The following is a 71,439-nucleotide window of genomic DNA, read 5'->3' on the forward strand; positions in this document are numbered from 1 at the left end:
TTACATAAATGTAGGTTTAGTTTAGCAACAGGCAATGCAACTGTGCCACTAATCTTGTGGTTTGGATCTTTGGTAGGTTTCAGTAGTTCCTCTAGCAATTCAGTTCAATTTTCTAAAAGTAATGCCAAGTCACAACAACAGCGATCTCAAGGTGTTTTATATTGTAAGGTAAAGACCCTAAAACAATACAGAGAAAACCTTTACAATCAGACAACATCCTGCGAGCAAGCACTTGGCAACAGTGGGAAAGAAACCTCCAAAAGAACTAGGCTCAGGGGGAAGAAGTTACTACTATAACTACTGCCACACACCCAAAAACAAAATAAATAGAACAATATCAAGACTTCTTTATGAAGTTTATGTGTACGTTTAGTAAAGAAGATCTGTAGTCGCACATCTGTCTGCTTACCAGGTGTTTGGTGGCTAATCTAAGCTTTACATCACTTCTAATTCCTCGCGTGGTCAAGCTCATTGTGACATCACTGGTCTAGTCCAATCGTCTTCAGGCCAGTCAGCCTGGTGTAATGGTGCAGAGGATATCTTCTTACTTACTTTCTTACTGACAATTGAGCACGGTATAGACACCACAGCCTATCTGAGTACTGTTGCTGACTATGACCGTAACTTTATGACAGTGTACCCATCTTCTGATGGCTTCTTCCAGCAGGATAACGCACCATATCACAAATCTCAAACTGATTTCTTGAACCTTTCCAGGTTCAAGACACCGTTCTGGTTTCAGAATCTTTCCAGCATCTAGCTGAATCTATACCATGAAAAATGAAGTCAGTACTTGAAAACAGTAAAGTCCATTGTGTGTAAATCTACCTCTCCTGCCCTTGAAAAGCCACACTAGTGGATACATTTATCTACTTTATACCTGTATGGGTAGAAATGGACTTTTAATACCCTTATTTATAATAGCCATGTGTGTGGGGATCGTGAAACGGAAATGCCAAACTGATTAAGCACACTAAAACTTTAAAATGGCAAATAGAACTTTTGTTGGTTTTTCTAGTCCAAAGACAAAATGACAGATGAGACTGTAATTTATTTTCAGAAGTTTCAGTGGGTGGGCAGATGTTTCCTCGGAGTGTGCAGCCACACCCCAGCTCATCCTTAAACACACCTCTGCTCCCTGCTATAAAGTTTCAGTCGGTTAGAAAGTGCTGGCAGTGTTTTGACTGTTGTGGTCTTTGTTCCAAACAAATAATCTCATTTCAGTCAAGGTTGCGTGATTATAAGCACAGAATTTGTGGTTGTTTAAAATATCTGGCTTGTTTTTACTACTAGCACATGCTCTGCCTCAGGTAACATTAAGCGAGTAAGCGATGGTTTGTGTAGATGTGTGTTTTTCTAAAGTAGGCGGGAAGAGAAATAGACTACTGTGTAAAAACAGACATCTGTACACTGCTATTATGTTGTTTTCATCAGACTGGACAGAGTCAGTATAAAATGTATCTTTGATAGGACCTGGGACTTTGGACTAACTCCACCACACACTAAACTTCAGCTCTCTGTTTACTGCATCATGACTTATCATGTGTGCTTGATTGTATGTACGTTTCATATGTATTTATTCACGTTTTAAATTACAGTAAGAGTTTTATTATAATTGTGTACTGATTTATTTGGCTTAATCATTTGGAGTTATTGGATTAATGAGATAAATCGGCAATATAGGCGAAAGCCCCTATAACTTCGAAGAAAGCGTAAGTGAATGCTGAAAAAAGTCTGCTTTCTCATCCACTTGTTGCTGCTTCTCTTTCCATGTAAATAAATGCCAGATAGAAGGTATTCGCTTTGTAATATTCGGCGGTTCCCATAGGGGGCGCCAACGGCACCAACTCGCAGCCCGACTGCAAGACATGTGGCTGGGACTTTCGGAAAGCTACACTCGCTCTTTAGTCCTAAACAATTCCCAGATTGTGTGACTGGTCAGCATTCCCTAGCAAGAGTTTGCACGCTAAAAAGCCGTTTACTAGGCGCAAACCAGCCGCAGCTGCGCTCAAACGGTGAGTAACGACACCTGACGTTAGCTAAGCGGAGCTAGCTGCTAGGAGGCTAAAAGCAACGTAAGCAGGTGCTGTTGTTCAAAGCCGCTAGTTAGCTCTCAGCTAAACTCGCTAGCTAACTTGTGACCTTCAGTACAATCATCGTGGCTGATATTAAACGGTAGTTAGCCTTATTTACCGCCGTGCTAACAGTCTGCTAGCTCCAAATGTAGCTGTGTTTTTAGCTAGCAGTAGCTCGCTAGCTAACCAACAACAACCGTGTTGTGGCCGTCGTGTTGGCACTGGTTGAACAAGTTGGAGCTAATTTTGTGTCTCCAGCAGCCAGGCCGTACTGGCAAAAACACGCAACAAGCTTTTCAAATACCCCACATTTTACTGATGCAGTATGACTTTTAGACTAAGTTAGCATTTACATTTAAAAGACTGACTTTCAAGCTGCCTTCGGGCTTCGCAGTTAACCGGTGTTCCGAGTAGAAACACTTGAAATGGCCTGTGTTGACTTCGTTTGTTTGACATGTTCAGTAATGCGGCTGTGTTCTTAGTCCGTTGCAGGAGCTTTAGCTAAACAAATTAGAAGTGTTCATATTTGGAGGATAGGAATTTCCAGACTGATTCGGGGTCAGTTATGGGAGACTCTCAGAAGTGTGGTGGCCTGGCGGAGTTGGGTTTGTTCACAGTGACTCAGGCTGTTAGTTACTCAAGTGTGCGTTCAGGCTACAAACATTCCTTCAACTGATAGACGCTAGAACATGGACTTGGTCAAAAATCTTGTCTGTACCTGTTTGTATTGGTTTTAGGCAACTGTTACCCAACCAAGCGTGCCGGAATAAATCAAATCTAAACCATTTCACTTTCACTTCTTGGTCTGAGTGCAACACAATCTATAGTGGTGATTGTAACTAACAGTAGTAGGTTTGTAATAGTAAAGTAGTGAAAAATTCCCTCATCAGTTCCAAAAATACATCTACCACGCCAAGATATCAGACCAAATGAGCACAACACAGACGAATATTATGGAGTAATTAAAAAAAAAAGAGGGGGGGGGGATTCCTTGTTGCTTTAATTGTGTCTGTGGGGCCTTTAATGAACCTTTCACTCTCTCTCCCCTGTTGTGGCAAAAAAGTGATTTCCGGTATTTGCTCCCCCCCCCAAAGAAGAAAGAAAGAAAGAAAGATTGCTTGTATTCAGACAGTTGTCACTGACTTGTTGTCCTATAATTTGTGAAACCTGTCAAACCCTATGTCATGAATGATACCAAGTCATTTCGAGCCACAAACAACATTCCTGTCACAAGGTAGAAGCTGCAGTTATTTTTTTTGAAAGTGGGTTTTATACATCCTTCATTCACCTAAACAGTCTTATTTACATTAAAAAAAATGTATTTTATAAGAGTGATCTGACCAAGAGGGCAGCAGAAATTGCAACAAATATAACATAATAGTTGTATAAACATATTTTAAGTGATATATTATCCCTCCATGAACCCTGATGACTACAGTCTTTTTTACTAATATAAGAAAAGACATTACACATAAAAACAGAAATCACTTTTTGGCACAAGGCCTTTCTCACTAGAACGGTAACAATGAAACTTACGAGAAATACAAATCTGTACCGTGTCACAACTGATAAAACACATTTAGCTTTTGACAGTCCCACCGATATGTTGTTATTGCATTTTTGGGTATCATATTGTTATTGACTGAGTTTTGATTGGTTAGTTCTTACAACACTTATTAGAATTTCTGATTTTACATTGTTAGATAGATTATTGCTTTAATACACATCTTATTTAAAAATAGATGTGAATAGCTAGGTTTCATTTGACGTAGACGTGACGTCGACGTAAAGCGCGAAATTTGACTGGCTGTCGGAAGTGAAAAAGATAAGCGCAAAATCACAGACAGACAGTACGCAAAATGCCTATGTCCTGTTGTGTTTACGGATGCTCCAGTAGGTCGACCAGAGAAACTGATAAACGGTATTTTAGGGTACCAAAAATAGCCCAACGAAGAGAAGAAAAATGGAAAATTCTAACCGAAAAACGTAGGAAAAAATGGATTTTAAATTTACGTTTACAGTCGGGAGGAGCAGAGTCTGCCAATGCCCGTGTCTGCAGCGACCACTTCGTCAGAGGTAATGTTATGTTTGCAAACGAACTTATTAGCATTAGGTTGTCGTTAAATTCTCGTTTACTTAGTGCTTTTAAGTTAGTAGTCTAATATTGACTTGATTGGGACTATAGGCTGCCCAAGTGCTTTGGATGACGAAGAGTCGGAGGACTGGGCTCCGACGGTCAATCTCGGCTACGAACGAAAACCCAGATCGGAATCAGTTCTCAAACGAGAGAAAAGAATGAAGCTTAAGGCAGAACAGCATCGATGTGCAGAGGCGATTTTGGATATGCAACAGACGGCTGAGAATGGTTTACCTTGAAACAAACAACTGTCACTCTAACGAAGTCCTAAGGATGTGGCATGTTTGTTGACGTTAAAGCCGCTACCGCTAACTGTCAGCGTGTTTAAGATAAAGCAATATAAGAACAAACACTCACCCTTGCAAACACCAAACTGTATCCATCACGGAGACGTTTTGTTCCAAGGTTGTGGACCCACCCGCTGACAAAAAAATTGTACGCCTCCAAACTCTTGAAAGCTTTCATTTGCTGCCTAGTGTAGTAAGAAGTCTGGAGGACCAAGTAGTTGGTGATATCCACAGCCTCGATAGTAGGCAAATCCTTTACTTCTGTGGTGTATTCGGACATTTTCAAAGAATACGGATCACGTCCGATATATTTTTTAACTATCTGTTTATATCTCTCCCGAGAAACGGGGTCTAAAGTTGCACAATAGCTGCTCTCCTGACTCTCCACAGTGTCCTCCATGTTTACTTCCGCCCTCCACTCAAAAATCGCGCTGCCTCCGCACGTCATCAGAACCACGTGACCGCAACCCAACTATTGCAAAAGTAGTTTTTTTCCACTTGACAGGTGTGACTAAGCTACAATCTTTTTGCAATAGATACTCAGTTCTTTAATGGTACTCCACCTTTTTTTTTTTTTTTTTTTTTTTTTTTTTAAAGTTCTATTACAGCAGTAGAGGGGTGTATTATCTGTGATTAGGTCATATTGCACAGTGGCTATTTTTCTTCTGATAAATTATTTATTCAGGGATTTCAGCGAAAGTATCGTATTCTCTGCATCTGAGGCTTATCGCTTTGTTATTTCAAAAGAAATAAAGGAGATAAAATCTGGGGTAGATTGTGGCCCCAATAAAGTGCAAGATAACTTCATAATCTGTAGCCAAGTCGAGAGCAGCCGAGAAATGGGGTCACTACTGTTTATTGATGGTGTGACTTGCTGATAGAAGTGGCAGGAGGAGTTGGGAGTGTACAGATCTGTACGCTCTGCTCAGATTGCGTCAAATGCTGTAAAACTGATGAGGCAGTGCTTCACAGTGCAAATGAATAATGACCCAAAGCACACTGCAAAAGCAACCCAAGAGTTTGTCAAGACAAAGAAATGGGATATTCTTCAATTTCATTTAATCACCTTAACGCAACAGTTTACTGATGACAAAAATGAAGGCAGAGAGACCCACAAACACACAGCAGCTGAAGGTGGCTATAGTAAAAGCCTGACAGAATATCTGGGAAGTATTAGGACTATGTATAAAAATGGTTGTAATTCCTGAACAGTTAATCCAGTACTTCTGCTAAACCCCTTGAACTCAAGCTGAAAGTCAGCACTTCAGTCACGTCTTGATTGTATTGTTAAGACTTTAGCAACTTTACTTCTCCTACTTTACTGCTTCCAATCCAGTACTCTAACTGTACTCTTAAAAACTACTTGTGCTATTATTTGAGAGAATCAACTCTCTCAAACTCAAAGTTTTAATCAATAAGACAGTCAAACAAGTTTTGATCATCTCAGTAAAAAAAACAAACTCAAAAGTTCACAGAAAGTGTCACCATTCACTCAGTCTCTACAGTTATTAGTGGGATGCATTTAACTTCCACTCCTTATAAATACACCTTGGCTTTGGGATCTGCTCATACAAAGTACGGATCCCTCAGTGTTAGATCAACAAACTTTTTTCTTTACTGAGAGGAATAGACGGTGAATCATTCTTTAATCTGCAAGGCAACATCTGCCTCCGCAGGCATGTTTCATTCTGGACTGCTTTATGCTTTATACTTATGCTTAGCATTAAGATTCCTTATTCCCTTATGCTGTTTTTTTATGGTCATGCTTGATTCTCCTTTTTCTGCCGTCTGTTTTGATTAAATATTAAAGGTACAGCCCTTAAATGGTTCCAGTATTTTTTGTCAGATAGGAGTTTCTCTGGCCAGGCTGTGTTTATTCGTGTTTTAGTATTTATTGGTTGCTGATTTAGCGATTTAGCACACCTGCTCATGCACGAAGAGTTGAGCTGATACATGAGAAGCAATGATGATGTTAACTGAATTGAATCCAGCTAAGTCAAAGCTTTGTGTTAAGTGTTAAACCTGTGATAATATGATGAGAGAGTGAGAGGGAAAGAGCCATTGACTGAGTTTTTCAGTCTTGTTAACTCTCTTGAACACAGTGTTCATTCACAAATTTGCTGTGAAGACACAAAGAAATGTTTTTGTTGTGTGATAACATGCAAACTCTGCATGCAAACATTTGGAGGCACCGTTCTCAGACACGGATCGATGCAGAGCAGTGAAAGATGCCAACCTCAAATGAGCCAGTGAAAATCGTGGTTGTTGTTGGTTCTTGTCAGTCAGTCAGTCAGTCTGTCTCTCTCTCTCGCTCTCTCGCTCTCTCGCTCTCTCTCTCGCTCTCTCTCTCTCTCTCTCTCTCTCTCTCTCTCTGAGTCCTGGAATATACAGAACTTTGCAAAAATATGATGGCAGTGTAAATCACACAAGCTCAGGTTGAAACTTGTCATAAAGATTTCTACTTTAGTGTTGCTTATTCTGCAGAATATGTGTTTTGTGAAAGTGGCAGTTTGATGACTCGCTGTATTTCCACTAAGCTGATGTTGCATTGACAGATTTTGTTTTTGTGTAAGACTGAATAAATGTGGATTTAAAAGTGAATGTACCTCTTCCAGAAAGGACAGTATCCTTTAATTGTATTGTGCAAATTCATGTGCAGGATGTTGATCCAGCATAATGTAATCATCCTAAAACGTAAATATACCTGCATGTCTCTATTCTACAGCATGAACCAGGTTTGATGTGCAGAGTTGATTCCCAGAGAAAACTGAGCTTGGACATCATTGCTTATTTCTAAAATAAGAAAGAGGTTTACCTCAATCTTGTCTTATATTGTTTAGAGCCAGGTGGGAGTTTTCCTCTGCAGTTCATTTGTATTTTTCACTATTTATTTGTCAAAATTCAAGGGACCTGCTAGTAGGAAGTGTCTGACAGGTTTGTTCAGAGGATTTGATAAAAATGCAAATCTTTAACAAAGACGCTTCATAGTAAACTGATAACTAAGGCTGTTTATCTACCATTAACCTTCTGAGGGGGAAAAAAAGAGATTGTTTTGTTACATGCTACATTCAGTATCTTGCAGTATCTAACCAACTCTTCATTTCTGTCACCTTCCCTCTGTTGTAGTGGGGATCACGACAGCCAGGGGCCGGACATGATTGGAGCTGGAAGCGGTGAGAAATTCTAACCTTCGTTTAGCTGCATGTTGCATAAACATAGCAGACTCTATTTTTTTAAGACTGATTGGTGTAAGTAAATATTTTTCATACTTGTGTGCATCCTCTGCGGCGTATACAGGCGGCCAGGGCCCGCCTGATGGGGCAGACGGCGAGGAGGCGGAGAGGTGTCCTATCTGCCTGGGCGTCCTGGCTGGAGGCGAACTCGCCATGCCTGATAGCTGCTGCCATGTCTTCTGCCTCAGATGCCTCCTCACATGGGCAGAGGTGACACTCAGATAATGCTAATATAGTAGTGGCACTAAGTGGAAGTGATTTTTAGGTCATGTCATGTGTAGTGAACAATTATATATCTGGTCTGTCTGTGAATTAATCACTATATTCTGTCTTAGATCCAGAATGATATTTTAATGAGTATTAGTGCATTGACAACAAAGGTGACTTGGGATGTGAGAAAGCAACCAATGCCATTAAAGCCCGGTTTGATGTGCTAAAACTGGCTTTCTGTTTGTTAATGTTGGCTAACGTTACCTGCTAGCAAAGACACATATCAGTGTAACAGCTAGCAGGCTAACCGTAGTTTACTTCCTCACTAAAGTTGTTGCAGACAAGATGTTACCTGTAGCTCCTTATAACAAGTTTTTGTTGTGCTGGGTGTTGGTTGACATTAGTGATTAGTGGATTTTTGAGCTACATTTAGCTAGTGTTGCTCACCTTTGACACTGGGCCCCGGTCCACATGCTGTTGGAGGAAACCAGGGAAGTTGGGGAAGGTCGGATCATTTTAGTTATGTTTATTCTCTTTAAACTTGGCAGTAAAAAGCCTTGAGTACAGAGGGAAAAGTTCAAAGGTGTTAGCAATGATATTCTTGTGCCAGTACTCATGCCAAAAATAGCATCTAGTGATTTCCCTCATGTCAGACTGGAAAAGCCCGTAAGCCTTTAAGCATTCATGCCTTTCATTCGTATTAGTGTACTAATGATGTTTTGTTTGCTTTAATTTGAAGCTGCAGATGGCTCCTTCCTGCCCCGTGGATAGAAGACCTTTCAGTCATGTTTACAGATGGGACAGGATTCTCGGCTGTGTGCAGGTCAATGTGCTGTTTTCTCTGTTTACTGCTGTTGTTTTAAGCTTTGTTGAAATTTCCTGTGCTGTAAAGCTGAGACACCCGCTGCCTGCTGTTAACGAGAAATACGGAGCGTTATTTTCCCATGATGTCAGTTTATTTGAAGTGTATTTAAGAAGAATTTTAACAGCTGAAAAAAAATTTGGTTGAAGTGGTTTTGAGTTAGCCTGGGATTGACCTAGAAGGTAAAGCCAGCAGTCAAAATTAGTTTTGTTTCCAAGTCACATGTAGGCCAGCTGTCAAGCCACCACACTGCCTCACATGACTTTTGTCTTTATATGTACTTAAAAAATAAATAAATAAATATGCTTCTATCCTCAAAGGTCCCTGTGAGGAAGCGACTGTCTCAAAGCGATGCTGAGAACTGCTGCTGTAGAAACCCTGAACAAAAAGTCTGTCTCAAGTGAGTGTTAGACTGTTTCTTTCTTAACATTACTGGGTCACCTCTTAGGCCGGCCCTTGACATTTGACTGTGAGTGCAACCAAGAACTGATAAAATGGTTATCTTTTCAGAAGCAAGCCCACAAGAAGGTTGAGACGGCAAAAGGTGGAGAGGACGGCAGGCGCTAAAACAAAAGGACTTGTGAGGAAATGTATGTTAGAGCGCTTCTGCCCCAGAAATGTGGCTAGCCTTTTCTCGCATTGTGTCAGCAATCTCACGTCTTTAAATGTGTTTATAGGTAACGATGAGGATCCCTCCTCACTGAGCAGAAAAAAGGTAACTGCTTTGTTTTTTGTTTTTTTTATCTGTCCCACACACGTTTCACTGTTAGGTTTGATGTCACTGTTGATTCTTTGCATTTCTTTCTTCAGGTGAGAGGAACAGACTGCTGTACGTGGTCACCTCCTCCCTGTGTTTCATTAGTTACGTCAGCACAGGACGTGTAAGTGACACTGATTTAATGAAATAATATGTTAGTAGTTTTTTTGTAGTTTGTACTCTTTGTCAGGATTTTTTTTTAAAGTGCTTACAGCGATCATGTTTAAAGTGCGCTCAGTCGATCAGTTGGAGAAGTCAAAAAATTGGGTTGAATTCTAAACATAGTAGGTGGATCTTTAAAAAGTTTTATGGTATTAAACACATTAACATTAAAATTTATTAGTGGAGTCACTGCACAAAACTCCAGCACACAGTGCCTCTTTGACATATTGCATGCATTAACGTCTTGCTGTTTTAGAAACAGGCCAGACTATGGTAAATGGTAAATGGCCTGCATTTGTATAGCGCTTTTCTAGTCCCTAAGGACCCCAAAGCGCTTCACACTACATTCAGTCATTCACCCATTCACACACACATTCACACACTGGCGATGGCAAGCTACATTGTAGCCACAGCTGCCCTGGGGCGCACTGACAGAGGCGAGGCTGCCGGACACTGGCGCCACCGGGCCCTCTGACCACCACCAGTAGGCAAACATGGGGTTAGGAAACATCTTGGGCAAGACTATGTTTCACATCCTATGTCAGTAAGGCTTTATTGATAGGACAGCTCTGAATCATGGTTAACTTCATTCACGTGCAGTGATGAATTATTGTGCTAACTGTGCACTATTAACATGTCACCTAAACAACCAAAGGTTGACTTTTTATGTGTAAGCAGGATTAACTGTAAGAGTAGACTGATACATTGTAGCTTAACAGTTTTAGCTCATGTCTTTAAAAATAGAAAAAATAAAAAACTTACAAAATTCTCGATGCTGGCAGAGGGTCTCCTGAGGCTGCAGTGTATAGACAGAAACTCTGAAAACGATAAAGAAAACATCCTTACCAACTCCGTCAGTGGAACTGTTTTATTCCCGTGGTTTTCAACCCACTGGGGATAGAGCAACTGAAGATGGAAACATCAGGGAAACTAAGATGAATAAACATTGATTTTGTAATGTGCTGACCTTCAGTTCACTCAAATTTGACTTCAGGCAGACATGCCAGAAAAAGTTGGTGTTTGGATATGGAAAGGTGCAAGTTTAATGACACTCCTGAAGAAAACCACAACTCGTGGTGGTTAAAACTGGTGCCTGAAAGCGTTTCTGAAACTCCCCACACTGTGTGTGGAAGATGTTTCGGTTCGGATATCGTTTGGAGTGGCAGTGATTTTTTTTTTTCTTTTCTTTTCACACTGATAAACAAGTTGGAAAAATGTTGTAAATTTAACCACATACTTTAGCTTCTTGCTTTTATTTTTGAACTATCATCAGTGTATTACATGAAAATTAGACAGATGTTTTTACATTTGTGTTTCCATGGTGATCTTGGTCATCACTGCATCATAAAGTGGTATTGAGGAGCACTTAAAAAGTAACTTGTAAAATTAGCTGTAAGTATAGACCTTTTTATAGATATAAAGTCTGCTTCTTCTAAGAATAGGTAACATCAAATAATTGACAGATTACAGTTTAGACCTATTTTAACTGTAGAAACCAAAAAATATCTCATGTTCAGAAGCTGGACGGCAGGGCAGATGGGTAAATCTACTTCTGAACATGAGATATTTTGGGTACCTGGGAACCATTTATTTTGGACTATAACTTTACATTTGAAATTCAAATTAGTGCTGTGTAGAAAGCACTTTTGTAACTCTTACCCTGCTTTCACTGTCCTTCAGTGCAGATCCTGAGTGGCTGGCAGAAGATATACCATATGACACTGGACTCAAGCAGTGCAAGCCCCAGGTGCAGCACTGTCCCTGGCTCTCTCCTGCTGCTCCCATCCCTGCTAATGGCACCTCAAGGTAATAAAATTCCCACTGCTGTGACCGTTTTCACAAACTGACAACATCTTTCATTAGATCCTATCCACAGCCTCAGTTTGACACTCGTGGTTTAGTCTGTCAGTCAGGACTATAGAACAGCGCACACAAGGAATTGTCCTGAGTATAAAACACAGGAGCTTTAAAACTGCACACTGAAATGTTTCACTTGGTAAATTCTTGAAAAGTTTGTTTTGGTAACATTGATTGGGGTCCATTCAAACAGGACATTAGAATGAGTTCTTCTTTGGGTTTTTGGGACTTTAAAATTGTGGAAAAGTAGGAATGAAGAACGCACTGAGATAAAATCTGACCTCTAGCTGTTTGTTGGTTTTACAGGCAGAGTTTCCATGGAACCAGTTGGAATCACAACACGTTTCCATTTGGATTTGGCTCATTTCCATTTACCTCCAGCTCACCGTTCACCCCGAGCAACTTTGGTGAGACACATTCGACACAGTTGACTTTTTTCTATGATCACAAAGCAAGAAAGCACGAGACGAGGCTAATCGAAACGTATTGGCTGAAGCATATGCTTATTACGCCAACCAGACAATCCTCATAGGGGATTGTCTGGTTGTTGGGGTTTTCTGTTTCATGTTGTATGGTCTCTAGGTGACTGTAGTGACTGTATGGATGGATGAAATGTAGAAGAACCATTAAAGTCTTGAACTAGATATCAATAAGAAGTAAAATCAAATGACTGTATTCAAACGGCAGCTGCTGTTCATAGGAAACACTGGACCAAAATAATAGTGAATCACAGGCTTCTATAACCAGTCTCTCTGCCGTGTAGTGTTTCAGGGTGTTGTCTGCGCCATCACGTGTCCCAAAGGAGGAGAGAAGAGAGGTGGCCGAGCTTCAACCTCCAAAGCCCCCACCAAAGAGACAGAGTCTCTACCGTCGAGACGATCAGGACGCAACAGCAGCAAAACTCAAGAAGAGACTCCTGCATCTGACCCTTCAACACCTCCACAGTCCAGTTTGTCAGACTCCGACTCATCTGCTAGCCAGTCCACAAGGCCTGGCAAGGCTTCTCAGGTGCCGGCCAAGAGGAAAGGGAAACGAGTGACAAACCGAAAGGCTAGCGGCAAACGGAAAGCCACAACGAGAAAAAAAAGCTCTCCGGAAGTTGTTAACAGTCCAGCAGCTAGCGAGGAGGAAGCACAGGAGGACGCAGTGGAAGAGGCATGTGAGGAAGTGCAGGAGGAAGCACAGGTAGAGGCACAGGAAGCATCACAGGAGGAGGAAAATGACGTGAGTCAAAACAGGGAGGAGGTGGAGGAAGAAGAAGAGGAAGATAAAACTGAACAGGAGCAGGATGGAAGTCACTCAGAACAGCAGCAGTCTGACGCTGAAGATGGTCTCAATGAGGAACAGGATGGTTTCAATTCCTCTGATGAGCAGCGAGCCGGAGGAGCTATGAATGATGTGGGACAGGAGAGTGAGGAAGCTCAGGAACAAAGTGATGAGCACGAGCAAGAAGAGAAAGCCGACGAAGGTGAGAGTGACGTCTCATGTCCCTCAGGATCAGCTGTTAGCAGCCCTGGTTTGTGCTCTGAAGGAGTCGAGAGCAAAAAAGAGAAGGAAGAGCAGGCCAGTCCAGTTTCCTCTGGAGAAAAGCATCCAGAGGAAAGGACTTCGCCATCCCCATCCCACTCCTCCACACAGAATGCTCTGGAAGATGTAGTGTCTCCACAGTGTGACGAGCAGGTGGAGCAGGATGATGAAATGGACATTTGTGTAGAGTCAGAAGATGCCAACAATGAAGAATCTTCAAAGAAAGTGAAGGCTGAATCATGTGGGAGTTTAGCACAACCTGGTTCTCCCTCTGCTCGAGAGGAAAATGTAGCTGACCAAGAAGCGAAAGTTTCAGAGGTCATTGAGGCAGAAATGCTGGCATCAATAGAGCATTCGGGAGTCGACAACTCTGTGGAAGAATCCAAGGATGACACAAGTGTTGTCCCCATGGACTGCAGTTCACCCACGAGCGAGCATGGGAACAGCCCCGTTTTGGAACCTCCGAGTGAGACTGCTTCCCCTGCTCCTGTAGAACCACCTCCTACAACTTCTGAAAGCCACGTCACCAAAGATGAAGGCGCCAAGGACAAAAGGGAGAGAGACAGGAGCCAAGAGAGGAAGAATGGCAAGCAGCGGAGATCTCGCTTCCACTCTCCAACTTCCACGTGGTCACCTAAGAGGGACTCAAAGAGAGAAACATGCAGGCGTTCACGTTCACGGTCTAGAGAACGTGACAGCAGCCCTTCCCCGAGGCGCTCTTCACGGGCTCGCAGCAGAGAAAGAGACAGGGACCGGGATGGAGACAGAGACTATTCTAGGAGAGATCGTAGTCGGGACAGAAGGAGGCGACGGTCCCGCTCAAGATCCCGGTCAAGGTCCCGGTCTAGATCTCGATCTAGAACAAGATCACACAGACGAGGGCCCAGCCCTGAATGGTCGACATCTAGAGAGCAGTCTCCTCAGAGGAAGGAGCGTAGAAGCTGGAGATCTGGAGCCGGTGGTGGGTCTGGCAGTGAAGGACGGAGGTATCACGGCAGCGCTGGCCACTTTGAAAATGGTGTCCCTGCAGAAAGTTCTCCTGATCGCCAGAGCTCAGACAATCCCGATTGGGTTACAGAAAAGATTCGAGGAGATGCTGATGGAAGGAACCGGGACTTCGGGTACAGCAGCAGCTCACGCTGGGAAGACCATCGTGGAAGTGGTGGGAACAGAGGAGAACAACGAAGTCGAGGGGGCCCTGGAGGGTTTGAACGTGGCCGGGGCGGAGGACGTGGTGGTGGCAACCGCAACTTTTACAACCAACAGGAAGAAATGTCTGACAGCCGCTGGCAGTCGAGGAACAACTTCTCAGGTACAGGCAACAATTCAGGGAACGACGCATACAGCCGATTCAATGAAAACCGAGGTGGCGGGCGCAGGAAAGAGCCTGAGCCAGGCGACCCTATGGTTGACCGCTCAGGCTGGTCCTCTGCATCCAGCTGGGCTGTCAGGAGGACACTGCCTGCAGATGTTCAAGACTATTACTCAAAAAGGGAGAGAGGCCCGGGCACGTGGAGCCGGCAGGAGGAAGAGCAGCAGCCACCAGCTGCAGCAGGTGAGACCTCTTTATTTTGTCGATACACCTCCAAAAAATCAGGCATCACTGTGTTGTCTGCACTGCAGAGTTGAAAAGTAAAGAAGCATGTTATACATTATGGTGGTATGTGTTGAATATTCTCTTTGAGCCAACGAGAAGAAGATAATTTTAGTTCATGTGTGAGGAGAGAACAACTAGAAATTACCCCCAGGTATCTGCACTCCATTCGATTTAGAGGAAACTGTGATTTCTTTGAAGTTAATTTATTCCTTTGAAAGTCTCACAACATCTATTTTTGATATAAGGCGGCTCTTTTCATTCTGCCTTCTGCGAATCCTGTCCTGCACTTTTTTATATAAACCTACGTGAATAAGCACAGACAGAGTTTTATTTAGCCTCTCACATTCACTGTCCCCTCACATTTTTTCATTATTATTTGTGGTCCTTGTTCTCCAGATCCTCCAAAAAGCGATCCTCCTCTCCAGGCAGTCCCCGGTAATGCTCCGGTGCCTCTGATGAACGTGATTCCACCTCATCCTCCGCAGCTTAATGTTATTCATCACTACCCCATGCAGGCCCCACGAGGAGCCCTGCCGGTCAGCTTGCAGCCTGCAGCACCCTATGCCATGCCTCCTCAGGTCCCCATGCATCTCCACCCTGCTGTGCCGCTGCTGCAGGTGCCCGCTGTGGGTGCTCAGGGCCTCCCACCTCCTCCACCACCACCTCCACCAATGCAGCAAGGCAGCCAGACAGCAGCGGTTCAGCCAGACGGCCACGCTGCACAGGTATGGTAGTCTTGGCAGGATTAGTTTCCAATTCCTGAATGTCTAATGTTTTTATTTATTTATTTTATAAATGGGCACAATAACTGTCTCCAAGCAGTTCTTCCCATAATTCTCTCTGTGATTTTTCCATTTTGCATTAGATGGCCAATACCAAGGTGAGTTTTGTGAAACCAGCATTGCTTCCAACCCCAACCAAAGCTGGGGTTGTAGCAGTGACACAAGGCCAGCCGGCACCAAGCCAGGCGCTGCCATCCTCTACAACTCAGCCCGGCCAGCATAACAAGGCCCAGGCTGACAGCTCCAAAAAAGAAAAGGTAACTGATCTGTCACTCCATCAAAGGTCATTCAGTAAAGTTTTTTTCTTCTCTGCCCTTTTCTGTTTGTTGTCTTTTGGATAATCCAAGTTCCTCTTACTGTTGCAGAAACAACAGATCCAAGAGAAAGCTATAAATGAAGTGAAGACAGCCATCAAACCATTTTACCAAAAGAAGGAGATTACAAAGGAGGAGTACAAGGAGATTGTGCGCAAGGCAGTAGAGAAGGTAAACCCTCAGATTTCTTTTACTGTCATCTGCATTTTTAATGCAATCAGAGCCCAATACACGGCCTTTAAATTATATTGAATACAGACACCTAGCTGTGTGGTAGCCAGGTGTAATGTTCACACAAACTCTGAGAGCAGCTAGCTTATTATTGTTCTCATTATTGAGTGTATTTGCCAACAGTTGCTGCTAACATTAGATATTTTTGGTTTTGTGAAGGCCAAATAAAAGCCCGCTGCTTTTTAAAACAACCACATACAGACTGTTACATTTAGGGATCGGTATTTCCTGACTTTATGTGTTTGGCTTTTCTTCCACTTCAGGTGTGTCACAGCAAGAGTGGGGAGGTGAACTCTGGTAAGGTGGCCAACCTGGTGAAGGCCTACGTGGACAAATACAAGCATGCCCGCAAGAAATGAAACGTCGCCCTGCTGCTGAGGTGGCAAAAACCCTCAAAGACCCATTGAGCTGCTCAAGTGCAATTTCTTCTCCTTGGAATTTGGCCTCCGAGCTGAAAGATGATGGAGAGCCAGCTTTTTTTTCCCCTTTTCTTTTCTTTTTTTGATATCTCTACCTTTTATTGAATGATGAAGATTTTTTTCTATAGATTTTCATATTTTGTCAGAAAAGAACAACCCAATCAGAAATTGTAATGCAAGAGCCCTTTATTTTGCATAGATCATGTGACTTGGGAACTACTGTAAAGAGCGCAGGCTAGTGTGGGGAGAGGGGGTGGGTGGGGTGGATGATGTTAAAGATGCACCACTCAGTGAAAGACATTTCCAGGGTGCCAGCTGGTACAACGAATTTCTCTGTTAGGGCATCCTGATCGCTTCTGAACTGAATATTGTCAGTGTCCTTTTTTAAATGTTAAATAATATTTCAGATGAGATCCTAGTTTATTGCCTTTATCAATCTGTGTGGCCCAGTGATGGGCTGGAATCTAATGAACGTGATTGTAATCAGGGCCCTGATTGGACCCAAACTGGGTTAACCAATCAGCAGTGAGTGTATAATGTGAGCTGTAGCTCCTGGGTGGGAGGGGGTAGTTTAGAAACTCCACCCCCTTGCTTGAATGTGTAATAAGTGTCTGAGTATACATGAACTGTGGAAGCTATCCAGAGAGTAGTTGAATAAATTAGCTGCCTCCTAACGTGCTTCTGTGTGTGTTGTGACAGGAGTTGCATGAAAGACTTCCTGTTAGAGCGCCGGGTCACTGTAAGATTTAATTGCAGGCTACACGGTGTGACATGAATCTAATAAACAATATCAAGGTAGATATATGTAGAGTGACCAACAGCGTTGGTGCGTTCATGGTCGTTGGAGAACAGCGTGACATGAAGAGAAATGCTCTTTTTCTTAGGTTTCTTTTATGGTACTGTGCAAAAGTCTAGAGCCAACAATGTATTGAAACGTGTAGACATACATGGATACATACTGGGTCTAAACAAAAAAGCTGACTGAGTCTGACTGTTCCAGTGTCTTTTTCTGTCTTTGCTTTTACTGTATTAGCAGTGTGTTTGGGATCATCATCATGATGGAACAGGAACATCACCAACACCACTGGCTGACAAGCACCCCAAAACCAAAGCCTCCCCCGTGTTTTACACGTGGTTGTAGACACTCACTGTTTTATCCTGTCTGCGCTTAGTGACAATAATTTAAAGCAGGAATGTGGAATTAACATCTCAATAAGACCTGATTTTCAGTCCAGCTCTTGAGTAATTTGGCATACCCTCAGTCTTTTCTCCGTTTCCCTTCCCTGTTTCTAATGAGGTGTAAGTGAACAGTAGACGGATGGATTTTTCTTTTAAAGACATGACTTTCAGAATACTGTTCCTCTGCTGTAGATCAGTTTTTAGGCTTTCCTTAAGTCTTCTTTGGCTGCTTTTGTTTGTCAAATTTCCTCAAATTTGTAGAAGGACACACTAAACGTCTGTGTGTCCTTATATCGACTGGGATTTGCCAATTTTTCAGCTACTAGCGATACTATTTTTCCTGGGTTTTTTTGTTTGTTTTGTTTTGGGGTTTTTTTGGGCTGTCAAATGGTTTCATCTTTTCAGCTTTATAGATACACTAAAGAAATTTGGGGAAAATGTCTTTTTGCAACAGGCTGCAAGTATCTAAGTGCTTAAAGAAGTTAAAATGGGTTCTTTGCCAAGTTGTCTGTTACTCTGTAGACACAACACTAGTTCGTCCCTTGAGTTATGCTTGAATAATTCATAAGTCAGTGTTAAAGCATTCCTCTGAAAATGGTCAGGCACAAGGACTGGACTGACCTCTGCAGTGCTGTTGCTAATGACTGCTTTTAACAAAATTATAATGCAGTCTGGCTCTTTGGAAACAGGATTCTTGCAAAGTACTGTAAAACAGTCACACATTAGATTAGATAAAACTTTATTAATCCCTCGGGTGGGTTCCTCCGGGAAATTTGGTTTCCAATAGCACAGCACCGACAGAAGTTACAGAATGTGAGCAGAAATGTACCATATATACACACACAATACAGAGACATATATAAATACAGAGTATACAAAAGGGATAAATAGGAATAAGAATACAAGGGAATTGCACATTTCACAGTATTGTGAGTCTATTGCACCGTTGGATATTAACAAAAAGTATTGCACAGTGAAAAGGCACTACAGCTTAGTTCCCTCCTCCTTTGTCCTCCTGTTTCCCCTCCCTCTCCCCTCCAGAGAGGAGTTAAACAGTTTGATAGCGTGTGGAACAAAGGAGTTTTTAAGTCTGTTAGTTCTTGTCTTTGGGAGAAGCAACCTGTCACTGAACAGACTCCTCTGGTTGTTTATGGCCGTGTGCAGAGGATGCCCAGCATTGTCCATAATGTCCAGCAGTTTCTTTTGTCCTTTTCTCTGCCACTATCACCAGAGTGTGCAGCTCCATGCTGACCACAGAGCCAGCCTGGATGAGTCCTCCTTTGCTGTGCTGCTCACCCAGCACACCACAGCATAGAACAGTACTCCAGCAACCACAGACTGGTAAAACATCCTCAGGAGCTTCCTGCAGATGTTGAAGGACCTCCGCCTCCTGAGGAAGTACAGTCTGCTTTGGCCTTTTTTATACAAGTGCTCTGTGTTGCATGACCAGTCCATCTTGTTGTCCACCCACAGCCCGAGGTACTTGTATGCGTTGACCACCTCCTCTCTCTCTGTCTGAACTGGCAGTGGACCTGATCTGGACCTCCCGAAGTCCACAACCAGTTCCTTGGTCTTTGAAGTGTAGAGTTGGAGGTGGTTTATGTGACGAACTCCACATTACCGTCGTGTTAAACCCACTATTCTTTCACATTAGTGTTCATGTTTTAGATTAAACATCCCAGTTTGCACGATTATGACACATTTTTGTTTCCCATCCAGACATAAACATGTTGAAGATGCACCTCTTTCACTTAGACATGCAAACAAATTGAGTCTTAACTCTGCTATCATCCAATTCATGTGTTAGGCACAGACTCATATTAAAGTCGACTCGTCCCCAAAAAGAACAAGAAGAAAGCATGTGGAGGACAAGGACCAGCCTGAGATAAGAGTCCTGCTGATGATAGGGCATCTGTTCATTGAAAGATGTTTGTTTTTTTCAGGCCGACATCATTTGTGTACCTAAAATTGTTACGAATTCACAAATTCAGGTAAGAAAATAATCATGAAATCTGCATTTGTGGGTGAGCTTCCGTGAACTCTGAGCCCATGTTTGAAGGAGGGAGGAGTATCTACAACTATGAGCTACAACTCTGGTCTCCCCCCCCAATTTGTGCTTAAAAAATGGCAGTCAAACCCTGCAAATATCAGAAACGTAACCTCTGGACTTTCAGTTACGATGGCAGATTGACCAGCTGTTAAAGGTATTCTTGCATCAGAATGAAGTTTCATTTTGACCTGCCCCTTAAAACTATTCAGGGTACACACCACACAAATCCTGAAATGAAGTCTCAACACACTTGCATAGCTTCAGTAAAACAAGTTGCAGTGAAAAACTCATCTTCCTTGGCCTAAACACACACACACACACAGAGCGCTTAAGCCAACTGAATTGGTGCCATGGATGAACCTCGGTGTCTGATCCTTGGAGCACAATGTCAACCTCCGTCAGCTTGGGGGCAGCATTGTCAAGCTGGTGTTTCAGCTCTGCAGAAATCTTTCTCTGGAGAAATAAACTAAAACTCAAAATTATCTGAGCCCACTGCTTCATTTTTAAAAGACAGTGGAGTTGAAGTTGTCTCCATGTGAACAAACACTCACTTTGTTAAATACTAAAGAATCTGAAAGACGTGTGTGTTTTAACTTTTCTTTTATTTGAATTAAACACTGCCTCCTACAGGCATTGATTGGCTTACATTTCTAAAACAAAGCCCTCAAAGGTACTTTTTGCAAATTGCAACTAAAACTTCATCCACCAGTGGGCAGTGTTTTTAATTTTTAAAAGGGCTGTTGCTGGTTTTTTTTTTTTTTTTGACAGCTTGTTTTTTTAACTGCACCTTTCCCCTCATGAAGCTTTTCCTTTTCTCACACTGTTGTAAATAAAATTTTATTTTCATTGATAATAAATTTTACATTAACCTGCTGCACCATCTTATGGTACAGAATGGTATTACAGCAAAATATGGCCTGGGTCTATCTAAGCTGAACTTGGTCTCTCTCTTTAGCACGGTGCATAGGTGTTTTGGAGATTAAAAAAAAACAACTAAACATAGTAGTTCTTCCACATTCTGTTGTTGGCTTTAGCTTGGAGGTTTTTTTTTTCTTTGCTGCTGAGGTCAAGAGTTGGTTGACGTACTCTCAAGCGGAGATGTGCAGAAACAACATTTTCTGCACATCTCCGGTCTTCCATAAATAGATGACAACATTTCGGTGACGTGTGAATGTTGGAAGCACAGTGTGCCATCTACGACGGGCTCTCCACTCGGTGGGAAGGAATCCGCGTCGAGCTCTCTTGTTCGTTATTGTTTGGTTGAAGGTGTTCAAGAGTGCAACCTGTTTTTAGTTGTTTCTTAGGTTGTTTTTTTTTTTTTTTTTTGCATGTTTAACAGGTATCACGGCATGTGGTCAAAATTCAAAGTATTCTCCCATAAAGAAAAAATTTCAAGTTTCCCACAACCCCTGAGTGGGGGAAGTGGAACCGGGAGGCTCGCAGGCCTTCTCAAAGCAGTAGTGTTGTCGCTGCGCAGACCTTCAGCAGGTTATAAAGACTAAATACAGTTTCAGGAGAGACCTCGCTTGTGGCGTTCTTGATCCAGTCCAGAATGATGAGGATCATGCTGCTGGACATGACCGTGATACAGATGAGGAGGAAGAGGCATGCCTAGAGAGCAAAATAAGATCACAGTTAGCTAATGTGTTCATTCACACCAAGTTAAATGAAACCTTTCACAGTTTAAGACGTGTAATTTGTTGTCTTTGGTTCAGTATAAAGCTAATTATCTTACTTTAGCTTAGCAATGCAGAAGATATAGTATTAGTTTGTTGCACTGCACTGTTTTGTAATTAAAAATATGATAATTAATGAAAAAACAATAAAACATAAGATTGTTTGCTTAATATGAAGTTAAACTAAAGGGCTAATTACTGCAGCTACAACCGTGTCGAATCCTTGGCAAGGAAACAAATAAGTGTAAAGTTCAAAAACGGTTCATTTCATCGAACTCCATCTTACCCCGATCTTTTGCCCAGACTTCATGGACTCTTTCTTGACCAGTCTGATGTAGAAAGCTGAAGGCAGGATGAAGATGAGCATGGCAGCAGCAGAAATGTCTGACATTGTAAAGACATTTGGCATTTTAGTCACAATCCTTTCTTTTACTGTTGCTCTTTAAGATGTTATTACAATATCTTGCATGCAGACATATACCTATAAGTCTAAAGATGGTGGGAACGAAAATAACCAGGGCATTTGTGCCAGCCAGCAAGAACACAGTGATGGTAGTGTGACGAACCCAGCTGAATCCCTTAGAAGGGCACAGGAGGTGGTTGACAGTGGTACGAATCTGCACAATGAGAAAGACACAGGGAGGTTATTCCACACGACCTATTATTTGTAGTAATTCATATTTTACAGTCCCTAACATTTTTTTCAAACTTACAGGGAAGAACAACATTTTTTCGTTACATGTATATTTAAGCAAAAGAGGTTTGCTTCCACACACACCACCTAAATTCTCTGGTGGCTTCTATGTTGTTTTAGGAGTATTTAAGTGGGTCAAACTAATATCATTTTGCAATGTCGACTCATCCCGACTACAAACTGGCAGGGTCGTTGAACTCTTCGTGAAGTTAACAACCATCTCTTTAGTCTTCTGAACATTTAGAGACAGGTTATTATTCTGACACCAGTCCACCAGGTCTTGTACCTCCTCTCTGTTTTCAGACTCACCGTTGCTGGAGATGAGACACACCACTGTTGTGTCATCTGCAAACTTGATGATGTGATTTGAGAATTACTGTGCAATACAGTCATGTGTTAGCAGGGTGAACAGCAGTGGACTAAGCACACAGCCCTGCGGCGAACCTGTACTCAGTCTGAGGACTTTGGAAGTATTATTTCCTATGAAGACAGACTGGGGCCTGTCAGTTAGGAAGTCCAAGATCCAATTGCAGAGAGTGATATCTATTGTCAGTAGGTCCAACTTCTTTACAAGCTTCTGGAGAATGACTGTGTTGAATGCTGAACTGAAGTCAATAAACAGCATTCTGACAAAAGTGTCCTTTTTGTCGAGGTGGGAGAGAGAAAGGTGAAGAGGAGACAAGATGGCATCATCTGTGGAGTGGTTTGGGCGGTAAGCAAACTGTAGCGGGTCCAGATTCTTTGGAAGCTGAGTTTTCATGTGCCTCAATAGCAGCCTCTCAAAGCACTTTGTGATGATGGGTGTAAGTTCCACTGGTCAGTAGTGATTGAGGCAGATCACAGTGGACTTCTTTGGCCCTGGGATGAATGTTGTGGTTTTGAGGCATGCAGGTACCAGAGCTGAGCTCAGTGATGTATTCAAGATGTCCGTGAAGATGCCTGTGAGCTGGTCAGCACGCTCCCAAAGCACCTGGTCAGTTATGTTGTCAGGTCCAGAAGCCTTTCATGGTTTTACTCTGCAAAGAAGCATTCAGTTTCTCTGGCAAAGAGGGATCACTGCTGCATGCCGGAGGTGTTGGCTTGTAGCACATGATTGTTTGAACGCCCTACCACATGCGCCGAGTGTCCTTTGAACCTGTGAAGTGTGTGTTGATTTTTTCTGCATACTCTCGCTTTGCCTGGTCTGCTCTGGCTGTAGTGTAAGCTTCTCTATTGTTGGACTTAAAGGCAGAGTCTTTGATTTTCATCAGGCTATGTAGCTTTGCAGAAAACCAGGGTTTATGGTTTGCACGTTTGATGACGATCTAGCACCAAATCACAACAACAGTCGCCTCAAGGCGCTTTATATTGCACAGTAGATCGTACAATAATAGATACAGAGAAAAACCCAACAATCATATGACCCCCTATGAGCAAGCACTTTGGAGACAGTAGGAAGGAAAAACTCCCTTTTAACAGGAAGAAACCTCTGGCAGAACCAGGCTCAGGGAGGGGCGGGGCCATCTGCTGCGACTGGTTGGGGTGAGAGAAAAAAGACAGGATGAAAGACATGAGACTAATAACAGATATGATTCAATGCAGAGAGGTCTAGTAACACATAGTGAGTGAGAAAGGTGAGGAAAGAAAGGGAGGATTCAGGGTCACCTGGTCCAGCCCTAACTATATGCTTTAGCAAAAAGGAAAGTTTTAAGCCTAATCTTGAAAGTAGAGATAGTGTCTGTCTCCTGAATCCAAACTGGAAGCTGGTTCCACAGAAGAGGGGCCTTAAAACTGAAGGCTCTGCCTCCCATTCTACTTTTAAATAATTTAAGAACAACAAGTAAGCCTGCAGAGCGAGAGCGAAGTGCTCTAATAGGGTGATATGGTACTACAAGGTCATTAAGATAAGATGGGGCCTGATTATTTAAGATCTTGTATCTGAGGAGCAGGATTTTGAATTCAATTCTGGATTTAACAGGAAGCCAATGAAGGGAAGCCAAAACAGGAGAAATATGCTCTCTCTTTCTAGTCCCTGTCAGTACTCTTGCTGCAGCATTTTGGATTAACTGAAGGCTTTTCAGCGGGTTTTTAGGACATCCTGATAATAATGAATTACAGTAGTCCAGCCTGGAAGTAATAAATGCATGAACTAGTTTTTCAGCGTCACTCTGAGACAGGATATTTCTAATTTTAGAGATTTTGCACAAATGGAAGAAATCAGTCTTACATACTTGTTTAATATGTGCGTTGAAGGACTTGTCTTGGTCAAAAATGACTCCAAGTTTCCTCACAGCGTTACTGGAGGCCAAGGTAATGCCAGAGTAAGAATCTGGTTAGATACCATATTTCTAAGATTTTCAGGGCCGAGTCCAATAACCTCAGTTTTATTTGAATTAAGAAGCAGAAAGTTAGCGGCCATCCAGGTCTTTATGTCTTTAAGACATTCCTGCGGTTTAACTAATTGGTGTGTGTGATCTGGCTTCATGGACAGATAGAGCTGGGTGTCATCTGCATAGCAGTGAAAATGTATGCTATGTCTTCTAATGATACTGCCAAGGGGAAGCATGTATAATGTAAACAGAATTGGTCCTAGCACTGAACCCTGTGGAACTCCATAATTAACCTTGGTGTGTGTCAATGGAAAATTGTACTTAGTAGTCATTATAAGCTTTTAATGATATAAGTTTGCATATGATAGAATACTGCATTATGACCTTTTAGATGTGTTAGACTGTTGTTCACTACAAAAACTTGTTCTGTTCTCTTTCTTAGTTTCTTCCCACAGCGATAATAAGAGCTGAACCACTCTTGTCTCCACTCCCTTCTGAGTCCCACAACACACACACACACACACACACACACACACACACACACACACACACACACACACACACACACACACACACACACACACACACACACACACACACACACACACCTACCTGCATATGCACTAACATTCCTCTGTCTATGAACAGATGTATTCACTATTGTATTACTTTTTGTATATAAATAAAGACCAGAGTGGTAACAAAGCGCACTTCACAGGGCCCCCACTCTGATGTGAGCGCTCTGTGACCGCCCTTGCAACGTGTGTGTCTCCACTCTCTGACTCTCAGCTGAAGAAGTGTCATTTAGAATAAATCTCTTGACATTTATTTTGGTCCTTTGTAGCCGGGGCAGAAACATCAGAACTGTTATCTGTGACTCTGTTCCAGGATCCAGCACTGATTCCTGACGCCGTGGGAAGCCAGCACCGAAGTCTGTGCACAGCCCTCTTAGACGAGGACGAAAGCCCTGGGACGTGAATTCAGGTCCGGGCCGGTGTTTATAGTCTGGTCCACGGCGGTGGGATTCAGTCTGATGATCCGAAACACCACTGAGACGTCTGAGGGTGAGAAAACACTATTTTGGTCTAACCCGCCGTAAGGGTTTAAAGAAACGCGTAAAATAGGTTTAAGTTCACCAAAAGGACCTAAGTTTAGGCTGGTTTTAGAGGTAGCCGAAATTACTTCGTGACCAAATAGGTTTAAGTTAAATAAGCGCGCAAATGTCTATATGTGTGTATGTGTCTGGAAGTAAGTTGATTTTACAGCACAATACGCTGCTGAACTACTTCCATTTTTTGTTTTCTTTGCTGAGGCTCACGTACTGGTGACAAAGGAGAACGGTTGAGTTTCATCTCATAAAACTGATAGCGCTTCACCTTTAGGGTGAAGTCGAAGGCCGTATCAGTAAACCACTCTGAAGTCAAGTGTGCCAGTGACGGCCTAGCAAAATCTATGAAAATGGAGAATAAACAAGAAAAATTAACACTTGATTAGAAATGTTTAGAAAAACAACAAGCTGGAGCAGGAATAATCCAAAAGAAAGGGACTGTAAGACAGAGAACGCCCGACACGGAATGATTAGCTGCAACCACTGTGGCTGCCACCACCCAGACAGATGAAAGGGAGAGACAGACAAAAAAGTAAAAGCATTAAAAAAAACGTAAGGAAGAGTATAGACTTTTCCAAGCATGAGAAATCGAAACTGAAGGGAGAACTGAAAATTAGAGATCAAAGTAGAGATCACAAAAACAGGATTGTATTATCAGCCGACTGAAGTTTAAAAAGGGTTGGAAACAGACCCGACTGAATAAATATAAATACAAGAGGAATAAAGTAAAATAAACAAAAGGCTAAATTACATTAGAGCTTATCTTTAATGTATTCAAACTAATAATAGCAAGGATAACAACCTGTAAACTGGTGTTAACAATGAAACATAGTTAGGATGAAGACCATGCCCAGAATGAATAGAATGAAAGAAAGCAGATAATTCACACAAACACATATTAAATGAAATAGAGAGATGCATAAAGTATATTAAGGTTGTGTCATTGTTCAGCCAAGGAAAGTGTGTGAAAAGGAAAATGTCTCCAGCTTGGGAAAGGGTGAAACTGCAGATCACCCACAGCCATTGGTGGATGCAAAATAAAATATAAATAAAATATTGTAATATACTATTGCTGTTATATGAAAAGATAATAGCATTAATATTGAAATAATATTAATATGATGTGAGGTGGATAATTGTTAAAAGTAGTCTGCATCAAGCTTAAGGTTTGCTCAAATTCAGTACAATGACATATGAGATGACGGTAATACAGAAAATATCTAAACTAATTAAGTGCATAGAGGCACTTCACCTGCTTGAAAACCTGTCATCCAAGATGAGACATTGCTGAAATATAGAGCACACCTATACTAACAACTAATAAGCTAAACCCTGTATGCAACAGCTAAAGCTACAAAATTGAGAAGCTGAATTAAATATGTGGTCACTGCTAAGCTGATGAGCAAGTAACACGTTTTTTAGAGCAGGAGCTGCATGCTATTAAACTCAAACATGCAGCTGTCTGTGAGCTCAGTTTTTCCCCTCATACTTCTGATTTGTTTTTGGCAGCATCTTTTATTTGCATCCTGACTCATGTGTGTAAAGCGTTCATGCCATCAGCAATTTGTTTTTGTTTTTTTGTTTGTTTGTTTTGTTGGATTGAAAAATAAGTAAATTTGTGATCACACTCGTGGATCACAGTGACATATAATGATTAGGCATATGATTTACTATTGCAGATGTAATAAGTTTATTCTAAAGTTCAAGGAGGACAAACAAGAACAGCATTTCCAGTTGTGTCTTGGCTGTTGTTCTCTGTGTAGTGTGCTGAGTTTAGTTTGTTTTTTTTTTTTTTTGAAATGTTGAAATGTGAGGAGTACTGTGACTTCTGAAGTGCCTCTCACCATGCGACCTTGATGATAAGTTCAGAGCCAGCTGGGAGATGGGTTGTCTGCTTTGCTTTAGGTGATAAGGCAGAAAAGTTAAAACTTAGTTTCTTGTCTCGAAAGAAAAAACAAAAAAAACAAAAAGGTTTTATGTTTCTCAGCCAAGAACAACTACAATTTCATTTTCTGTTTTTGAGAAAGGAGAATTTAAATAATAATAATAATAATAATAATAATAATAATAATAATAATAATAAAACAAAGACTGATGTTTTGTTTAAGTGGTGAAGAAAGCTAATACTGCAAAATACCGTCTAGTGCATGATCTGCGAGCAATAAATGAAATCACTGAAATGATGCCACCAGAATTAGCAAATCCCCACACTATACTGAATCAAGTCACTCCAAAAGAACAATGGTTCTCAGTGATAGACTTATCAAATGCCTTGAGGCGACTTTTTTTGTGATTTGGCGCCATATAAATAAAATTGAATTGAATTGCCTTTCCACCCCGACCCACAACACCTGTTTGGCTTCACTTTTGAGGGGCAGAGACAGTTTCTACTCTACGTAGATGACATTTTAGTGACTGGCCACACAGAGGAAGGGTGTAAGCAAAATACTATGGCTATGTTACGTCACTTGGCTGAGTTAGGGCCACAAGGTATCTTTAAATAAACTCTAATTATGGAGACCCGAAGGCACATACCTAGGGCACACCCTCTCAGGTGAAGGCAGAAAGCTACTAAACAAAAGAAAAGAAGCTATACAAAATGCGCCACAGCCACAAACCAAGCATTCACATTCTTTCTAACTGTCAGTAAGCCTGAGTTATGACCTTGGCTCCCTGTTTTTCTGCTTCCAACAAAAGGTGGGTGTTGTTGCGAAATCAGTTTTACCCCGGTTCTTTTATTCGTCAAAACTTCCAGAGACGGCACCGGAACTCAGTCATTTCACAAAACCTTTATTCATCTTCATTTAAGCATGCACTTCTAGAAGGGAAGACGAGGCCGGTGTGTCCCTCTGCAAAAAATCTTCACCCCTTTGTTCGTTACAGCCATCTTTATAGAGGCGTCCCCATCATAAAACCCCCACGGCGTGCTGCAAACTCTGTGTCTATGTGCACGAGCACATGAATGCCTACATGTGCGCGTTCCCGCGTGTCTATGGCTACGTTCACACTGCAGGTCTTGATGCTCAATTCCGATTTTTTGATCAAATCCGATTTTTTTGTCTGCTCGTTCACACTACAAATAAAATGCGACAGCAAACGTGCTCTAGTGTGAACCCTCAAAGCGGCCCGCATGCGCAAAAGAAGACGTCACACACAACGCGCTCTGTTTAGACCCAGAGCAAACAATATTGTTTGACTGATGGCCATTAATATAAAGACTTCGGACTTTACGTTTCTCAATTTTTGCTTTAAGTTATTTACATAATAATGTAGATAACCTAATAATGATCCTTATTGCTGTTTTAGAGGAGCGGTGCTTCAAAGGATAGTTGCAGATTTCTGTCAGAATCTGCAGATTATACAGTACAAAAAATGTTCACGTTTCTCCAACATTGTCTTCCCAACAGTTTCACTGACATCTACACGGGATGGCCAGGAAGCGTTCGCGATGTCTTCTCCAGCGCTGATAATTGGCGTCTGTCTTGTGTCAGTGATGTAAAAGATGGATTTAATGCGACATGACCATTCAAACAGCAGTCGCTTTCTAAAACATCGGATATGTATCGGATTCAGTACCACATACGAAAGTGACCCAGATCGGATTTGAAAATATCGGATTTGTGCCGTTCACACTGTCATACCATGATCGGATATGGGTCGCATAGGGTCAAAAAAGAAAAAAAAAAAAAAAAAAAAAAAATCGGATTTGATGCGCTTTCGCCTGCAGTGTGAACGTAGCCTATGTGAGTGCTCGTGTGTGACTGTGTACGCATACCTGTGTGTATGTGTGTGCACATGAGTCAGTGTGCGTGTGGATGTGTGTGCGTGACAGTTAAAACACTGTGGGTGTAGGTGACTCCCTAGGTCATAAAACCCATCTCCCTTCCAGACCACAGTTATCCATTTACAAATGTTGAGACCCCCACCCAAACATTCTCTGGGGAATTTCCACTCAGCATTAACTCCTCTGTTTTACTTTCACAGTTCAAGTGGGGGAGGGTTCTCCTACAATCTACTCCTAAGTTCACGACACAGTGAGGCCTTTATTATATCGGGGGCAGTGTCTCTAGTGTTCTACATTCTATGTTAACACATTTCTAAACTCTAAAATCAGCTAAACACTCCTACAGTGTGAAGCTCCCGTGCAATGTGCTCTGTTGTCTCTACTATCAAAAAAAAAAAAGGCCCTGACTCTCTGAACACAATATTCTCTTCATAACTCAGCAGTATGAAATGTCATGAAACAGTGTAACTCACTCACAGTAAGTCAGCAGTATAGGATAATAGAAACCTATCTAATAAATCTAATGATTTTCATATTCTTTTAACTCAGAAGTATGATGCAAACTAAAACTATGTACTGATTACACAAGAGAACAGCTGTTCAGCAGAGAGTTGAAGACATGTTTTATTTAGTCAGCAGACAAAAATCACTGTAAAAAATTCAAAAGTGTGTTTTTTTTGTCAGAGAAATTTAAATAAATGGCAGCGTATACTCACTCTTTGAGCTTGTTGTAAATGGGCAGGATATCAGGGTGGCACACAAAGGCAATAATAGGGACAGCATAAACAGTCTAGGGAGATCAAAAAAAAAAAAAAATCATAACTGACATCCAAACACTAGAAATGATTCCCTTACGGTTTATTTCAGTTCTACAGATGTTCTAAGTTTTGAAGGCTTTTACCTGTGAATTGATGACAAAGTATTTTGGCCTGCAGGTGTCCTCGTCAGAAGTATTGTCGCTGTGTGAGCTGTTCAACGAATGAGTCGAGTTGTCATTGTGAATATCAGGGAGAGGGCATGGGATCTGGAACTTTTTGATGATCACCTTGAAGGAGCGGAGAGCAAATTTCCCATTTTAGCTCCTTATTGTGAAGGTGCAAAGGTTTATTTACAGCATTTACAGCATGATCAGAAACAAAGACTTGACTGTTGTTGTGCTGTCCTGTTCCACTATTAAATTAATTCATTTGACTACATTTTTAGAAAAAAAAAAAAAAGGAATCCTGCTCTTTTGTGTAGCAGGAAGAGATTTCACTGGAAGACTGAAATATGTTCTGACTCAAACTCAACTGGCAAACCAAGAACAGGCATTTGCCAAAGATTTGCGTAAAGGATGATATGGTAGCATGAGGAATGAGGAAAGGTGTGTCACTCACCACAATCAGAAAAAAGACCATGCACAGCAGTGGCAGACCACTTGTGTAACCAAGGCAACCTGAAAGAGGAAAAACACAATTAATAGCGATGCCCCCCTGTATCACGTCACTCTAAGCTATTAAAGTTTTAAAGGTTTTGAAATCTTGCATGTGTGCTAGTGTGTGTAAAGGGAATTTCTTTTCTTTTATGTATTGTTTATATGTTTTCGGAATATCACGGCCACCAGACTGGCCTTAGTCCATGGGCCCCTGGCGGGCACAGCCCAAAAGAGGGACACTGGACCAGCTCTGTATCCTCTCAAAATACTTGAGGTTTGCCCAACCAGTCTACATGTGTTTTGTGGACATATGGGGTGTTTGGCCCATTGCTCTGGGCCATTCAATCCTTATACAACCGTTGCATGAGTGGTCCGCATAGCCAGCAATAAGTCGGACTCGTTACTTGTGGGTGATGGGCTCTGCCAAGGCTGCTCTTTGTCACTGATTCTGTTCGTAATTTTTATGGACAGAATTTCTAGGCATAGCCAAGTTGCGGAAGGCTTTACTTGGGTGGGCTCAGAATCTCATCTCTGCTTTTTGTGGATGATGTGGTTTTGTTGGCTTTGTCCGGTGATGGCCTCCAGCTCGCACTGGAATGGTTTGCAGCCAAGTGTGAAGAAGTGCGAATGAGAATCAGCACCTCCAAATCTGAGGCCATGGTCGTGGCTGTGGTGTGCCCATTCCAGATTAGGGACGAGTACCAGGAGAAGGAAGCAGGAGATCGAAAGTGGATTGGTGCTCTGGCTGCAATGATGCAGACAGTGTACCAGTCTGTCATGTTGAGGAGAGAGCTGAGTGTACAAGCAAAATTCTCAATTTACCGGTCAATTTATGTCCCTACCCTCACCCTATGGTCACGAAAGAACAAGATCGCAACTTTCCTTACCTAAGTCCCTGCGCAGTGTCAGGGGCAGGATAATGCAAAGACTAACCAGCAACACCAGGTAGTCACCATGATGTACCATTGTCTGAAATACAGGACAGAGCATGTCAGTGTTAGTTGACAGAGATCACCAATGAATCATCATGTAGGTAAAGATTTCTGTAGCTGTGTTAAAGGGGCAACACACCATGTTAGGTTGTTTTGCAGTGTTATACTGTGAAATCTACTATGAATTAGTTAGAGTTAGAATGTTCTGTTAGTCTTATCATCTTTCTCAGGTGTATCTTGCATATGAAGTAGCTTTGATCTCATCATAAACTGATGAACCAGGACTACAAGTAAACTAATTAGTTCTGTGACACAGAAAACCGCACACTGAATCCACTTTCTCATCAGACTCCTCTCAGATCCTCTACAGCTTTTAGTCCTGTTTAACACCGGCTACATCAACTGTAAAATTGAAAGCATTTTGTTTGTCACTAACCAAAACAACTACCATTTTCATCTCATAAGGCCCCCCTGGCGCCAGCTGGATGCTCAAGGCAAAAGCTGACGGGAATAACAAAATATTCTCCTTAGATAACAAGACTGTGTTGTGACTTTCTTCCTCCTCATTCAAGGTTACCTGCGTCGACTGAAGATTGTTGACTTTTGCCCAGCCGGGTGAAGGGACACTTTTTGGTGAAAGGACACTTTCTCTCGGCTGAACACGGAACACACACGCACACATATGCATGTACACTGACACAGACCTACACTCACCCCACAACCCCACTCCAAAGCTTATGCTTCGAAGCTTATGCCTTCTATGTTGTGAGATGTGATGATTCATGTGCCGAGGTGTTTTTTTCTGTTCTCAAACTGATCTCCCTGTGTGGCTCAGTCTGGGGGGAGTTCTTTTTTCTTGTCTTTCCTCATGTTGTGCATTTTCCATTGTTTCGACTGGGGTCGCTGCTCGTGTGGTCAAGCAGCCAGGGCTACCTAGCCTGACCTGTCTCCCCAATATGATGTTTGTGTATTGTATGTGTGATTGGCATAGTATCATCTATCTTAACTGCCCATTGGGGATAAATAAAGTGTCTCTGACTCTGACTGATTCCCTAAAAGGGCCCTCTGAAAGAGCCACTCAGAGAGATGGAACACCCTCCGTCCTTTAAAAACAGCCAGACAGTCCTCCTACACATCCCGCCTGTGCTCCAAGCAGAGCGACAAATGCCTATTTCACCTTCCCTCAGCACTTGAAAAACAACTGGCAGCCATTTTGCTTAACATGTCCACCTCAAGTGCTTCTCTCAGGTGTTCCTGGTCTCTTTCATTCCTTCTAGGAATTTTTGTTTTTCACCAACACCTTAGTCTTAGTGCAACCAGGAAACATTCCTTTTAGGGCGAGTAAACTATGCCGTATTGACATTTTGTTTACATCTTTGGCTGCACAACAAATGGTCTGGTGCTCTGATCTGAACCACTACCAAAATCAAATCAGATGTTCCTTGGACAGAGGCCAACCTGACTGATTTGTCCTCGGATATCTTGGAAATAAGTGTACAACCTCCAGGTCCATCAAATTAGATTTGGTAATAGTATTTATTTAAGTAATATGCCAGTATCAGCAGTGTTTCTTGTGGTAGGTGAAATAAAACAGTGAAACATGAACAAGAAAGAAATTTTGTGTGGAAGTTGCTAAAATATTTAAGTTACTCACTTGACATTGGCTCCTGTGAATGCTTTTATAACGGTGGGTAGTTCGTATGATGTAGAGGTAGCTCGACATGACTGTTGAGGGGAAAAAAAAAAAAGCAAAACAACAACAACAACAACAACAACAGCAGTTAGCACATTTTCCTGTAAAACTGAGGGAGAGAAAAGAAAAGGAGGAAACTGCCATAAAAATAGCGATCTCTAATATTTGGCAAGGGGCCCAGATGTTCCAAAGAAAAGAATCACGACATGTTGTAAAATGACTCAAGGTTTTACTGGAAGCTGCTTCCAAAAAACACAAGCTGCTTTCCATCAACCAAGGTTTCCCCCTGTGCCTCCCCCCTCCATGCGCTCATTGCAGACACAGAGGAGCAGTGATTTGGCTTTCTGAGTGAGCACATGTTGGATCTATTACAGTCATGTAACATTCATTTTTCTTACCTCCAATATACCTCATGATGATGAAGAGGGAGGCTGTGAATTTTCCCAGTCTCCCAAAGACTTTGTAACACAACTGCTCGTAATCCAGTACACCTAAATACACAAAGAATTGTGGATTAAAAAAAATACACTAACAAGCATTTGGGGATGTTTGCCTGTTAAGCTTATCTAATTCATTGGCTATCTTCAGCAACAAGTGCACAGAATACAACGAGAAGATGGTGAAAAACTTAAGGAGAATCCTGTAAATGGAAAAGGGAGTGCTCTGAGTCCCCGTGTTTTAACCCAGCGGGCATGATTATGGATGCCGTGCAGGTGCGTCCGCCCTCCCTGCACGGCACCGCAGACCACGCCCCACCACACTCTCTCCAAACAATATTGACCGAACCAGCAGCAAATGAAGATCCAAACTAAGCTTCACATAAACATCGTCAAGGACTCCCTCTGATTTTTGCTGTTTTGCTTCCACCACAATAAAATCACTTCACTCTCTCTCTTTCTCGGTGTACTTCAAGAACAGTTTCCCGTCTATCTCTGAAATCTGTTTTCTGCATTATTCACTTGCTTGTTACGCACAAGACTACTATTATTTACAGGCTGTCGGCCGATGTTTTTTTTCCCTTTTACTTACTTCCGAAAAGAAAACCTAATTTCTGCCGTTCAATAGGCTTCTGAACAAATTTAAACTTTTTAAAATTATACAAAATGCAAAACGCTTAGCGTGTCTCTAATAAAACCGCTGTAACTTCAGAGGTAATGTTCATAAGTTGATTAATGATTTTCTTTCGTTTTTGATCTACTGCAGAATATTTTTATAAAATCCAGGCCAGGAAAATCACCTTCATGTTTTTCTGTGTTTTATCTTCAGCTACTTTGACACAAAGGCATCTGCTGTGATGCTCACACCTTTGATAAAGTCTTGCGAGTGTCAGCTTCCTTTTTATAGATACAAAAATATGTAAATATACTGATCTGAATTATAATATTTCTGACTGTCTGAGGCAAAATTTCCCAGATTCAAATCAAATTGAATCGAATCGTGGATCAAATTGATTCAGGAACTTGTGAATCGGAATCGAATCGATTCTAGAAATCAGTGACGATACCCAGCCCTAGTGCTAGTCTCTTGTCTCATTTTCTTAAAGAAAAAGGGGAGATTGTTAAGATGTATGTAATCTACCTACTGGCTATGCACAGGCGGGAAAGGGGGGGCGGAAGTTTTATGTGGGGACTTTCCACTTGTTGTAAAAAGGAAGGCGACCATTAAAGGTGGAATTCTAATGTCAATTGTCTGATTATTGGACCATCAATAGTACCAGCCAGCACTTCAGTATATAAACACAAAACAAGGAGCAAATAGCCAGCTTTGTCAGTTATGTAGGAGCCATTAGGCATATGTAATCCCCAGCTTCCTGCAGATGCAGGGATCAGATTGGTCAGCTGGAGCGCTGCTTCATTCATGATCTCCTGCGAATGTACATTATCTCTCCATTTACGTAACTCATGCCTGGCGCAGCAGGATTACCTCAATTTAGCTGCTTTCCCCCTTGTGTCTCTGAAGGGACACCATTTGGGTGACTCCCAGAGATCTCAAGTACTGCGAGTAGACTCTCAAAAATATATATATAAATATTTTTTGACCCAATAATCTGATTTCTCTACAGTTGGTTCCTGACAAGCTGATTGTGATCAATTCCAGCAGATGCTGCCAGTGTGAGTAAGAAACAGAGGGCTAAAAAGCACCTGGCTGATGCAAGATGGCTTCAGTCTTTCTACACAAGTGAGCAGACTGACGATAATGTGCTGAATAACTAGCAGGGGGCACTCTCACTCACAATGAGATGCATTTTTAAAAAAAATATCAGGCAAACAAGACTGCTGGTACTTCAGCTGAGCAAAATTTGAACAATTGTAAACTTTTAACCCTGGCTCTCAGCATAGAGCTGGTATGCCCAACGGTGATTTTTTGTTTTTATGGGCTGATGTCTTTTTGTTTGTTTGTCTGTTTGTTTTTTGTAATGGTATAAACATTTAAAGGCGTGGATTGGCTAATTGGTCATGATCGACTCTAGGCTGGACCAATTACAGCCGATGAGGTTGAACTTTAAAGTTCTGTATTGAGGTGAAAAGGAATGCAATTTGTCCCATACTTCAGCTAGAATGAAAAAAAAGACGCAAAGCTGGAGTTTTTCTGCGTCTTTATGCTGCACAGCTGCCTCTTCTTCTCTCATTTTCTCCCCCTCCTTCTCCTGTTGCTATTTCAATCATGAAATTGATCAATGATCAGCTGATCGGCTTTTCTCTCTTGTTTGTTTATCGTCCCCTTTGCGCCAGAAAGAGGAAACAGGTGGAGGTCGCGCTAAACAACAGCAGCATGTTTAAGCTTGATCAGCTGTTGTTAGAATTTATTTAATATTACTTTCTAGTATCAGCTGATGTTTGCTGGAGCCACAGCTGTAAAAGCTGCTGGTCATGATGTCGGTTTGGATATGTGGTGAGAGGGAAACATGAAGATGAAACCAGGAGATGTCCTTACTGAATCATCAGAGCTGAACAGGTGATGGAGGAACAGGTTTACCTTTTAGGTGACATGAATGAGTTGAAGGGAAGTTATGACCTGTTTCTGAGAAATAACACCAGGATCCTTTTTTAACGTAGCTGGCGGCTGATAACTGTGCAGGGGCGAGTCTAGCAAAGTTTTGCCAGGGGGCCAGGTAGGGCATTAACAGGGAGAGGGGGGCACAAAGAAATACTTTTCTTTCTTATTTTCATTTTAAATGTCTAGCTTTTAATAAATAATTATCTGAATCTTACAACCAAAGTGGTCATCTGATGTAAAATGTATAGAAATTCATTATTGCATATAGTAAATATCCATCCATCCATCCATCCATCCATCCATCCATCCATTTTCTTCCGCTTATCCGGGGCCGGGTCGTGGGGGCAGCAGCCCAAGCAGAGAGGCCCAGACCTCCCTCTCCCCAGCCACCTCCTCCAGCTTATCCGGGGGAACACCAAGGCTTTCCCAGGCCAGCCGAGAGATATAATCTCTCCAGCATGTCCTGGGTCTGCCCCGGGGCCTCCTCCCGGTGGGACATGCCCGGAACACCTCACCCAGGAGGCGCCCAGGAGGCATCCTTGTCAGATGTCCGAACCACCTCAACTGACTCCTTTCGATGTGGAGCATCTGAGCCCCTCCCGAATGGCCGAACTTCTCACCCTATCTCTAAAGGAGAGGCCAGCCACCTTTCAGAGGAAACCCATTTCCGCCGCTTGTATTCGCGATCTTGTTCTTTGGGTCACTACCCACAGCTCGTGACCATAGGTGAGGGTAGGGGCATAGATCGACCGGTAAATTGAGAGCTTTGCTTTTACACTCAGCTCTCTCTTCACCACAACAGACCGGTACAGCGTCTGCATCACTGCAGCCGCTGCACCAATCCGTCTGTCGATCTCCCGCTCCCTTCTTCCATCACTCGTGAACAAGACCCCGAGATATTTAAACTCCTCCAATTGGAGGAGTTTAAATATTTGTATGTGTATGTATGTGGTTTAGAGACATCCAGGTGCCACAGGTAAGGGAAGTGATGGGTCACTACTCAGGAATCTGAGACCACGTGACCATGCTTTAGCTACGGCGGAGTCAGATGAGGAAGAAGAGAGAGGAGGGGTGACACCGGCAGAGTTTTTTTTGACAGATGTTTTTAATTTTTTTAGCTGCTCTTTTCCCTCACGAAGCTTTTCCTTTTCTCACACTGTTGTTGTAAATAAAAATGTATTTTCATTGATAAAAAAGTTTACATTGACCTGCTGCACCATCTCATGGTACAAAATGGTATTACAGCAAAATATGGCCTGGGTCTATCTAAGCTGAACTTGGTCTCTCGCTTTAGCACAGTGCATAGGAGTTTTGGACATAAAAAAAACTAAACATAGTAGTTCTTCCACATCCCCCCCCCCCAAAAAAAAACAAACAAAAAACAGTCCAACAGAGGACAAGAAAGAGTGTACACAGCTCAAGTTACCATTTGTCTTTGATTTATTTGGACAGTAATTACAGGATATACATAGTGTTTCATTGAAACAACAGTGTAACACTGATGGGCAAAGCCCTCTTTGCTCCTGAGGTCAAGAGTTGGTTGACGTACTCTCAAGCGGAGATGTGCAGAAACAACATTTTGCTGTGTTTGTGTTCAGGGGCCAAAAAGGAAAAGAAGACTGATACCGCTCAACAACGGGGCTTTCACACAGTTCCTAAACGAGAATTTCAGTCAGTCTTAACGGAGAAGAACCGCTGAAGCTCCGATGCACTGAAACAAATTTGGTATTAACCACCTTGGGATTTGTTTTGTTTTACAGCTCCAATACAACATTGTACAAAAAAAAAAAAGCATATTTACAGGTGAACTCAATAGATATATATATATATATATACACACATATACATGTACACGTACAATATTATATAAATATAGTAAAATATTTTAAATTACATTGATTTCACGGTCTTCCATAAATAGATGACAACATTTCGGTGACGTGTGAATGTTGGAAGCACAGTGTGCCATCTACGACGGGCTCTCCACTCGGTGGGAAGGAATCCGCGTCGAGCTCTCTTGTTCGTTATTGTTTGGTTGAAGGTGTTCAAGAGTGCAACCTGTTTTTAGTTGTTTCTTAGGTTGTTTTTTTTTTGCAAGTTTAACAGGTATCTTATAACCACGGCATGTGGTCAAAATTCAAAGTATTCTCCCATAAAGAAAAAATTTCAAGTTTCCCACAACCCCTGAGTGGGGGAAGTGGAACCGGGAGGCTCGCAGGCCTTCTCAAAGCAGTAGTGTCGTCGCTGCGCAGACCTTCAGCAGGTTATAAAGACTAAATACAGTTTCAGGAGAGACCTCACGCAAGAACCTCTGCAGCGCCCAGTGCTGGGTTTGAAAGGGCAGGTTCTGTTGAGTGACGCACAGTTTTACAAGGAAAGCTGACACTGTTAACAAGGTTGCAGAGGCTTGGTACAAATACTGAAATAGGCTGTGTTAGGCCTTGCCTGTGAAAACTGACAAGTGTGCTGATTTTAAGTGCTTTTCACTATATAATTATGCTTTACAAACACAGTTTTGGCAAAGTTAAAAAAAAGAAAAACTGTTGTAAAGAACGTAACTAAGTCTGTTCCCACTTGTCAGGATTTGGAAAATTCACAAGGTTTTTCTTTTGTTTTGTCAGCAGGATCTATTGTTGCCGAGCTCAGAGGACAGTTGCAGCGTACCTGAGCATAAGCTCTATTTTGAACTCTATGACTATTTCTTCTGTGGCGTGAGGCACGTTAAAAGAATTTTGTTTTCAGCTGTACCTTTAGTAACTATTCAAAAATAAAAGCAAAACAAAGCCCCATACCTCAAACTATCAAAACACGAAGAATAAAAATGAGCAAAAATGACAATGAAAAAAGTTGCAATAAAAACAGAAACAAACAAAAAAAGTAAAACGCTGACGTTGTGGTCTATCACAGCATACTGTACAAAGTTCAGATACATTCTCTTGGAATGGCATGGTCCGTCGCTCAGCAAGTCAATGCTGAACATGAAGTGAGTTCTTGTGTTTTTCTTTGTTTACAATAGGTTTGATGTTGGTTACAAGGATGTCGAAGAGCCAGCAGCAAACAGCAGGAGAGCTGGAGGTTTAGTGTCCGCTGTCGCTTGTGGCGTTCTTGATCCAGTCCAGGATGATGAGGGTCATGCTGCCAAGCATGACCACGATACCGAGAACGAGGAAGACTAATGCCTAGAGAGCAAAATAAGATCACAGTTAGCTAATGTGTTCATTCACACCAAGTTAAATGAAACCTTTCACAGTTCAACAAATGTGTAATTTGTTGTCTTCGGTTCAGTATAAAGCTAATTATCTTACTTTAGCTTAGCAATGCAGAAGATAAAGCCCATTTGTTGCACTATTTGTGTTATCCTTTAGTTAAAAATATGAGAATTAAAGAAAAAAACAATCAAACATAAGAATTGTGGTTTTGAACAGAGTTAATTCAAGTGTTTGCTTAATATGAAGTTAAACTAAAGGGCTAATTACTGCAGCTACAACCATGTCGAATCCTTGGCAAGGAAACAAATAAGTGTAAAGTTCCAAAACTGTTCATTTCATCGAACTCCATCTTACCCCGATCTTTTGCCTAGACTTCATGGACTCTTTCTTGACCAGTCTGATGTAGAAAGCTGAAGGCAGGATGAAGATGAGCATGGCAGCAGCAGAAGCTCCTGACAGAGTAAAGACATTTGACATTTTAGTCACAATCCTTTCTTTTACTGTTGCTAAGATGTTATTACAGTATCTTGTATGCAGACACATACCTATAAAGCCAAAGATGTCCCTGATGGTGGGAACGAAAATAACCAGGGCATTTGTGCCAGCCAGCAAGAACACAGTGATGGCAGTGTGGCGAACCCAGCTGAATTCCTTAGAAGGGCACAGGAGGTGGTTGACAGTGGTACGAATCTGCACAATGAGAAAGACACAGGGAGGTTATTCCACATGACCGATTATTTGTAGTAATTCATATTTTAGAATCTCTGTGACATTTTTTTTCAAACTTACAGGGAAGAGGACAACAGGGACAGTAAGGGTGACGGCGGTCAGCACGGCCAGACGGACAATCAACAGGAGCACATCAAACTTGTACACTTTGGTGTAGGTATGCAGCAGCTCATCTCCCACGTGCTCTATAGACAAAGACAACAGATGTCCTCCACTTAAGTCAGGGTTAAAGTCATCTACTCATCTAGAGGACTGTACATGGATAACTAATGGTTAGAACCTGATACCATTTTATAAATTAAATTTTAGAAAAAATTTAAATTTGCATTGTTAGTCAAAGATTTTTTATTATGAAGTTCTATAAATGCAAAGTAAGTAAAACCTTATTTAATATATCACCCATATTTATATGTGTATATGTGCCATTAGGATTAATAGCATAAAAATTTGCTTCATGACAAGCTAAATTTCTTTCATATCTTTGCAATCAGTGTAAAGGTGGGAGTAGCTGCTAATTAGCTTATCTTAGTATAGTAATTTGGCTACACGCTATTTATATTTTTAAGAATCTGTACTACATAAATAGTAAAATAATAATGAGAAGAATGCTAGCGCTTCAGAGACGTCTCTGGATCGAGCTAAGCTAACCAGCTAATGAAAAAAGCAAACATGTTTTGACTCTGTTTTTTGGGGTCTAGTTTTTACATTTTCCTTTGCCTTAAGCTGTGTGCTTATTCAAATTTTTTAAATTTTCCGCATTTAAATTTAAGCTAAGCTAACTGAAACAATGGTTTGCTAAGCCTTGTGGTTTTACAAAGGTTTGCAGGTTGACATTAGCATGCACAGCAACAAAAAACATTTTGTTTCATTTTTAACACCCTGTTATGATATTTTAATGTAAAATAAGTGTTTTACTAGAACTAAAAAAGCATTTTTTTGTTAGATGTATATTTAAGCAAGAGTTTTACGGCCACAAACCACCTAAATTCTTTGGCGACTTCTATGTTGTTTTAGGAGTATTTAAGTAGGTAAAACAAATATAATTTCGCAATGTCGACTCATCCCGACTACAAACTGGTGGGGGGAGGGGCACGCCACACTGTCACAGTTTTCACTATCACTCTCTTGTATAACTGCTGGTAAGTTCCAGGAACATTTCTTGGTGGTCTATCAGTTGTTTTTGTCATGACGCATGGGAACACAAACATGCTAGCACACTGCTCAGTGGCATCAGGTGGGTTTTTTCACAGTCTTGCATAACTACTGTTCCTGAAAGTTTCTCGCTTAACCTTAGATGACAGAGCCCATTTAACATTTTGTATAACTTCTTGTGAACTGGTATAGGTGTGTGTTGACATTAACTGCGTCAAGAAACTAAATTTAGTTACATTTTTTCCCCACGTAAAAAATTTGTGTACATATTTACATTTTTACTGTCTTGACTTACGGTTAAAAGTCAGGTATCCAAAAAGGGCAGCCAGCAGGTACATGATGAACATAGCCAGGAAAGAAACATTGGCGACATTCTGCATCTTCTTGCGGGAACGGCTGTTCAGCAGAGAGTTGAAGACATGTTTTATTTAGACAGCAGACAAAAATGACTGTAAAAAAGTTGTAAATTGTGTTTTATATGTCAGGGAAATTTAAAAAGACGGCAGTGTATACTCACTCTTTGAGCTCGTCGTACATGGGCAGGATGGCGGGGTGGCACACAAAGGCGAAGGTAATAATAGGGACAGCATAAACAGTCTAGGGAGGTAAATAAAATTCATTAAACTAACGTCTAAAAAGTAGAAATGATTTCATTATGGTTTATTTCAATTCTACAGATGTTCTAAGTCTTTACCTGTGAGTTGACAATAAAGTATTTTGGCTTGCAGGTGTCCTCGTCAGAAGTATTGTCGCTGTGTGAGCTGTGTGAGATGTTCAACGAATGAGTCAAGTTGTCATCGTGAATATCAGGGAGAGGGCATGGGATCTGGAACTTTTTGATGATCACCTTGAAGGAGCAGAGAGCAAATTTCCCATTTTAGCTCCTTATTGTAAAGAAGCAAAGGTTCATTAAAACCACATTTACGGCATGATCAGAAACAAAGACTTGACTGTTGTTGTGCTGTCCTGTTCCACTATTAAATGAATTCATTTGACTACATTTTTTAAAACAAAGGAATCCCGCTCTGTTGTGTAGGAGGAAGGGATTTCACTGGAAGACTGAAACTCAATTGGCAAAACAAGAACAGGCCAAAGGATGTGTGTAAAGGATATGCGGTGATACGCTAACATGAGGAATGAGGAAAGGTGTGTCATACTCACCACAATCAGAAAAAAGACCATGCACAGCAGTGACAGACCACTTGTGTAACCAAGGTAACCTGAAAGAGTGAAAAACACAATCATTAGCGATGCCTTCCTGTATCACGTCACGCTACGCTATTAAGATTTTAAAGCTTTTCAAATCTTGCACGTGTGCAAATGCGTCACTGACTTTGAACCCAACCCTGTTCAGAAATGCATCTGACTCGCAGCACCCACCCACAAAACACACACACACACACACACTTTCCTTACCTAAGTTCTTTAGCAGCGACAGGGGCAGGATAATGCCAACACTAACCAGCAACACCAGGTAGTCACCGTTGACGTACCATTGACTGAAATACAAGACAGAGCATGTCAGTGTTAGCTAATGGAGATCACCAATGAATAGGTAAAGATTTCTGTAGCTGTGTTAAAGGGGCAACACAGGTTGTTTTGCAGTGTTCTACTGTGAAATCTACTGTCAATGAGTTTGAATTGTTTGTTAGTTTTATCATCTTTCTTGTGTATATCTTGCATATTAAGAAGCTTTGATCTTATTACAAACTGATGAACCAGGACCACAAGTAATTTAATTAGCTACGTGATGCCGAAAGCAGCACGCTGAATCTACTTTCCTGTGAAATCCTCTGCAGCTTTTAGGGCTGATCAAACCTCTCAGCCTCTGCACACTAGCTGACAAGAACTGGCCTCCGCAAGCATGACTGCATAGCTTACAAAAATAGATGTAACAAAGCGGCACAGAGGAGAGCGAACTACATCAATTTTTTAAACTCGAAGCCGGGTGGCGGTGAGATCATCCCGCGCTCCATCTCTGTGCGGCACCAGCTGCATTTTCTAAAAGGGCTCTTTGAAAGAGCCGCTCAGAAAGACAGAACACTGTCCGTCCATTTAAAAACAGCCAGACAGTCCTCCTACACAGCTTGTGCTCCAAGCAGAGCGACAAAGCCGCTGCTTCACCTTCCCCGACACTCAGCACTTGAAAAACAACTGGCAGCCATTTTGCTTAACATGTCCACCTCGAGTGCTTCTTTCGGGCATTCCGGTTCTCTTTCATTCCTTCTAGGAATTTATTTTTTTCACCAACACCTCCCTTTTGTAGTCCTAGTGCAACCAGCAAACATTCCTATTGGGGCGAGTAAACCATGCTGTATTGACATTTAGTCTACATCTTTGGCTGCACGACAAATGGTCTGGTGGTCTGACCTGAACCACTACCAAAATCGAATCAGATGTTCCTTGGACAGAGGCCAGCTTGACTGATTTATCCTTGGATTTCTTGGAAATAAGTCTACAACCTCCAGGTTCATTATTTGATTTGTTAAAAATATTCATATAAGTAATGCGCCAGTTTCAGCAGTGTTTCCTGTGTTAGGTGAAATAAAGCAGTGAAACATGAAAAAGAAAGAAATGGCTAGTATTACTATAAAGCTTGAAAATTCAAAGCCACCAAGCAGAGCGTTTAGCTGCTAGTGGAGCCATCCAGCAGTGTTTGTATGACTTTCCCCTCTTCATCTAAACACAGCTTATGTTTGTTTACAAGAAAACACCACACGGTGCATTTAAAGAGGTCATGTCGGCCAGTTTGAGGCGCTGTGTCTGTTGGAGCGGTGCGCACAGACATGCAGTCATTTCTAACTTTTCCAGACCTGCGTTTGTGTGTGGAAGCTGCTAAAATATCAAAGTCACTCACTCGTCGTTGGCTCCTGTGAAAGCTTTTATAACAGTGGGCAGCTCGTATTTCACGATGTAGAGGTAGCTCGACATGGCTGTTGGGGAAAAAACAGAAAAACAACAACAACACCAGTTAGCACATTTTCCTGTAAAACTGAGGGAGAAAAAAGAAAAGGAGGAAACTCTGCCATAAAAATAATGATCTCTAATATTTGGCAAGGGGCCCAGATGCTTGTAAAATGACTCAAGGTTTTACTGGAAGCTACAAAAACAAACAAAACAAGCTGGTTTCCATCAACCAAGGTTTCCCCCCGTGCCTTCCCCCCTCCATGCTCTCATTGCAGACACAGAGGAGCAGTGTTTTAGCTTTCTGAGTGAGCACATGTTGGATCTATTACAGTTACGTAACATTCATTTTTCTTACCTCCAATGTTCTGCATGGTGATGGAGAGGGAGGCTGCAAATTTCCCCGGTGTCCCGAAGGCTTTGTAACCCAACTGCTCGTACACCAGTGCGCCTAAAGACACAAAGAATTGTGGATTTAGAACAAAAGTATTTTTAAAAAAATACACACTTGGCATTTGGGGATGTTTGTCTGATAGACTTACCCCCTTCATTGGCCGTCTTCAGCAACAAGTGCACAGAATACAAGGAGAAGATGGCGACAGACGCAAGAAGAATCCTGTAAACAGACAAGGGAGAGCTTTAGCTGTATGTTTACCTGCGACCTTGATATAATTAGGAGATTTAAAAAAAAGAAAAGCAGAAAAATCAATGATGAAATGTTCTGATCAAGGCTGAAGTGCTGAACATGGGCCTTTGAAGGCCAGTTGAATGACAAATGTATTTTCCTGACTGGTGAACAAACACATTGACATTTGGCTGACGTGAAGGTCACATATTGCTGTGCAGGGTCTACTGATCATGTCTCACATCCCTTCTCTCTTGTGATGGCTCAGATCTCGTGTGTTTTGGGAGAATTTGCCGTTAGGATGATTTCTGCTCCAAGAGCAAAGTGTCAGTACCTTTAGTGTTTCCTTCGAGACCTGAGCGTGTGCAAGTTTGCAATCTGCCTTGTCAAAAACAAACCCAGAACTCTAAGTTCTTTGAGTCACAAGCAGCATCAGCAGGAATCCAAAGGACGAAAGGTTTCCCTGCCCCTGGGATGCTGCAGAGGCAGCACTGTACACTCGGCGTTATTAATAGTTCAGATGAAAGTAAATCTCTTGGCCTTCTGAGACTTGTCTTTGATAAACGCAATGTTCAGCTGTGTGTCCAGCTGCTTTAGTGGCTGCTCGTCTGTCTATGACGTCCTTATTCTGTCTCATCTTAGTTTGCAAAGGCTTGATCTGCTTTACTAGCACCAGACAGTACTTCAGCATATAAACACAGAGACATAAGGCGCAGGTAGCAAGGTTTGTCAGCTGGGTAGGAGCCATCAGGTGTTTGTAATCCCCAGCTTCCTGCAGATGCAGGGATCAGACTGGCCAGCTGCAGCTCCATTCATGATCTCCTGCAAGCGTACATTTTCTCTCCATTTACGTAATTCGTGCGTGGAGCAGCAGGATTACCTCGACTTAGCTGCTTTTCCTGCCACTCCCTTTTGTTTCTGACTCCCAGAGATGTCGAATACTGCGAGTGGACTCAAAAAAATATTAGATTTTTTATTTGGACCCAATAATCTGATTTCTTTCAATTGGTTGCTGACAGACTGATTGTGAAAAGTTCCAGCAGATGCTGCCAGCGTGAGTGAGAAACAGAGGGCTAAAAAGAAAAAATTAAGAAATGCAGCACGCGGCTGATGCAAGGTGGCTTCAGTGTTTCCACACACACAAATAATGTGCTGAATAACCAGCAGGGGGCACTATCACTCACAATGAGATGCACTTTAAAAAAAATCTCAAGATTGCTGGTACTTCAGCTGAACAACATTTGAACAATTGTAAACTTTCAACCCTGACTCTCAGGGTCGAGCAGTTGCATAAAGGACACATAAACACTCTGCTGGCGGCGAAAAGTCGTCGTGCAGAGATTCAATGATTCAATGAGATGCTATACATCACAAGCTGTCACACCAATGCAACAGACAAAGCCATACCTGCCCGTGCTCATCTGAGCCGAATGCGGATTATGAAATAAAAACACACCAGTTTTGAGTCATGCTTATTTGGTTTTCTTTACATCTTAACCTCTTGACTCTGGTGTTAGCTTAAGGAGTTTCTTTGTTTGTTTCCTTTTGCCTCTTTGCATTGGACAGACGTAAGTAATAGATGCTTACACAAACAGGGCGATGCCAGTGTTGGCCATGGCAAAGGACAGACCCAGGATGCCACTGCCCATGATGGCGTTGCCCAGGTTGAAGACGGACATGCCAAAGGAGGCACTACCCTGGTGCTGTGGAAAAGACGCAGGACGGTTAGGACAAGATGAGACATCACATCACTGGTTAAAGGAGAAAGATAAATGTGCTGGAGGAAAAAGAGAAGCTCTTACAGATTCAGTAGCATACTTCTTCTTTCCCGTGTGTTCAGGGAGGAAGTTTTGGCACTCTGCGTCAAAATCGGGGTATTGGCTTTAAAAGAAAAGAGAAGAATCAAGAGTTATTTTTGTGAAGTGTGGTTTATACCATGTGCAGTTTTCAGTTCTTAAGTATATATTTTTCACTATAGTGTGTGTAAAGTGAGCCTTACCCATCCAGTGGCACCTTCTTTGGGCATGGGTATTCACTGCTGTTTGAGCTGCTGCTGTCATCTTCTGGAACATTGTTGAAATCTCTCATCTCGGGCATTTTAAAGCTAAAAAAATAAATAAAAAAAGTTGTTTTAACTGTTAATTAACTGTATTTCTTATATTTCTGTATACTGCGTCAGTTCCTCAGTCTTTTCCCCCCATTTCTAGCTGTGCGCGTTCACGCTGCCTTGAGAATAATCAATATTATAGTGGCTCCACCGCAGCGTTACTCAGGAATCTGAGACCACGTGACAATGCTTTAGCTACGGCGGAGTCAGATGAGGAAGAAGAGAGGAGGGAGGAGGGGTGACGCACCGGCAGTGGAAAAATACCAGACCGGCATCACCCCAACTCTTCCATAGATACTGAATGGCACACACACATACAAAAGAAAAAAGCCGCAGTACACGCGGACAAATGTGACACTTTGCGCACATTTCCCCCTCAAAAATCGTCTTAAAATCTGGACTTTTCACTTTCCTTTTTCTTGAAACATCCCATTTTAGAAACTGCCAATGAAACAAAAACGAGGTGACAATCAGACATAGCTGTCTAAATCGGGCATATAGTAAAATAACCTTCTTGGATGACTTTTACGCACATGAAGATCCAAACAGAGCCACAATGGCATTAAATGGTCAGAGCCATTTAATGCATTAAATGGTCAGAGCCATTTAATGCCATTATTCCCATGACCCGACCGGCTCCACTGGAAACAATGACACGTGTTGTCCCTTTATGGGCATGGCTCTCCCATTTTGCGCAGCGGCCGTGGCTCAGGCGCAGGGTTATCTTTAGAGCCTTTTCAGATTACACACAAGAGACACTTTTCTATGTCTTTCATTTCGCACTGTGTGTGTTTTGTGATCTGTGTGGCAGTAAAAAGCCCGTGTCCTAATACATGCCCAGCACTGCAGCATCACTGTCAAGCGGACACTCCATTATTCATTTATTTGGATCAGGGCTGACCTAATAAGAGAAAACGCCTCGGGATTCTCAGACAATGACATGTTATGAGTCTTTAGTGAGAGATCTGCACATGTACTGTGTACTGTGACAGGAAATCATTCTGTTTCACACTGATTAGCTTTTAACACCCGATAACAGACGATTTTTAATTAAAGAAAAATACCTCGCATTAAAAATAAAAAGGTAAAGACATAAAATGCTGTAATAATGTGCAATCAGAAACTGTGCAGTGTGTTAAAACTTGTAAAGATTTGATTTTTTTAAATTTCAAATACTGTTCCGCCCACATCCGCCAATTTTCCCTCTGACGGTAAACGAGAATGTCGACATTCTTACCTTTTGAAGATGTCTTAGGATGCCTGAAGATCCTTTCAGTAAGAAGAAAAAAACGTCCAGACGATTTCTTTATAAAAAATCAGCTGATCCTTGAAAAGACTATGGTTTTTTTTAATATATATATGTATATATATTTATAAAGACTGAAATTTTGAATGAATGAATGAATGGACCTACTAGTAGACCAGATCTGACTTTAAAAAGCATAAACAGAAACAGGCCAAGGAGAAAAAGATAAATAAACCGAAGCAAAAACGCGAAAAGAATTTCGATGTATTGACTATTTGAATCAAAGTCCAAGAAATGCGGCGCGCTCGGAGAGAAAACCCAGTTCTGCTAGAAAAAAGGGGCGAGGGCTCTTCCTTTTATAGATGCCACATTGCATCAGCCCAAACCAGCAAAGAGGGAGGAAGAGGGTGGAGACCTTTTACGCACGGTGACGTGGTTTGTGTACAAACAGATTGACTTTCCCTCGCTGGAAAACCACGGGCGCTCTCTGATACATTTACAATAATCAAACCACATAAACACTACACCAGTGCTACATAACACACACAAATGTCTAAATCCGTGGATAACTAGGCTTTACTTAATTTTTTTATAGTAACATATATATCAGTTCAGAATTTTCCGTTTAAACGTTCTCATTACTTTTATTTTATTTTATTTTTACTCTCAAGTAGCTCTACGCTGGAACTCTCTCATGGCTTTTTTGTGCGATTAGGATTGCTCTGTTTTGAAAGCAGAACTTGGCCTCGCTGAACCCCACAGATACACTGTGAAGCTAGTTAAACGCTTTTTCTTTTTTTCTTTTTTTTCTTAAATTAAGGTAAAGTGAAGACTCAGAGTGCACTCTGAGGGCCAGAGTGTCAGTCTAGATCAGGATGTGCCGGAGCTTCAAAGCAGACCTCCCCGTCTGAAGGAGATTACGCACAAACGCCATCATGTGACGGTTATCCTGATCCTTATTCACGCTGCTGGCTCATCTTGTCAGGTCAGGTGTGTGTGTGTGTGTGTGTGTGTGTGTGTGTGTGTGTGTGTGTGTGTGTGGTGTATAATCTTCTACTGCTCGGGTTTTAAGTTTATTATTAATGCTGACTGAGAACAGTACAGTTTATGGTCTGGCTTTTGACTTACCTGTAGATAAAACGTTTCCTTCTGTTGCTACACTTTAGATAACAGTCCAAACAGTCCAAGCATTAGCACTGTGCTGTTCACTACCCTCTATTTAGATTATGCTCACAGTATTATCATTACTCTTACATGTGTTAGATTTTCAACTGTTTCTTCTGTCCTTCTCTTATTTGTTTAAACAATATAAGCAATAAACCCATAATCACACATGTGGTTACTGAGTGACAGACAGGTGCAGTTCATCTTTAGTTGAATGGAAGTGAATTGGATTTAAAATTTCTTTTAGTCAATACACTCAATTAACGTCCCACTGACCTTTTTTGTGTTTTGTGCATTGTTTGGCTTTCCCCCCACCATCTCAATGGATTTGTTTTTACTCACTTTGGTTTTTTCATTTTCACCCACTGGCCAATAAGCAGAAACCATGCTTATTGGTAAAGTTGGTGAGTTGGAATGACATCCCCGTCTTGCCAATGCCATAAGCCCTTAAATACGGCCCAAGGACAACTTGTGCCTAAATATGGCATTCCAGAGGCTGTGAAGCAGCAACATTAACTGACGCCTAGAAGATGAGAACTGATTGTACTGATGCAACTGTACCGCCAAACGTTGAGTAGCCGACCACATGCACGCCATATTCCAACCGTTCAATGGTCAACAGCCAGCTCAATGACACCCTTCAATACATAACATACTAGAATATGCTAGTGAGGTTCAGAACCACACCTGGTGGGGTGTGGGCAACATATCCACTACTACAAGATCTACTACCTGCATCAGTGCTACACTCAGTAGTTCTTGTACTAGTACTACTTCTACCAGAGTACTGTTTCTATATATAAAACCACTAAATGTACTGATGCATGTGCAGAACTAGTTGTACTGTTAAAATTTATTAACGATTTTTGTCACAACATAAAGGTAGTAGTATTAATATGTGGTAAAAAGTAAAAAGTCCAAATAGAAGCATTGCAAGAAGTACACATACTAGTTGTAGTAGTGTTTGCAGCCCTTTACTTTTGCTACTTCCATCCAATAGACACTTTGTACAGGTTATACTACTTATAAAATGAGTTACTACTATCTAATAGTCAAATTGTAATATCGCTATCAACTTTATACTATTCAATACAATTTAATTCAGTTGTATTTATATAGCACCAAATTACCAGAACAGTTCACTTGAGGTGCTTTTTATTGTAAGGTTAGGGCCCTACAGTGATGGAGAAGAAACCCCAGCAACTAAGCATTTGGCAGGAAGAACTCTCTTCTCTTAACAGGAAGAAACCTCCAGGAGAACCAGACTCAGGGATAAGCACTTCCTACTATAACTACTTAACTTACAAAAAACATAGCATTATACCACTGCATGAACTGGACTTCCTACTGTTACTCTTAGCACCTTGTAGATTGTTTTTATTGGTAATATTACTTTTAAAACTGCTTATTACACCTTCTTGTACTGTCTCATTGCCAGTTGCTTACTCATATGGCTAATACTATTCATTGAACCATGACTATCAGTAATACAACTGAAACTAGAAAAATTTGCATTTCCTGCGAAAATGCTGTGTGGATGCCTTAACGCTGAAGTTGCCAGCTGAAAAAACAGGATTCGAACCTGGCCCTCCTTGTCTCAAGGCGGCGACTCATCTCACTAAGCCACGCTCATTCTCGCAAAGAATAGGTGGACAGACTGACAATTCTGCTGAAATGAGCAGAAGCTGCTGAGAATTGTGCTGATAAGAGGTGAAAAGGCTGAAAACTTTGCAGAAAAGAGGTGAATCAGCAGAATTTCTGCTGAAAAGAGGTAAAGAAGCAGAAAGTTGCGCTGAAAAGAGATGAATCAGCAGAATTTCTGCTCAAAAGAGTTTTTTTTCTGAAAAAAGCTGAGATTTGTGCAGATAAGAGGTAAAAAGGCTGAAAATTTTGCAGAAGAGGTGAATAAGCAGAATTTGGGCTGAAAAGAGGTGAAAATTCTGAAAATTCTGCTGAAAAGAGTTGAATGAGCAGAATTTCTGCAGAAAAGATGGAAAGAAGCAGAAAGTTGCGCTGGAAAGAGGTGAATGAGCAGAATTTCTGCTGAAAAGAGTTTTTTTTTTCTGAAAACAGCAGAAAAAAACAGAAAATTTTGCTGCAAAGGGGTGAAAAAGCTGAAATTTGTGTTGAAAAGAGTTAAAAAAGTTTAACTGTTAACTGAAAGAAATGTTGCCATAAGCAGGATTTGAACCCGCGCCTCCCAGTCTGAGAACGGCTGCTCATCTCACTGAGCTAAAACACAGCTCAACCGGGCAAGGAAAACTAGTGACCAGACTGATAATGTGGAAGAAATGGGCAAAAAATATTGCATAAAAAATTCAATATCTCAAAAAGTATAGAAGTTATGAGCACCAAAAGTCATAGCAGAAACAGCAGAAGTTTAAACTGAGAAAATCGGCTGAAAACTGAGGGAGTAGTTAACGTCCAAAAAACGTACGGAAGCAACTTGTATTATTGGATTAAGATTAAGATTGGATTGCAACTACCAGCTGTGCAACATCTAACAATTTTTAGAAAAGGTATTGCCTGGATTTGTATTACTACTTATAATACTACAGTGACTACTGTGGATATTATTAAACACAGTGTGCTGAGTGTGACTTCTGTTGGGAGTTGTCTGTGGTTATTTGTCCTCCCTTTAAAGTGGAATTAGAGGTCAACTTCTGGTTTTTATGGTTAAACATCTTCAGTGGAATTTAGTGATTCATGAAGCTGATCTGAATTGCAAAAAAGGAACAAGTTGTCTGTAATACCCGTTCACAACAAGCAAAAAGCAAGTCCAGTGCGCAGTCAATGTCTCAGCTGGAGGGGAAACGTTAGGAGCAGCACGTAAAGAGATCTTTCTTCTCCTACACATTATGCAACATTATTATCTCTTTACACCCTGAGCTGCTCTCCAATATGTTCATGGCCTCACATTTACTTTGGCTTTGTGATCTTGTGACACAAGTTCGAATTACACACATTCCACTTCTCTTAAGAGTGAACCGATTTACAGCCTGATGAGGGACACTGGGTTGGAATAAAAACAGCCCGTGAAAGCTGCAGCGAATTTGATTATCTAAAGCCACATTTTCAGTAAAAAAGGGCACAAAGCAGGAAAGCGACAGCTTAGTTTATTCTGGAAGTGGGCATATACAAACATCCATGTATTCAGCTATTATTGACTGAAGTTGGTTCCCCAGTCAGGTGTCATATTAGCCAAAACAGAGTCAGTCCCCCCAGACTTTATAAAAGACGGAACCAGCTACTGTGACGTCACACACTGGTCTGTGAAATTTTGAAGATTGGTTTTCAGCATTGCTATCTTGGTGTTTGGTGTTACTGGTCCTCTGGCTAGTGGCTTATCAAGGTGTCAGCCACTGATTGTCATGGTCCTGAGTTGTTCAGCCAGTTTTTGAGTTTGAACGACTTTAGTCATTCCTTCGAATTTCTGAAATGTTTATGTTTTGTTTTTAGTATGGGAATGCCCCTTTCGAGTCCAGTCTGTCCTAGTCTCATCTCCATGTTTTGTTATATGTTCTGTCTGCCTGGTCATGTCCCCGTGTCTGTCTGATCTCTCAGTTCTCCATGGCTTTCTGCATCTTGTCTTGTCTAGTTAATATGTCTGTAGTCAGCTGTGTTCGAGTCACTCCACCGTGTTTGTAATGCTGGTTCTTTTTGCAGCATTTTTAATAAATTATCTAACTACACGTATCACTCTTACTCTCAACAAGCAGCTGGTGCTGCGGTGGGCACCTCGCCCGAGCTAAAGCGCTCAAGGGTGGAGGATAGTCCTCCCCCAGCTGCTATCAGGGCAGGAGATGCTCACACCTATGCGACCAAACTGCAAATGAATTGCGCTTGAGCGAAGCCGGCCGCTGCTCCCGCACTGACTGTAACGCAGTCAGTTCTTCTTTTACTGTTATGTTGTTTTGTGGATCACAAGGTTTAAAACTACTTATAAACACACAGACACAAAGTAACTCCACCAGAGTGCCTATTTCGGGTCACTTTTGCCGGTCCAAGGCCAGATAAAGGAGTAGGGTTGGAATTGTGACATTAACAAAACAATAATTGGTAAAAGAAATTTAATTTGTTGTTCTAAATAAATTCTAAATGCATTTAGGACATTTTTTACTCACTTTATGTCTCTTCCACGATGTGATTTTTTTCTCCTACAATGTAGGTTACTATTACATTAGCATGACCAATTATGCAAATTAGACAATGATGTCATTTAGTGACTTCTAGCGACTTTTAGGACAGCCAATAGCGATTTTCCTTACTGAGGAGTTGGCAACACTGTCTGTACAGTGCACAATACTGTTTATGGATGCAGCTTGTTTATCAGGCTTTTCTATATAAAGTGACTTCTGTCTAAAAATAAAATAAAATAAATAAAAAGAAAGAAACAACATGCCAATCAGAAACTAAAACCGATGGGTAACATCACAGTAGTTAATAATGCTAAAGCATTATGTTAGCATGATGGGTCTATTTAGCTGCTAGAAACCAAAGGTTAGCATGCTACTGTCATCAGCTTAGCCAGCTGCTAATCTAAAATTACTCAGTTTTTTGAATTACTCACATTCCAAGATAATACAAGCTGCAAACTTCCATTTTTCTCCAACGTATTCCACTTGTACCCAGTGGTAAGCAGGTAATGGTAAATTTTTGAATGCAACCGCTACAAGTGGGCCGAGTGTGTATACAGTAAAAAACCAAAATAGAGAGATGCTAGCTAAAACAGCTGCTGCATCTCAATAATTTGTCTGACTCCATTCTATGACTTGTAGTTATCTATTACTTATCTGATAAAAAATATAAAAGATATAGATGATATTTAGGTGTGGTTGTAGGAAGGTTGGTAGTCTGATCCCTGGTTGGTCAAGTCTGCATGGCAAATATTGGGGGCGAGATACTAACTCCAGTTTGCTCTCTGATGCATCCATCGGAGTACGAATGTGTTTAAATGTTAGATAGAAAGCACTTACATAGAAAAAGAATGAAAAGGTGCTTGTGTAAATGTGGTATGTTGTATAAAGACCTTTGAGTGCTCAGGTAGAGTAGAAGAGCGCTACATAAGAACCAGTCCATTTACCATAAAAACAATCAAATGTTTACAGTAATTTCCTTGTGAATGAAAGAGAAAGTGAACAAATATTCACACTCTTGGTGTAAAGACGAGACATTCATGAATGAAAGAACTTCTGTTGATGCTCTCACTCACTATTCTTCATAATCTCTTGTTCTCTCCCCCTCTCGCCCACACTCACACATTTGCATTCCTCTGCTCTCAGTCAAACAAGAATGAGACTGTGTGTGGCTCTCTGTGTGAGCCTTTGTTTGGGACTTTGGCTTGACCCTGCAGGTCTAAGACGGATCAGGAAATTGAAGTGGGACAGAGGTGCTTTACCCCATCCAAAGACACTGACAAAAAACAAAAGAAAACATGAAACAAGCATGTTATCATGTCAGGGACTGAATAACAGACTTGTTAGATTCCAGTGTGCAGTTATTCTCAAAGAAACCATAAATTGCAGGTTTGTCAAGCAGAATCTCCTGATTCACTTGTTTAACACTTTGTTTAGCTTGTTTTTTCTTTGACTTACTGAACTTAAAAAAAAACCTGGTCAGGTTTAGGAAGATTGTGGTTTGCATTAATTTTCTGGCCTTCATGCTGTTTGATAAATGATAAGCTGGGAGTGACCGTCATGTGTCTCTGATACAATAGAACACGTTGTACTAAATAAGCCACTTCACTACTATTCACAAAACAGAATTAAGTGACACCCCAGGGGAGAGAACTGACTGTACCAGATGTATGAACAACATTTATTAATTGACACGTTAGCCTTTATTTTTAAAGTGCACAGTAGAGTAGACAGGAAAGCAAAACTCAGGGCCCTGCTATGACCTTTTGGTATATGGGTACTTTGTAAGGCTGTTCTGGCTGACACACTTCTACAGAATCGCATGAAGATTTGGTGTGGTGCCTCTGGATTGGCAGATATCGTGGTTGAAGAACACCGGACCAGCTCTTTATCCTTTCACGGTATGTGGGAGTTAGCCCAACTAGTGTTTTCGACATTATCCCTCAGAATATCCTTTCGGCGTGCTTCTAAAAATGGGATAGCAGTGTCCAACATCCTCTGGGAATGAGCCTGACTTATTGCCGGCAATGCAGTCCAAGCCCTTGTAACGGTTGCACATGGACCGAAAAGCTCTGGCCCATTGATACGAGCTTGCAAGTCCTTGTGCAACTTTTGCAAGGGCTTGGACCACATTGCCAGCAATAAGTCAGACTCATTTCCAGTGGATGTTGGACACTGCTATCTATGGTGGAAGACTTCCACTCTAATGGCCTCAGAATGTCATCACTGCTTTTTGTGGATGATGTGGTTCTGTTTGCTTCATCAGGTGGTGGTCTCCAACTTACACTGGAGATTGTGGTGAACCTTTCTTGTGTCTATGACTCCACTCACCTCTGGTCTCACGATTTGGGTAGTGAAGTATGCAGTTGTATAGATCCAGGACATCTGTCGGCCGGCCTGGGAATGCCTCGATGCTTCCCTGGATAAGCCGGTGGAGGTGGCTATGGGGCGGGGAAATGTTCTTTTAAGCAGAAGAAAGTGAGTGGATGGTCATCTTCCACTCACTTTCACAATGAGTAATGATGTCATTACTCATTGTCATTACCCAATGATTAATGACATCTCCCATTTTCAATTACAATAATAAACAATTTCCTATAAAAATATTAAAGTAGAGCATAAGAGCTTTTAAAACTGAGGGACAGGGAACCTAAACAGGTATGATGGGGTCATCTCCGTGAAAATAGGTATTTTAAATAAACGTAAATAAATTTTTGGTGTAAAGCGGTAATACTGATGCTGCCACTATAACTGCTGACTTTGGCATGTGACAGCTCAATTAGATCCAGTTCTGAGAAGTTAAAGAAACAATGCTTTCACTGTAACAATGACTGGATCTGAGTGACTGCACAGAGACTGTACTGTAGCAAAAATGAGCTGTCTGTCTGCAAAGCCTGTAACAATGCAACTCAACAAACCAAAGTTGCATGGGCGTGTGTATGTGTATGTGCTCGGAGCGAATCATGAGGGATTTAGCGGCACACACACCTTTGCAGATAAAGGTGTAAAACACTGATAACTCAGAGTGTAAAAATGTTGATATTTCACTCACAAAAATAAATCTAATTAAATCACTTGTAAAATAAATCTCTTTAAACTGTCCAGAGTCATCTTAATTTTGATGTCCTCCCAGGAAACACAAGTTGTTTTTCACAAAGAACTGTGACCTTTCAGAAGCGCCAGTGTCACAGAGAAATGTGACCTGTGACACCAGTTCCTCATGGAAGGAGTTCAAATGGAAACAATGGTCATTTAGTCGGTAACAGAGAAAAAAAAAAAGATTACTTAACAGGAGAGATATGGTTGCGTAACACTGCTCACACAATAAGGGATTTCATTTTTTGAAGTATGAGTTTGGTGTTACTTTCGTCTTTGGACATAACAAGACCATACTCAGGATTAACTTAGCCAGCTGCTTCCAAGAGAAGGCAAGTTTCTACTTACACAAGCTAACTTAGCAAGAATGTGCAACTTTCCCAAACTATTAAACAGAGAAATGATGAATCCAGTAGTGCTTTTTGTCGGTATAGTTTGTTTAAATGCTAGGACTGCCGTTAGTAAGTACCAACAGATTCCAATTCAGTTCAGAAATCAGGATTTAAAAAAAAAAAAGACACCTTAAAAATGGTTGAACAATGAATTGAAGTATTCGCTTGGCTCGTCTCTGTAAACATTTACCATCAGCAGGTTCTAAAAGAGAAACTGTGCTGGTACAACAGGAAAAATCTTTTTGTTTTCGCATCCAGCTGGTTTGACTGGTTCAGTAGTTCCTGGTTGTAGCATTTCTGCTTTCCTACTCTAATAGTACGATTTGTTTTCTTAAAGTCAGCCACAAGTTCTAACTGTACTAAAATGCGTTGCCTTTTCTTTTGTCAGAGTAAAGTTCAAAAACATTAAAGCATTGTTCATTTCACATAATGACAGGCCACAAGCACAGTTCCCACCCAGTAAGTACCCTATTTGCACATGTGCCACAAAGGTAAGCTGAGAGCAGGTGTGCTCCAGTTTCATCCCACGATTGAAGTTAAAGAGAGGCGGGCTGGTGACCTTCTCAACATGAATGTGTTATAGTTAAAGCTAGAATATTTAACCTTTATGACCTATTCTTGGTTTAGTAGAACTTTACATATACCTGCGTTTCACTGGAGTCACTGCACCTGATCACCCCTGAGCTAATCACCTCTCAGGCAGCTTTCCATTTTCTTATGCAAGTCCATTGCACACTGCCAAGTGAACAGCTCTCAGTACATTACATGTAGTCTCACCAGTCTCCCACTAAGCCCCCTTCCTGAGACCAGCCCGGATCACTAACACTATTGCTCCCCACCTGCTCCTCCATCCCTCAAGACAATACTTATTAACTTTTTATTTTCCCTCACATTAAACTGGGATTTTCTTGTTCTTCAACCTTACTCACCCCATCCCTACTGCGAGTGTTCTTGGAACGGTTAACCTCCAAGGAGGATCTTTATTACAATATAGACGGGCAGCCTTTTTTCTTATTTGTTATCTTTTCCAAGAAGGAGATCTGACGATCGGTCAAGTTTTATTAAGAAAATAAAGGTCACTGGGTTTTTCATCCTCGGGTTCTTGGTGCAAACAAAAGTTAATGCAGGGAATGGCGGGTTTCAAAAAAGCGAGGAGATACCAGGTTATTTCCACCAAGAGAGAAGGGTGCAGCATAAGCTGGGATGGAGACACTGCAGGAGTCAACCTGGAAAGAATTTAATGTTCCCATGGAGCCCCAACCATCTGTAGAATTTTGGCCTTTTTCAGTAGAGATTTTTAATAAAGTAAACTCCTCCTTTCATCCTAGATTGCTTGTTCTATAAGTGCTTTTACACATGCGCGCATGTGTGTGTGTGTGCATCTTTTTTTGGTCGATGTTAGATGCCTTTAGACGTTGATGACACAAAACAGGCCATTGGCCATCAGACTGAAAGACAAACAAATCACCGAAGAGGAAGTGAGTTATCTTTTGGAAACCTTGTCATGTCGCCTACACACACACGCACAAATACACGCACTTGAACAGAGGCATAGTTGATCCTGATCGGATGTGAGGTCTCTGACGGGATCAGGGTCCCTACGTAAACATTCCTTAGCTAAACACGACCTCCTAACACAGTGGGAAAACCTATAAAGTCCAACAACCATCGCGGGAGCCTCTTCACAGTTTGTACTGAGCTCTTGGACATTTGCTTTTAATGCTGCATTCAAGTTTAATTTTACTGACAGGTTCCCAAGCCAAACCAAGCCAGTCCAATCCCACTGTTGGCTTAAATATCGCAGAGTGTCACAAGGCATTTAGGATTGTGCGTTACACATCGTATCTGCTTAAAAATGTGGTGAGGGGTTTTTAATATGCCAAATGTTTGACTCCTGCACAAGACACTAAAAACTGATATGATTTTATCAATAAAGTTCCTGCCAAATCCAAAGAAACAGCAAAATCTTGCCCACTGTCTTTAGCAAATTCTCACCACCATTTGGCTCTGGAAACCACCTTAGGTAGGAAATAAAACTTGGCTCCTTTAAATGTCAAAGTATGTGATTATTCAGATGGATACCTGGAAATGTTCTCGGTATGATAGATGATTAATGAGGACAAGGAACTAATACACTGCTTAAACTGGCTTGAGCTAAAAAAAAAAACCTCAACTAAACAAACATTTAAATTGTTCAAATGGCCTAAGATAGCAGTAGTGATTGGTGGGAATCTACTGAGTGGTGATGCTGTTGTTGCTGCACTGCTGTTTACTTTCTGCACTTTTTTTCAGGGCAACAATGAATACACCGTGACAAGAAATCACAATCAGCTAATTTTGTAATTGAATCATTAGAAAAAGACATCAAAAATTAGTTTAAAGTCCAAAATCAGCACCGATTCCCTCCTTGCCTAGGCTGCCTAGCTGGTAGCCACACTGAACATCAAAGAAAGGCGCCAGTTTGATTCACAGAGATGAACTCAATCCAGCACTGTACATGGGTTATTAAATTCATCTTCACATTGCCCGCTTGTACCGGAGCATCTCTTGATTCTGGAGCATTACCTTGGTAATCCTCTTAGTGGTGGGAAAGTGGTTTAGCGGGTGCATTCTTTATGACAGGCGCACAAATGGGGGGATCACATTAGCCTTAGGGGCCCTGGAGGGGAGGGTCGGGCGCTCGTCTCCCTCACCAAAAAAACTTTCCACCCGAGATGGACCTCCGTCAGCCCTGTGAACCCGCTGACTCCCAGCTCGCCTCCGCTGCCCTGCTGTGGGATGTGTGTTTTATACAGTGACAGACAGGCAATGAAAGACACAGATAAACCGAGAAGTGTTTCAAAGGTCATGCCACAATTTAGCCATCAAACATGTTTTTACCTTACAGGTTTCATCCAGCTAAGATTTCGACACCAAAGAAGAATAACAGTGACTGCATTCATTTATTCCTACTGTTTTTCTTCCTTGTTCCAGAAGAAACAGGAAGATACTGTCTTCAAGTTTTTATGTTCACAGACTAACCACCACAGACTGAGGAAAAGGACAAAGCTCTTTCATCAGAAAGGTTAAGCCTGCACAGAAGCGCCTTATAATGCCTTACACTGGGTGACATATTGGGGAGGGGTCCCCTGGTCCAGTAAAAAAGTGGGGTTCTATAGAAGTCTATTGGAAAATAGCCTTTACCTCGCATACTGAGATCAAACTAAACCATTTCTTGATGACGATGAGCTCAAGTTTCAGTTTTAATTCTTATTGCATGCAACACAAAGCTCAATTGGGTCCACATTTGCATCCAAGGGCGATAAATCATGATTTACTCCAAAGCAGTGCTATATCTTTGACAAGTCACTACCCACCCACGGAGAGTGCTTCAACTTCTCAGTCAGATCCAAAGATGGTGACTTCATGGTCACTACACTTTTTTATATCTAATAACCTGTTGTGTTAAAAAGAGAAACTAACACAATGGTGCAGTGTCTGGGCTGGCTAGTTTAGGATGGGTCTAAAATTCGAGCTAGTTATCTCAGTTTCACCACTCACACAGCTCCAGCTGCGTGGCTTTGTAAGGCAGTATATGCAACTTTGTACTCTTATGCATGATAGAGTAGCTTTTAAAACATGAATCGAGTCTTAACGTTTCACACTGCCAGCGGGGAGAAAAAGAAATTGGGAAATACAGAGGTTATTCGGTTCGCAGCGCAGGGGAAAGTAAGGACTCTGCTGTGGCACAGGAATTAGCGGAGCTGCAGCAACCGGGAGGATTAGAATAATAGGGTACAGGAAAGCAAACACATATACATTACTGTGCAAAAGTATTGAGACACCTATTATTTAAATAAACATTTTGCTTCCAAGGAGGCAGGCTTTCTAGTAACTTTTTTAAAAAAAAGTGATATTAAACATTAGGCTCTGCAAGCATTCTGGAGGTCTTTCAAAGGTTTTCTTTCAAAGGTTTTCTTTGGTCACTGTCTGCTTTCTCACTTATTTTCAGTCCAGTCTTTGTACATGAAGATTTCAAAGCAATGTCTTTTTGTTTATTAAGCCTGACCTAACTGAAAGTCATGTCCTTAAGAAAAAGGAAAATTCCAGCAAAAACTTGACACAGTACCCGAGAGATGTATCTGACTCTTCAGTTGATACATCTTCTAGTGGTTTCAGCAGAGGGGTGACCATCAGAAGCTATTCTTAGGGAAGGAAAATTACAAAATTACATAAAAACAGGACTAAAAATCAGTGGCAACAGGGCTATGGAGGAGATCAGGAGAGAAATACAACAGTGAAGGCTCTGTCATGGTTTGGTGCTGCCTTTCAGCCAGTGGTGTTGCAGAGTAGAGCCATCAGGTTTTGATCCACTCTACAATACCATCTGCAAAGTGTTTCTTTTGTTTCAGCATGACAGTGATCCTAAATACACTGCCAATGTATGTCAGGGATCGGCCTATCAGGTGGCTGAAACGCAACATTATTGAAGCATGATGGCATCATCCTGACTGAAAACAAACAAAAGGGAACCAACATCCAAACAAGAGCTTTGAATGTCCTTCCTAAAGACTACTTTAAGAAATGACAAGAAAGCATGCATGCAAGAGTTCAGGAGTTCAGGATGATTTTAAAGCTCATTATCATTACTGTTTTACCTTATTTACTGTATTTGAATGAATGCTTGCCCATATATCTATAAATTGCTCCTCCTTGGAAATTATGAAGAAACAAGGGGTGGGTCAAGAGTTTAGCAATGTTCTGTATTATTTGTCAGACATGAGGTACAATGACAGACTTGTGACTGTCACTGTCCATTTTTAGCCTGCAGCTGATATATTAGGGCAGAGTGTAAGGCACATCTCTGCCAGCAATGTTTCACAGGTATACTTATTACAGTACCTTTAAACAAAAAACAGTGTTTTATTATACAGTACTTGAGTACAATAATAAGGATAAAGCAAAAACCTCTGTCATGGTCCTGAGTCTGATGACTCAGTGTTCTGTGTTTCTTTATATTATTCTGTGTTCTTGTTTATTCTGTTATGTCTTTGGGTTCAGTTTGCCATTCGTTAGGGTTTGTTTTGTGCCTGCCTGCTCCCACTTCTCTGTGTTCCCTCTGTCTGTCTAAATAATCCACACACGCTTGCCCCAGTAACCCGTGACAGTACGAACCAGCCAGCATGGACCCTGCGGCATTCAATCCGTCCGATGAGCTCCAAGATGACATCATCTACAATGTGGAGATTCTACTTGGGCTGTGGCTGGAACACCCTCCGGAAGAGCCTCGCCGCACAGTTGAAGGCCGGCTACAACGGCTCTTTTCTGACCTTCCGTGGCTGTTTGGATCACTTCCCCCGACCATGCAGGCCTTTCTCCGGAACACTCCACACCTTCTCCAAGCTACAATTGCTTCGCTACCCGACCCACCGGAGGACGTTCTGTCCGGCCCGTCGGTCCAGCCTCCAGAAAGAAAGCGGCGCTCACGCCGCAGACGCTCCTTGACACAGTCAAAAGATAGCAGATAGCAATAAGAACTGCTTATCCCCTGCCCAGCAGCCTTCGGCCCAGCTAGCTGCCCAGCAGCCTTCGGCCTAGCTAGCTGTACACTCGCTCTCAGCTCAGTTTCCTGTGTCAGCTGCTCACTCGCCCTCAGCTCAGTCTCCAGCAGAGGTGGGACCAAGTCATTGTTTTGCAAGTCTCAAGTAAGTCTCAAGTCTTTATCCTCAAGTCTCAAGTCAAGTCTCAAGTAATGTCAGGCAAGTCAGAGTCGAGTCTCAAGTCACTGGTGTAAAAGTCCGAGTCAAGTCACAAGTCTGAAACTTTGAATTTCAAGTCCTTTCGAGTCTTTAAAAAAAAAAACAACGAAAAAATAATGTTGCAGTTATGCTAAATGTAAATATTAGACCATGTAATTTTAAATCTGTGTTTTTCTCAACACATGACAAAAGTGAACGTAGAAAATATACACAAATTGTGAAATTGCACCTCTTTAAAATGCAGCTCAATTAAACCTAGCTCCAAGAATAATTTTCACCGACAGTTCTGAGATAAGCTGCATGTTATTCTTGGATGCGGTTGTAGGACCAGCTTTAAAATCGCATGACAAAAATATCATACACATTAAAAAAAACTGTATCACCAACGTAGCCTGGACAACATTTGCTAGTTAGATGAAGTCAGCTATCTCATTGTAGCATATTTATATGCATATTTATAATCATACGGTTCTTGGAGTGAGTGCATACACTCATGAAGTTTAGTAACTTCAGGTCACTGCAACAAGCCCAGGTACAGTTTACCGACGGATGGGTACAGGACCTTGAAATGCACCGTGTAGAACGAAAGACCATCGTACGTATCATAAGTTTACCAGTCTCACAAATTGTCGTCATAAATACACATTCATTAACCGTTTATTAATAGGACCTTTGAGCTCAACGGTAATTAATTAGCAGTGGAAATAATTTCTGGTACCTGAAGGAAACGGTTTCCAAGGCCTAATCCGTGGATCGACTTCCTTCGAGGCGTGGACGTCTATCAGCAGAGAATGTACCTTCACCTATCAGCAGAGAATGTCCCTTAGTCTGTAACACAGTCAAATATATTCTCAAGTAATATTCAAGCATGCCATTCAGCGTGTTAGTACGAGCTCGGGAGCAGCTTGGGAGAACAAGAAAACAGAGACTGCTTTAGATTGTCTTCCCAAATTGACTCAACTTTATTCACAAGTACAACAGTTTATATAGAGGGTAAAATTCATGAGACAGCAGATTTATCAGTTTAAACCAGTACAGACCAAGATAAGGCAGCGTCTTCCTGCCCTTGGGTGAAGAAGCATCCTTTGTGTAGTGTATCAGTTCAGCTACAATTGTGATTATCTCAGCGACATATTTTCAAGGCACAAAACGAAGAGTTCTTACATTAGTGAAATCTGAAACAAACCATTTGGCCTTCAACAGGCGTCTAAAAGAAACTAATGTAGCTGAGGGAGTGATCTCTGTGGTATTTCAACCTTGTACCAGCCTGTGATTCTCACACATCAATTCTTGGGTCAAAGAGAAAAATAACTAAAACAAAGGGGCCTTATTGAATGACAGAGTTTTCCTGCATAATGTCACTATAAAACAATATCCAGTAAATGCTACCATGGTACTAAAATACCTAACAGTACCCATCACAGAAATGTAGCAGTGACAATAATATGGTATGCTGTAATCGTACTGGGCAATTAGTGATACAAAAAACCTGTTTTATCCTGTGAATAAAAGTATATGTTTTTGTCAATGTACCATAATAACAGAAGCGAAACGCAATATTGTGTCAGGACAATTCACTATTTATGCACAATAAATAAAGGAGCATAGCGCGATAGCGCCAGACTTGCTTGTAACCTATATCACTAATTATGTTATGAAAATGACGTATTAACTACTAAAAAACACTGACCTTCGTGTAAATGCTTGGAGCAGACTAACCTGTGAGCTGGAGGGTTCTGGGACGTTATATTTGGTCTTAGAATGGCTGCAATCCAGTCGCGTCTTTGTTACTTCGGAAACATGGCTGAACAATTTACAACCGATCTCTTTACCCGTCGGCTTCCCGTGGCTGTCATGCGACCGGCTATTGCAGTTAATGATACAACAGCTTCTTGCCATTTTTGTGTTTCTTTTTATCGCTGTGTGACTGATTTTAATTGAAAGCCTGCGTGCGCTAGTACCGCTTGCCACGAGTTCCCAGAATCCTTTGCGGTTCTACCCGTGAATGACGTCACATTTTCAATCTCTATATAATATGCATGTTAAATTTTATATTTGGGGTAAAATATCAAGTCTTTTCAAGTAAACCGGTTCAAGTCCAATTCAAGTCCCAAGTCATTGGTGTAAAAGTCCAAGTCAAGTCACAAGTCTTAGAACATTTTTTCAAGTCAAGTCTAAAGTCATAAAATTAATGACTCGAGTCTGACTCGAGTCCAAGTCATGTGACTCGAGTCCACACCTCTGGTCTCCAGTGTCAGCTGCTCACTCGTCCTCAGCTCAGTCTCCAGTGTCAGCTGCTCACTCGCCCTCAGCCCAGGCTCCAGTGTCCCCGCTACCCGTAGCCCAGGCTCCAGTGTCACCACTAGCTCTGTCACTCATTCTGTCACCAGTCTCACTCATTCGTTCTATGCAGGGAGAAAATCTAATTTCCACCCAGGGTGTTTCTCTGTTTTAGCTGCTATGGGCACAGTTATGCACTCCAGGGCCTCCCCAGAGGCTAGGTTTCAGTCCCCAGCTAATTCTGGATCCCTGAAGGTTAAGCAGCCCCCAGAGAACTACACCATGTCAGCGCTGTCTGGGCAGAGCCAGTGCTCAGCGCAGCGCCAGTTGCCTTCATGTCTGCCAGAGGACTCCATGCCTGCTGGCTTCGGGATAGCCTCCACTGGAGGGTCCGAGGGGGCCGTCCCGCCTTCGTTTCCTGTCTCCGCTGGAAGATCCAAGGGGTCCGGCCCTTTTTGGGCTGTATTAATGACCCTCTGAAGTGCCTTTTTGAGTGCCATGAAGATGTCAGCACACTTTCAATGGAGCAACGGTAGAAGACGATCAGCAGCTCCTTCTTCAGGTCCATTTTTCTGAGGATTCTCAGAAAACGGAGACCCTGTTGGGCCTCCCTTACAAACGCTGAGGTGTTTGAGCTCCAGTGGAGGTCTGTGTCTATGTGCACACCCAGGAACCTGAAACCTCGACACCCTTTCCATGAGCTCCCCATTGATGCTGATGGGCTGCAGCTCAGACTTCCTCCTTCTGAAGTCGACTACCAACTCTTTTTGTCTTGGTGGTATTGAGGTCCAAGCTGTTGTCTGCACACCAATCTGACAGCCTCTGAGCCTCCGCTCTGTATGCCATCTCATTCGCCCCGTGGTGGGGCTCATGTCTGGGGGCTAAGTTTGCAGATTATACCACGGTGGTAGTGGTGTAATCTGCAAACTTAATGACTGCGTTGTCTGGGTGGGTACTGGGTGGGTACTGACACAGTCATGTGTAGGCCTGCACAATAAATCGAAAATTTATTGTCATCGCGATATCAGCCTGTGCGATGGGCCCATCGCAAAAGACGCCATAAACTGCGATAATTGGGTACCCTAAAATGTTTACACACGTGCTTTAAAGAATTTACCAATCAAAGAAACCCCTTTACACATTTGACCAGTCGAATAGAGCCCTTCACGGCATTAACCAGTCAAATGGATTAGAGGCCCACCTCCTACGCAGGTGGGGAGTGAACAACGCTGCAGCAACGAGTCAGAGTTGTAAAGGCTGAGAGCGAGACGCATGACGAGAACGCTACTGACTATGAACTCGTGCCTAAAAAAAAAATAGTACCTCGCTTATTTGGAGGTACTTTGGATTTGATAAAGACGACGTTCTCCAAACACAGGTGCTCTGCAAAACTTGCCAAACACTCGTGGCAACCACCAGAGGAAACACGACTAATCTCCACCATCATCTTCAATACAACCACAGAGAACTGTTTGAAGAGTTCCAGAAAGATAGGGCTAGCCAAGCAAAGGTTGCTAATGTTAAGACAAAGAGCACAGCAGTCCAACAGCCGTCTCTGTATCAGAGTTTTTCAAGTGGAACTCATGAGAAAACGTCGAAGCGCTACAAAGAAATAACAGAGGCCATTACACATTTTTGACAAAGACATGATGCCTATAAATACAGTTAGCAGAGAGGGCTTCACCAGTCTGATATGTAAAGTGGACCGGAGATACCGCATCCCCTCACGAAACTACTTTTCCCATGTCGCCATTCCACAAATGTATGAAACATGCCGCATGACCGTCATGTCAGTGCCGCCTCTGTCAGTGCGCCCCAGGGCAGTTGTGGCTACAATGTAGCTTGCTATTGCCAGTGTGTGAATGTGTGTGTGAATGGGTGAATGACTGAATGTAGTGTAAAGCGCTTTGGGGTCCTTAGGGACTGAGTAAAGCGCTATACAAATGCAGGCCATGTTTGAACTGAGCCAAGCTGAAAACTACGCAAGCCCTACAGTAAAGTTTCCTCTTCAGCTTTGACTTAGATCATAACTACTTGGTGAATGGTAAAATGATGAACAACTGCATTGAGATAATTTGCAGTATAATTTAAGTTATGTTTATTTAAAACTAATTATAGAGACTGGGAAGGATGTCTTTCAGAATTCAAGCCTTAGAATTTTTTTATTTTTTATGGGGGCAATGTTTCAAAGTTAAAGTGCACTTTGTTGCTACACTGCTAATACAGCAGCTTTCATTAAATACAACTGTTGCAGTAAAATGGAAATTATGTATTCGTGTTTTTTTTTTTTTTTTTTGCTATTTATTTTATCGCAAGTCATATCGTTATTATAGTATTGATCAGTTATCGCACATCGCAGGTTTTCCTAATATCGTGCAGCCCTAGCCATGTGTGTAGTATTTTTGTGGTGATCTGACTGTTGTTGTTACCACGAGATTTGGTGAAAGTGTTGTTTCCTTTTGTCAGAATTTGAGATAAAGTTTTCAAGAGTGCTAAAAAAGCTTGCTGAGAGCATCTTGTTTCCTGTGTGGTCTGTGTGGCTCAGCTCAATCCAACACAGGAAACTAAAGAAATGCCTTCACTGTGAACAGCTTCCTGTTTGAACTGAAGTTAACGGTACACAGTCAGTATGCTGATGCTGGGAAGAGGTGTCTTCTTAAAAATATCCCTATAATTAACTAGAAGTAGTGGGATTTTCATTCTGACAGTAAGTTGTGTTACTTAACTTCCACAGGCTTAGTGATGCAGTTTCATTCATTTATTCTGAGAAGCTGTTGCAGCATATTGCCAAAGTTTCACAATGAAGCTCAAGAGGGCTTTCAGTTTTAAATATTGACAGAGCAGTGGGACTGTGCTAACACAATACAGCAAACCAATCAAACAGAGAGAGTAAAAAGGAAAGACCTGCAAAGTAAGAATAAAGGTCTGCTGCAGTCTGCAGTTTAGGTAAAATAAAAAGGCCCCAGACACTATTTGATGAATCATCTATCTTACTTGGAAAAGCAGTCACTTTCTAAGAACAGGAAGTTATTTCAAAGGAGGCTCTTAACACAAGAATATAAAAAGAATTAGACATCAATCCTAGTCCCTCAGCCCCCCCTCACTTTTGCAATAAGTACCACATCCTTACTAAGAACATCTGCTATGATTAAATATTGCAGAAGAAACTTCTGGACAGTTGGTTTATATTAAAATATTAAAAAATATATTTAAAGAAACCCTACCTAAAACAGCTAAGACCTAAGAATAGGCTATGAATATATATATATATATATATATATATATATATATATATATATATATATATATATATATATATATATATATATAAAAAAAACACCCAGCACGCCCCTGCGGGTGGTTTATCCTTCAAGCTCGGGTCCTCTACCAGAGGCCTGGGAGCTTGAGGGTCCTGCGCAGTATCTTAGCTGTTCCCAGGACTGCGCTCTTCTGGACAGAGATCTCCGATGTTATTCCCGGGATCTGCTGGAGCCACTCGCCTAGCTTGGGAGTCACCGCACCTAGTGCTCCGATTACCACGGGGACCACCGTTACCTTCACCCTCCACATCCTCTCGAGCTCTTCTCTGAGCCCTTGGTATTTCTCCAGCTTCTCGTGTTCCTTCTTCCTGATATTGCTGTCATTCGGAACCGCTACATCGATCACTACGGCCGTCTTCTTCTGTTTGTCTACCACCACTATGTCCGGTTGGTTAGCCACCACCATTTTGTCCGTCTGTATCTGGAAGTCCCACAGGATCTTAGCTCGGTCATTCTCCACCACCCTTGGGGGCATCTCCCATTTTGACCTCGGGACTTCCAGATTATACTCGGCACAGATGTTCCTGTACACTATGCCGGCCACTTGGTTATGGCGTTCCATGTATGCCTTGCCTGCTAGCATCTTGCACCCTGCTGTTATGTGCTGGATTGTCTCTGGGGCATCTTTACACAGCCTGCACCTGGGGTCTTGCCTGGTGTGATAGACCCCAGCCTCTATGGATCTTGTGCTCAGAGCTTGTTCTTGTGCTGCCATGATTAGTGCCTCTGTGCTGTCTTTCAGTCCAGCTTTGTCCAGCCACTGGTAGGATTTCTGGATATCAGCCACCTCCTCTATCTGCCGGTGGTACATACCGTGCAGGGGCCTGTCCTTCCATGATGGTTCCTCATCTCCCTCCTCTTTCTTGGGTTTCTGCTGCCTGAGGTATTCACTGAGCACTCGGTCAGTTGGGGCTTGGTTCTATACAAAGACTGGCATGAATGAATAAATACTACATACATACATACATAGCCCCAAGTGCGATAGGATATATATATATATATATATATATATATATATATATATATATATATATATATATATATATATATATATATTTTAGCCTACTGGCTAAAAAAGCTGACTGCACTCCACGAGCGTCTGGCAGCACAAATGAACCAGCTGCTAGTTAACGAGAGACACCCGGAATGGCTAACCGAAGGTCGGACGGTCCTGATCCCCAAGGACCCCAAGAAGGGACCGGTCCCCTCCAACTACCGACCAATAACCTGCCTCAGTACTACATGGAAGCTCCTGTCAGGCATCATATCGGCTAAGATGAACAGGCACATGGGTCAATACATGAGTGGGACACAGAAAGGAATTGGCAAGAATACCAGAGGCGCAAAACACCAGCTACTGGTAGACAGAACAGTCAGCCGAGACTGCAAGACCAGACTGACCAACCTGTGCACTGCCTGGATTGATTACAAGAAGGCCTATGACTCAATGCCCCACAGCTGGATACTAGAATGCCTAGAATTGTACAAGATCAATGGGACCCTAAGAGCCTTCATCAGGAACTCAATGGGGATGTGGCGTACAACACTAGAGGCCAACTCCAAGCCCATAGCACAAGTCACCATCAAGTGCGGGATCTACCAAGGAGATGCTCTGTCCCCACTGCTGTTCTGCATAGGCCTGAACCCCCTCAGTGAGATCATTAACAAGACTGGCTACGGATACCAACTACGGAACGGAGCAGTTGTCAGCCACCTCCTGTACATGGATGACATCAAGCTGTATGCCAAGAGTGAACGAGACATCGATTCACTGATCCACACTACCAGGCTATACAGCAATGACATTGGAATGTCGTTCGGACTGGAGAAGTGTAGTCGGATGGTAACAAAGAGAGGGAAGGTAGTCAGAACTGAGGGGATTGAACTACCAGAAGGCAACATTGCAGACATAGAGGACAGTTACAAGTACTTGGGGATCCCGCAGGCGAATGGGAACCATGAAGAGGCCGCTAGAAAAGCTGCAACCACCAAGTACCTGCAGAGGGTCAGGCAAGTCCTGAGGAGTCAGCTGAATGGTAAGAACAAGATCCGGGCCATCAACACGTACGCCCTGCCCGTGATCAGGTACCCTGCTGGGGTAATAGGCTGGCCAAAGGAGGAGATAGAAGCCACTGACATAAAGACAAGAAAGCTCCTTACCATGCATGGAGGGTTTCACCCCAAGTCCAGCACCCTGAGGCTGTACGCTAAGCGGAAGGAAGGGGGCCGGGGACTGGTGAGTATCAGCACCACAGTCCAGGATGAGACAACGAACATCCAAGAATACATTGGGAAGATGGCCCCAACTGACCGAGTGCTCAGTGAATACCTCAGGCAGCAGAATCCCAAGAAAGTGGAGGAAGGCGAGGAACCATCATGGAAGGACAGGCCCCTGCACGGTATGTACCACCGGCAGATAGAGGAGGTGGCTGATATCCAGAAATCCTACCAGTGGCTGGACAAAGCTGGACTGAAAGACAGCACAGAGGCACTAATCATGGCAGCACAAGAACAAGCTCTGAGCACAAGATCCATAGAGGCTGGGGTCTATCACACCAGGCAAGACCCCAGGTGCAGGCTGTGTAAAGATGCCCCAGAGACAATCCAGCACATAACAGCAGGGTGCAAGATGCTAGCAGGCAAGGCATACATGGAACGCCATAACCAAGTGGCCGGCATAGTGTACAGGAACATCTGTGCCGAGTATAACCTGGAAGTCCCGAGGTCAAAATGGGAGATGCCCCCAAGGGTGGTGGAGAATGACCGAGCTAAGATCCTGTGGGACTTCCAGATACAGACGGACAAAATGGTGGTGGCTAACCAACCGGACATAGTGGTGGTAGACAAACAGAAGAAGACGGCCGTAGTGATCGATGTAGCGGTTCCGAATGACAGCAATATCAGGAAGAAGGAACACGAGAAGCTGGAGAAATACCAAGGGCTCAGAGAAGAGCTCGAGAGGATGTGGAGGGTGAAGGTAACGGTGGTCCCCGTGGTAATCGGAGCACTAGGTGCGGTGACTCCCAAGCTAGGCGAGTGGCTCCAGCAGATCCCG

The 71,439-nt window shown here is 42.0% G+C and overlaps 2 protein-coding genes and 1 pseudogene across 5 annotated transcripts; 1 reads left to right on the forward strand and 2 right to left on the reverse strand.

Annotated features, from left to right (window-relative positions):
* The first annotated feature begins 1,815 nt into the window (after positions 1–1,815).
* scaf11 (SR-related CTD-associated factor 11) lies at positions 1,816–17,124 on the forward strand. 3 transcript variants are annotated; one of them, XR_013902543.1, is made up of 16 exons: positions 1,822–2,015; positions 7,626–7,672; positions 7,797–7,942; positions 8,682–8,765; positions 9,125–9,204; positions 9,315–9,394; positions 9,482–9,519; positions 9,615–9,685; positions 11,404–11,529; positions 11,887–11,987; positions 12,344–14,662; positions 15,101–15,139; positions 15,220–15,429; positions 15,570–15,743; positions 15,852–15,971; positions 16,295–17,124. XR_013902543.1 is itself a non-coding variant. In XM_026146988.2 (15 exons), exons 2-15 carry the CDS (start codon positions 7,654–7,656, stop codon positions 16,388–16,390), a joined length of 3,777 nt encoding a protein of 1,258 aa, XP_026002773.1. In that variant the 5' UTR covers positions 1,816–2,015; positions 7,626–7,653; the 3' UTR covers positions 16,391–17,124. The 3 variants fall into 3 exon arrangements, 2 of the variants coding, with proteins under 2 accessions (XP_026002773.1, XP_026002771.1); XM_026146988.2 differs by having other exon boundaries at positions 1,816–2,015; positions 8,688–8,765; positions 15,101–15,429; XM_026146986.2 differs by having other exon boundaries at positions 15,101–15,429.
* Positions 17,125–20,984: 3,860 nt separating this feature from the next.
* LOC113009482 (sodium-coupled neutral amino acid symporter 2-like) lies at positions 20,985–35,534 on the reverse strand (annotated as a pseudogene). Its single transcript, XR_013902979.1, has 10 exons — positions 35,519–35,534; positions 33,688–33,780; positions 33,251–33,321; positions 31,552–31,633; positions 30,627–30,685; positions 30,152–30,295; positions 29,967–30,040; positions 21,837–21,972; positions 21,642–21,739; positions 20,985–21,290 (listed from the first exon to the last, which is right to left on the reverse strand). The product of XR_013902979.1 is annotated as a sodium-coupled neutral amino acid symporter 2-like (transcript).
* Positions 35,535–39,118: 3,584 nt separating this feature from the next.
* On the reverse strand, positions 39,119–48,673 carry LOC113008845 (sodium-coupled neutral amino acid symporter 2). The gene is made up of 16 exons (XM_026146669.2): positions 48,250–48,673; positions 46,905–47,009; positions 46,708–46,786; positions 46,493–46,608; positions 44,823–44,896; positions 44,639–44,731; positions 44,234–44,309; positions 42,793–42,875; positions 42,538–42,596; positions 42,071–42,223; positions 41,894–41,973; positions 41,672–41,772; positions 40,285–40,409; positions 40,041–40,185; positions 39,850–39,947; positions 39,119–39,465 (listed from the first exon to the last, which is right to left on the reverse strand). The coding sequence occupies exons 2-16, from the start codon at positions 47,000–47,002 to the stop codon at positions 39,364–39,366; spliced, it is 1,482 nt and encodes a 493-aa protein (XP_026002454.1). The 5' UTR covers positions 47,003–47,009; positions 48,250–48,673; the 3' UTR covers positions 39,119–39,363.
* Positions 48,674–71,439: the final 22,766 nt, after the last annotated feature.

Source organism: Astatotilapia calliptera, chromosome 17 (genome assembly GCF_964374335.1).
Source record: "Astatotilapia calliptera chromosome 17, fAstCal68.1, whole genome shotgun sequence".
In the NCBI taxonomy this organism is placed as follows: Eukaryota; Metazoa; Chordata; class Actinopteri; order Cichliformes; family Cichlidae; genus Astatotilapia; species Astatotilapia calliptera.

Coding starts and splice junctions, on each gene's coding strand:
- LOC113008845 (XM_026146669.2), bottom strand. CDS start 47,002: ATGCCCGAGATGAGAGATTTCAACAATGTTCCAGAAGATGACAGCAGC. Junction 46,609..46,707: donor AGAAGTATGCTACTGAATCT/GTAAGAGCTTCT, acceptor TCTTTTCCACAG/CACCAGGGTAGTGCCTCCTT. Junction 41,773..41,893: donor ATGTACGACGAGCTCAAAGA/GTGAGTATACAC, acceptor TCTGCTGAACAG/CCGTTCCCGCAAGAAGATGC.
- scaf11 (XM_026146986.2), top strand. Junction 11,988..12,343: donor GTTCACCCCGAGCAACTTTG/GTGAGACACATT, acceptor TCTGCCGTGTAG/TGTTTCAGGGTGTTGTCTGC. Junction 14,663..15,100: donor GCAGCCACCAGCTGCAGCAG/GTGAGACCTCTT, acceptor CTTGTTCTCCAG/ATCCTCCAAAAAGCGATCCT.